Genomic DNA, 72,089 nt, shown 5'->3' on the forward strand with positions numbered 1-72,089 from the left:
GACAACAATGAGAATACACTTACTGTTTTTTTTTTTTTTTTAAAGATCTCCCTATGGCTTTGGCTCCACAGATGTTGTTTGTTTTTGTGCACCGTCAGCTATCTAAATGCCAAGCTGGGCTCCCAAACACCAAATAACCATACCTCTAAAAATAAATCATCTGTTAGGTAAATGCACATCACATGATGCGTCATCACAAAACACTCCTCTTAAAAAAAAAAAATCCAACCAGATCAATAATGGTAGCCCTGTTTCAAATTAAAGAGACAAATAATAATTGGATATTGGACTGAGACTGAGTTAGAATCCATCAATAACTCCTCAGCTGTCAAGACGAAAATCAAAATAATCTGTAGCTTGTGTGATTCTCATGCTGATTTTTATTATCATTAACACATACAATGAAGATGTTGATGATGTGGATGCAGAAAAAGGGCAGTAGGATGTTGCAATAATGAGGTAAACCTCCTTTTAGTCTTAATCTTAGTTATCAATCATCATCACAACATTAAAATAATGTTTGGTGACGAATTCTTGTGTTTCCATCATGTTTTGGAGGCTTCGCTGCTGATTATGATCCTACTAAACAAAAGTACATCCTTATTTAGAGCTGACGTCAGAATTTAAAGTCTCCCACCACACAAAAAGTTCCCAAGTCTGTCTCCTAGAGTTGGACTTTCACACTGCAGAAAGATATATGAGGAGAGTTTGACACTGTAAGGCTGTTTTGACATTTGTGGGGTTAAAGTACTCCCTGCTCCACTGCCCATACTGAACACCAAAAATGTACTTTCAGTGAAGTGAATGTGTTCAGCAGTTTAACTTGAAGTGGAAAATATATCAGCAGGGATTTTGAAGAAAAAAAAAAAGCAAAAATGTGTCAGACATAAATCAGAATTTAAAGCAAAGTATTTTTATATAACATGTCTGGAGGTTTTTTTTTTTAAGGTTACGCCAAGACAAGGAAAATAGGGAACCTTACAGTCAGAGTGTGGCTGTTTCTTTGTGTGAATTGTCCCAAATTTTAGGACCATTGGTCAAATATTATATCATATAATAACATTAGCGATAACAGGAGGTTCATGACGAGAAAATGTGGTAACCTCTATACAAATAAGGCAATACTGTCTTTACAATATATTAAAAAAAATGCTCCTATAAAACACCATCAAGGTTATTTTAAAGTCTTTCTTGATGAGCACACACAAGCTGCAATGTGTTAGTAGGCTAAGTGAGTGTTTGAATACGGGGAGTCCAGAGTGGTGTCCAACCCGAGCGCACACACACTGTGGAGAGGCTGCTCCTCGTTGTGTGTGTCTTTAACACACAGACAGCGAGGTAAAGGCGAGGAGGAGCTCCACCACCACACGCTCGTCCGCGTAAACGGCAGGCTGTTAGACGCACTTGGATTACCAGGCAGTCAACTGTCACACCGCTCATAACGGCTCCAGACCGGTGCCCTGCCACTTCCTCTCGCCGGTCATTAATCCACTAATAAAAATTAAAATTAAAATTAAAAAAAAGGTAGACACCTGGGCAAGGCGGCGGTGGCTGTAGCATTTGATTGATTTTTATTGTGAGTTTTATCCTTGTGGATGAAAAAAAAAGTTGTTTTTTTTTATTGACACTGCGTTAAATAGGAGCGCAGAAGCTGTGAGTCGGTCTCAGTGGAAGGGCTTCTCTGATCCTCCTCAGCAGCATCGGATTCTCTCACTGGATCTGCAGTCTGTAAAATCTGTTAAACTAAGGTAAGTTACGGGCTGACGTTTTTCCTCTTTAACTTTTTAAAATATTATTATTATTTTGAAGTTCTCTTGGGGAAAAAAACCAAACAAGATTAGAGCGCTAATAGGATTAGATTTGTCTTTTGACAGTCAGTTTAAATCCCTGATTGTCTCATTTTACGTGTCGTTTTTTGCTCTGGTGAATAAGCACCCGCTGGGTTTTGCATGGGATGTTGCAATATAAACATTTTCCCGTGTTTATGCTGCAGATGTATTATTACAGCCTATATAGAGATGATGTTTAAATCTAAAAACAGATTAAGATTATTTGAAGCAAAGCATGAAGAATATGTCTCATTGGAAACTCAGTGGAAGGCTGAATAGAGTCTGCATTAGATATGATATTGTAATCTGCATGCATTATAGTGGAGAAAATCTTATTCAGTGTGTGTTTATTTTTTGGGGTGTGGGGGCTTCTCCTGAATGAATCCTGGGTCTATTGGTATTTCATGCTCAGATACCACAGTCAACTCCGGCAGCTCGGATCCTCTGTGGTGAAGCATTGCAAATTTATTGAGGGGTTTTCAATAGTGGGGCACAAACTGTGCAGATAAGACAGCTTTAGCTCTTTTAAATGTGTCTTCTTTGCAGCTAGAGAGACGTGAAAAAGTGTTTTACAGCTTTATTATTTATGTCACGCACAGATCCACGACATACACATCACAAGCGCATGTCTTCCCACAGACTCCTGCTTTCTCTTCAGTTTAATTAGCAGAAGAAAAATGGAGAGGCATCTTGTCACATTCCCAGCAGTAAACACACTGGGATGCAGACCGAATTAACGCCACACGCAATTGACAGAAGGAGCACATACAGTACACAGATTAAAGGTCAATGCATGCAACCTCTCTGCACTTGCTGTATTTATCACACAAAAGAACAAAATAAGCCAAAAATCTCTTCTCAATGCTGCCTTCCTCACTTCAACTAGTGTCAGAGACTCATGTGGCTGGCGTGTAGATGTCTGCAGCTATATTGGGATTCTTCTTGGGGGGATTCCTTTGTGTTTACATAAGCATGTTTAGGGTAATAGCTTGTTTCATCAGCGTTTTCATTAGAGGCAATGAGGAGAGAAGTGGTTTCGGTGAGCTGATATGAGTCAACAAGAGCTTCTAGGCACATACCGAACACCGATACACACATACTGCGCTATAGAGAGGAAGACAAGAATAGCAACAAACAAACAGTCAGACTGTCAGAGAAAGAGAAAGAGAAAGAAAGAGAGAGAGAGAGAGAGAGAGAGAGAGAGAGAGAGAGAGAGAGAGAGTCAGAAACAGCTCAGAATGAGCAGAGAGGAAATATGTGCAGAAAGGCAGGCTAAGATATGTACAGTGCCCTGCAGTGAATTGGGCTGGGTTGGCAATGTGTCCGGATGCTTTCTGAGTCTCCGAGACAAGTTCGTCATTCACCATCCCACATGCTGTCTGTCTGACTGTCTGTGTGGTCAGAGACGGGCAGGCGGGTGAGCAAGCAAGCGTCAAATTTGCTCCCCGGTTGAAGGAACAGAAGTGAGAGGTCGGAGAGTGAAAGAAAGAGAGAGGGGTCTGCATGAAGTGAAGAAAAAGGATAGGCGGTCCCTTGGAGGGGCATTGTGCCTTAAAAAGAAAAAAAAAAAAAAAAAAAAAAAGTGTTTACTGCATGTTTGAGTTCAGCCATCTCTCAAGTGTCAGAAGATGAATGGTGAAATGCACGGCTATGCAGCTTTTTGTGTGCTAGGAAATACAGTACATCTGGGATGCGGTGGCACGAAGGCTTGTCACCATGAGAAAATACCACTTGCATGCTGCACAAATGCACGTGCACGTGCACGTGGCTATGCTCACTTGGACGCACAGCTTCTCTCTCCTTCCTTGTCTTTCTGTCTGTCTTTTACACACAAACACAGAGCCATGTAATTGATACCCATCACTCAGGGAAGGTCAGCCGACTATCCACTGCCCGTTGTTATTCCTCAAGATTAATTAAGCTAATGCCCCATGTTTTATTCATAGGAACATGCAATGACCCGAAATGTCACTCCTCTCCATCTGGGTGTCGTAATTCACATGATCATAAACTAGATGATGCTCCTTGGGGCTCAGAGTGACACTTCTCAGGCTGACTTGGCAAAACAAATCAGGAAAATCAAGAACAATGTGAATTAACATGATTGTATAGTGCAGAGTCGTCAGGGTGGAAAAACCCTCTCTGGTGACCCCTCTGCTTAAGCCAGCTGGATGATGTGAACCACTTTGCCGTCATGCATGGAAATACTTACATTCGCTGCTTTGCAAACCTTTAAAGAGTAGCCAGGCTACATGTTCAGACAAACTGCATGATCAAGGACAAATGACGAAAAAAACCATTAGGGTTTAGAGTTCCCATACTAGCAAGCCATACATCAGACTTAGACAGATCCGAAGCTGTGTTTAACCTTTTCGATTACATAATATGTGCAGCTGCTTTGTCAGAATCAGAGCTCAGCTTTTACTTCTTCATTTAATTCTACCAGTGATGTATCGTTCAGCTTTACACAGCCGGGGCTGCGTAAAACGATGGAGACGTTTATGGAGTAGCAAGAGACAATAAAGTAGCTGAAACTATTGAGCGAGCTGGACTGGTTATAGGATGCGATTAAAATTAAGTGTTGCAATATGTGTAGCACAGCTGCAGCCGCTCTGTACGACTCTGTCCATCTTTTATGTTACTCTACGTTCTCTGTGTGAGTCAGATATGAACTTTACTCAGGCAAATGCTCTTATTCATGATTTGCCGTGAAGACAAGAGATCGGCTGTCAGAAAATTGAATTTCACAGTCATCTGTTTCAGTTTTCTCCGCCCCGTTAAGCTGTTTACCAAGTGCAGGTGGCTGGACGAGCAGTTTCAGCTGGAGAGAAGCTTGCCATATTTGCATGTGATTTGATACGGAACTTAATGGAACTCCAGAGAAGAGATGCACATGACATTAATAAGAGAAAAAAAGATCTTTAGTTCAGGTTGGTTGTTAATGTAACACAAATGGAACCCTGCAATTTCTGTGGTGATACATGTGCTGCTGCATCTATAGCGCTGAACAGCTGGAGTACTATCAATAGGTGGTGCTAGAATAGAGCATATAGCTGGTGGCTTGCAAGAGACAAGAGTAATAAGCTAGTGAGTGTGTATTTGTGACAAAGACAGAGATGTGGACAGATCCATTTCTGATGGGTTCCTATTTTCATTAGAATGTCTTTTTGTCTCCTGTGGTCTGTGATATTTTCCCCTCCTGTAATACCTGAATTCAATTTGCAGCACCACTACTCAAGACGTAACAGCTGCACAGCTGGTGGCAAAACGTGCTCCTTTACTTCACGGCCTGATTGAATGTTCCCTGTCTGATATCATGACGATTTGTTAGAAAAGCCAAGGAGCGCGCTTTTCCCAATCACCTTTCAATTATTTCTACTGTTTTCATCACTCAAGTTTACCTTGAGGTTAAGAAACAAAACAAAACAAAAAAAAAATCACATTACAGGCTTTAAAATGTAAAAAGCAATTTGTCAAAAAATTAAATAAATTCCTGTGCCGGGCTTACTACAACCTAAAGACAGCGGTTTTAGACGGTGAGGTAGCTCATTATCAAATAGCTGTTAGTCTGCGCTGAAGACAAATTAAAGCTCCTTTCAGATGTTTAATTGGGCTTTTAACACAAATTCGCTCCTCTGGAGTGGTTTTCACATTTCCACCAGGCTAAAAAAGCAGTTAACCCTGTTCAATATCCAAGAATTATCTATTCCTGCTGCTGTTCACAGGCAACTACTTGCAGACAACTGTTCACAGTTACTCTTAGAAATGTTTAATGTTGATAGGAAACTCATTTGCTCTGAATATTACTGTTAATAACTGGACACAAAGCCTTCATTCAGTGAGAAAGCACGGGTACGGCCCTTCAGATGAAGAGATCAATACACTGTATATTGCAGAAGTAAAAAATTTGGTGATTAAGTCTTTTACAGGAAAATTGTGTGGACCCCTCTGTAACCTTTTGGACAACTTTAACAGTAAATGGAACAAACACGTCCACATAAAGGATCTAATTAGAATGGTCATGTCCATACGCCTCTATTTCTTGCTGTCAGCACAACAACAGAACAAATAAAATTCTCTTTATCTCACCGGTATTTGCCGTTCATGTACTGAGATAGTTTCATTCTCCCCTATAATTTATGCTTTTCTCCATGTTCTGGCATTATTTGTTCACGTGTACTTACAAACTATTTCATTTTATCAGAGCATCTGCAGTTCACACGCCTCCTGTTTCTTGTCTTTGTAGTTTTTCTGGTCTTAATCAGAGGCTGGACTGACACAGAGATCTGCCTCATCCTGTTTGATTCTATTTTCTCCGTCTCTTTCTGTCTTCTCCTCTCTTCATCTCTGTCCTCTGTTGCTGCTCTGTCCTTTTACTCTTTGTCCTTCACAGTTAATTGCACTCTCAGTCTCTCCTGTCTTTCGCCCATCTCTCTATTCCCTCTGTCCTCCCCCATTTCCTCCCAATCCGTTCACCTTCTCACTCCGGCGGTTGGTCGAAAACACTTCCTGAGGTTTTTTTCTTCTGTGCCTGTGTGTCAATCTCAGATAGCTTTCTGTCGCTTTGGGAGATGTGCAGTCACTGAGCGCACATAACTCGGTGTTATACTGACACAGAAGAGGGAACTGTTGGCTTGTCTTGGCAGAATTTTTTTTTTTACCAAAGTTAAACCAGAGTTTTTTCAGTGTTTCAAGTAGGTTTTGTAGAAAAATGTAATTGCTAAATTTCAGAGCAGAAATGAAACAACACTTTTTGTAATGAGCTTTTTCCACTTAACATTTCTGTCTTTCTTCCCTGCTGTTTACCGGCCAGGTGTCCAGATTATCACTCCAGATATGCTTGGGCCTTTTTTTTTTATTCATAAGCACTGACATTTAAGAGTGACGCAGGTGAATATTTTTTTTCTTCTTTGCTCTCACACGGCACTGATGCATGTGTCTGCGCACGTCATCTGTTGTGAAGTTGCCATAGATAAGGGTCTTGTTATTAATGACAGGTTGTATCACACCTCAGAGGAAATTATGAAAAAGGTCATTGCAGGACTAGTTTGACATTTTGAAAATTATGCTTATTTAGTTTCCTGTCAAGAGTTAGGTAGGTGAGATTGGTATACCACACTCATATTGGATGTGGAACAAGGATAATTTATCTGAGCATGTGTTCATGCAATGCATTTAGCTTTATTTCATATTTTATCTCTATTTTATTTTATTAATGTCTTGCTTTTAATTGTAACTGTTCTTATGCAGTTTATTCCTTATTTATATTTTAAAATGACATTTTAACCTGTTATGTTCCTTAATATCAGTTTGTATGTGAAACACTGCATGTAATTCTCTTGCTGTAAAGCACTTTGAATGGCATGTCTTATATGAAAAGCGCTATGCAAATAAAGTTTATTATAGCTTGGCATAAAGACTGGAATCAGGGGGAAACAGCTAGCATGGTTCTGTCTAAATGTAATCTCTATATCAGTGTGTAAAAACAATTGACACAATTTTACAAAGCTTGCTTTTTGGCCTGTGGCAGCCTCTTCTTGGCCACATTCCATTTTTATACTTGTACAGATTGAAGAAATAAGATTTTTGGAAGGCAGATTTTATGTTTGTCCCTGTTTCTAGTCTTTGTAAGCTAAGCTAATCGGGTCAAACCATTTTAATGACCAGGACAGATAAGGAGGAGTTTTTTTTTTTTTTTTTTTTTTTGCGAGTGATAATGTGACAGACTAATTAATGGATAAAGAGTAAAGAGAAAGCTGGAAAGTACAGCTTGAAAATGGGGAAAAAAAATACAGTCATTCTGAACAAAAGACAATAGATTAATCAGAAATCATTTTAAGGCCCAAAGAGATATCCAGCAGGAGCATTAGTGACATATCGGGCCCCTCTGGAAGAACCCTGCTGCTAAACATTGAAGTCGAACTCTCAAGGAGCCTGACAGCAAAGCCTGCTGTGGTTGGCAGTAATTAATGTAGCTTATTTTTTTCCCTCCAAGGACAGCTCTGTGCATGCTGTAAATCTGACTTATTACAATATCCCTAGACTACCAGACCATTCAATGATTTCCTTTGCTGTTCAGCCCTTTTTCATCCTCACTTTGGCTCACGCTCCCTATGACTCACAGGGTTGGCTACAAGGTGTAATCACCCCCTATTAATGTTTCTGTGATTGATTGGTGGCATCCAGGGAAGGCTGTTGTGCTACTTCGCAGGCTGTGGCCAGTGAATTTTCTCCTTTTTCTAACACACTCAGTTTCTTTATGTCAGACGGTCTGCGTTTTAGTAATTCTTTCTGGAAAGCTGGTGGTGCAATTTCCACTTGAATGCGACCTTAGTGACGTTAAAAAGCAGAAAGATGCTAATGCTTTATTTTCCTGCCATTTGTCATCACTCAAAGAGTATTAGCACAAATGTACTGTCTGCATAATGTCTGGTGAACTTCAAACGCTGCCTTCTTTCAGTCTGGATGATCATTATCACACACTGTCTGCTTAATGTCCTTTACTGGATTTCATCTTACCATTCATCTTTACCGTAAAGAGCCCTTGGTAATCATACAGTATTAATAAATTGGAGCAGTAAAAGGCTGACTCTTTCCAAGGGTCTGAGAGGGCTTCAGAACGAGGCTTCGGGGGCTTGTTGTGCGAAAAGAAACTTACTTACTTACTTTCTCCTTTTATTTCCTCCTATTTTAATTTCTTTACCTTTCTACCCTCAGGCCACATTACTAAAGAACTGTGAGAGAGCCCGCTGTTTTAGTTGTCCTGCTGGCTACTGTGTGTACTCCTGATAACAGCACCCAGCCCTCTCACTCTGTCTCTCTCGCTGTCTGTTTACAGCTTGTAGCACCCAGGCTGATCCAACAGAGCGTACAAGGAACACTTTGCCCCGAAGGGAATTGTAGTTAATGCCTTTCAGCTGAAGTCCAGCGGCAAAATACTTCTTTAATTGCTTTTCCATAGTCCTCAGCTGCAGTGTGCTTCCTCTCCGATTGCACAATGATAAAAGTGTCCGTTAGTGATGTAGGACAAAAGCTGTATCCTAATGGGAACTTTACCATTGTTTGCATATTTGAAGTTTACTAAAACAAGTTTGTGATCTTTAGTAATTGGATATTTCTCCATTTGAGTCTATGATCTGCTGTTGATATACAAAATGTCCCCACTGTGGGATTAATAAAGTCTAAGTCTATATGCTTATTAAGTAATGAATGATGTGAGATGTATTTAGTAAAGCTTTAATATAATCCTTCATTGATTTTACATTGTTTACCTTGAAAGTTGAAGTTGTTCCAGAATTTGAGCAGAATTGAATGGTAAAAAGTAAACTTAAAAAATTAGCATTTGTACCTTTTGTATTTGTTTTTAGTTTTCCTGCATGTTTGAGGGTACACAGATGACAGCTTCCTTCATTTCTCTATTTTTTTTCCTCCTACTTCGTATCAGTCACTGATAGAAGATTGAAATTCTTTGAAAAAAAGATAATTCATGTGGAAAGAATAGCAAAGGTTGAGTGGAGAAGGCCTCCTGAGAAAGGCTTCTCGCTTAATGAGAATTGAGAGCATACCGAGGAAGAATGTGCGCATGATTTTTTTTTTATATTTATTTTTATTTCATGGGATTGGAAGGAGGTTATCTTTAAGATGTGAATTATGATCTGCAGATGGAGAGGGAGGAATACAGAGGGCTGTACAGTAAGTCACCTATGACAGCGCAGGCCTCGGCTCAGCCCATCTGTCACCCTCTTTCCTCTGAACGGCATCTTAAGATCGTCAGGGTGATGTTTTGCCTTTTGTACAAATGTACTCCTACTGTTTGAAATTTAATTCTAAAGTGAAACATTAAAGTGCTTTTAAAGAAAAAAACAGAGTTATCAAATCTGAGACATGAAATTTGTCTTTGCCTATTCTACTTTTTTGTCAGAGGGATTTCATAAGAGACTGAATGATTTTGAAGTTATCAAATCCGTATTAAGTTAAGAACATTAAAACTGAAACAATAAATATGTTTATCATGTCTTATCATCAACTTACAAAATGTCTTCCTTTGTAACAAACTTACTTTATGGGTTTACCTTTAATAGAAGCTATGCATCTGATTTTTTTTTACTCCATGTATAAACATTTCTTTACTGCAGATTAATTTAATATAAGTATTTAAATAATTGTTAATTAAAGACATTACAGTTTAAATGATAACTTTTTAAACCAATAACATGAGTTTACAAGATCACAGATTAAAAATATTTAATAGTTAAAACCAGGTGACTAGTTAAATAACAAATTCTAAGTTATATAAATCATTACCTATCATAATTCAATAATGTATAATTTGTTAGAAAGAACAAGCATGATTTATGGCATACCATAAATTAAAAACTGTAAATACTGCACTTTGCAGTCAAGTATGGTGCTTTAAAATACTTTTAAATTTAAGGCAATAGTTCAAATAATAATAGGATTTAAATATCATTTTATGTATTAATAATAAATTAAAGATTTTAAGCCTGAATTCAAGTATAGGTGCGCACAGTTTTTGACAGACTGTTCAATTAAAACATTTATAATCTATTACACTTTTTCCCTATTTTTGTTTACACAGTGTATTGCATAACATTTGTGAAAAATAGTTCTTAAAGTATGAAAAGGAAAACATCAAAATGCTTAATTGTCAAATGAAAAATGATTTAGTGTGTTAGAATTTATAACTTGTAGCTCTAACTTAAAAACTGAATTTCAAGAATTCACACGTGTCATGTCTTCACAGACTAAATTAATGAATAGGCAGGTACTCATTCAGTTTGATTGACAGTGAAGATGGTGGTGAAAGCACTTTGAACAAAATCATCTTCATACATCTTGATAACGCTAATGGGTTATTTTGAGGCTGACTGTAATAGTAGCAGCACACAACACCAGGCACATAAATGTACATTCATCCACTGATTAGTTAATAGTGGGGCAATTTGCAGTGTACTTTGCTAGCCATACTCTTTCTGGGCTCTAAATGGTTGCCAGCACCATGTCACAGATAATGGTAATGGTATCAGACAGAGAGGAAATGGGAAACAGAGAGACTCTCTTCACCTCTGCGACTGTTTGTGAGGTTTTGTGTGTCTGTGGATGCGTGTGTGTGTGTGTGTGTTTTAATACAGGACACACATGTGGTGTGGCGTGAAACCAGCAGCGCACCTTTCCTCTCTATCCAACCCACATGTGCAAAAGAATACCTTCAGCCACTGCAGATAAGTACTCGCGTAGTAATAAACCACTTTGAACTCCTATTGACTGAGTGAATGCACATGCAGATCAAGCCAAGAGCTATTAAACAGATCCCTCGACATTCTATTTTATTTAAAAGTTCTGGAAAAGGAAAGACAGAATATTGAAACTGAGCTTCATATGGAGTAATTATCTCATTAAAGCTATTTTTAGAGCAGTGACATCAAGTTAGCCTGAGCAGACGTTTTAATGTGCTCATGTGCTTTTGCATGACAAAGACTTATGATGATGTACTTCTGCTGCTATTTTTTTAAACAGTCTTTATGTCCGTCACTTTGAAGAAATAATACTCTGATCTCAAAGCATTTTTTTTTTAAGTCTTTGATACTGTGGAGACCCCACAAAATGTCCTCAAAGTAACATGATTGATATAGTCGCACCCACACCCACACACACACACACACACACACACACACACACACACACACACACACATCTGCTCTCTTGAACTACAGAAATCTGGAGTATCAAAGCTTTGCTTGCAATTGTAGGAATAAATATTGGCAAAATGTCATATGCCATGCCATGATGGGGAGTCAAAGGATGCTTTCACACCCACCTTATTGGGCCTAGACCTTTGGACTTTTCAGTCAGGCCCAAACAAAAATTGCAGGAGTAAAGGTGCCACGATCTGGTGTTGGATCAAACTGAAACAAGGTTCTGTTCGTTTGCAGTGTGAAAACACCTTCTAGATGGTTCATACAAGATAAAGTGGGGCAGAACATCATCATTCATTAAACTATAAAGGAAGAAAAAGAAGCAGAGAAGAAGTAAAATGAGTTGCATTCGGAGAGGAGATGATAAATTATTTAACTGTAAATTGGCTCAACAAAGGAAACTAAAACTCAGCTTGCAAAATGCATACAAATTACAAAAGTTATCACTTATTTTCTGAGAGGAAAATAAGTCCCAATTTGTTCGTTCGTTTTTCACAATTCAAACGGAAAAGGCTACTGGCCAAATTAACAACAGTCAAAAGTAGAGATGTCAGTATGTCATACATGCAAAGTTGCAGTGTGAAACCAAAACGAACTGAAAAATGAAACCCTTGTTTCGGACCTTGGTCTGGAGTTAGAGATGGGAAAACGTCCTAAGAACTAAGACACTTAACAAATATGTTTTACAATCAACTTTGAAAATATAGTTCAACATTTTGTAAAATTCACTACTGTGTATTTTTGTCTAGAATTAGTTAAAATTGAAATTACCCTTGTATCTGTTTGTTAAATATGAAACTACAGCTGGGAGACGGTAATATACATATGGTAACATCCACAACGAGGTCTATTTTAAGAAAGTGACACTTTGACGAAGTTTAACAACCATTACATTACTATAAATATATATCTGCGTTTGTATGCATACTCTGCAGGCAGAACAGAGAGGATTTTGGTACCAGAAGCATTTCTTTTAGTCTTGACCAATCCCAAATGAGAAAGGTTTGGTGGCATACAGGTAAAGAGTTTAGGTGGGGAATAATATAGGCGGAATGCATTGGCTGAAATGCAATGATGTTTGTCATACAAGTATTTTGCCGACAACTTGTGTGAGATTTGTAGCTGTTTTAAACTGTTAACCGAGTGCAAACTGACTACGTGTGAAACGTCTGGTCATAGATGTTGCTCTCAACTCCATTCTCAGAAGCTGCTAATCAGACCGGCACACGGAAAAGAAAGTCTTGGCCCAGATATCCACTGGCTACACTGAAATCCCCAAAATACTGTTTGTTGTCCCCAGAAACTAAATCATTGTAAGATCAATAGCCGATGGGTTCTGAGAACAAGTATTAAACTTATCTAAGCACATGGAGCAAAACGTTTGAGAGAAGCTCTGTTCCAAGGCTTTATTGTTTTGGCGATGTCATGAATGTCAATGGGATCTTCAATGCAGTTTTCTCATTTCTGTAACAGAACTTAGACGTTTTTGTTTCCCTTCAGATCTCAATTTAAGATCAATTCTGCAACTGAACATTTTTGCGGAGGGCGAGGCAGATGTGTGGATCCGGCTACTTGCACATGAAATAGAGGAATTTTGTGCTCACCACTATTCTGAACTGCAGTTAAAAATCTCTGCTCTGCTCGGGAGAGTTTAATGCGGTCCCACTGCCAGGGCATGATCAATCACAGGGTACTAAGGAATCCCTCCCCCGTTTTACAATGAGCAGCAACCACTTGTGAATTAAGCTTGTAAATGCAGCGGGGGGGATACTGCACTAGATACAGAGTTAGGTCCAATTCACAAAATCATTTACTTTTTATCACTGTTAACGACTCAATGAACTATATAACAAGATGTTTGATTGTGCTATGTTATCTATGCAGTGTGCCACTTACAGGTAAGTCATACTGGAGATTTAAATGACATATTGACGTGTAAATGCAGCAAGAAACTCTCAGTGAAGAAAACGCAGCAGCCACTTCTCTACAAATGATTTCGAAGTTAGGAGATGCGTGTCATTGTGTATGAGAGCTGCCTCCTTTACATCCTCAGTGATGTAATTACAATTGACATGTTATTTGGGGACAATACAAAACCTCATATGGGAACGCTATCAGTGTAGGCTTGGTTTCATTCCAGGCAATTCTTTTCAGGCAGCTGGGCTCAGGCCTGTCATTATCTTCTGCCTCCAATCATAGCCTGATTCTTTACCATCTCTCAGAACTTACGGCATTGTCTTTGATCTTTGATATTTTCTGCCTTCCACATATGTTCGTGAAATTGCTGTAATTATGGGAGGCATTCATGGAGTTGAACAGCTGGCTAAAGTCAGTGAAGCCATTGAAAGTGGTCTCAAGTGTGCGTGTCTTGTCTGTGTCTGTGTGTGTGTGTGTGTGTGCAGTTCGAGCTGGGGCTGCTCTGCCCGTGCTGAACAATGCGCTGAAAAAGATTAGTCAGGAGGTCTGCTCTGGTCTTCAACAGATTATTATTATTCAGCTAAAAATAACCCAGAGAGTACGATTTATGTGCTCTTTGCTCCCTGATAGAAATATGTAGTTACTGTACTCTTACATCTCATATCTTAGGAAGCACTTCCTTTCACTTACTGTGCATACCTCATATTAGAAAGGACATTGTGTACCATAAAAGGGCCTGCTATAAGTGTATGAACAAATGCTAAAATACTGAACATATATTTAGTTGGCGTTTTAACTAGAGCGACTACATTATATCACTATCTTTTTCTGTCTCCAGTGGACTTGATTTTCTTTTATTTGGTATGCGTGCTTTTCAGGAACAGAGAATATGAATAAAATAATGGTAACATAATAATACCTTAATGTTATAATGGAGCTCTCCATTAAATACATTTTGTACTGTGATAAGAACATTTCAAAACTGTGTGATCACTGTGTTCCCTTAGACCTTCTGTTTGTACAGTCCCGCAGCATCCCTTATTATTGCTATCTGTTTGCCGACAACAAGCAGCTCTACATTAAAGTTCAAACTGTCATGAAGCTGTCAAATGCCGGATGACAATTTTTCCCCAGTGTGATGAGAGTATAACAGATGTCTCAATCACTGGTTCTGTGAATTCAACTCGGCAACCTTTTGTGCGCCTCTCTTCACATGTCTGTTCATAGGAAACAGATTTGAGTTTCATTATGGAGATCTCTCCTGTTTCTCTTTGTGTGGGTCTAACAGTCAGCCATCCCTGCCTTTCCTGCAGCAGTGAGACTCCCTACTGTTAAAAAGGAGAGACCACATTTCCCCTGTACTGGCCCCCTTCACTGGTTACCTGTGAAACACAGGAATTTATACTTTTATTTGCAGCAGTTCAAACACTGACTGGCACCTGATTACATCTCCTTAGTCCCCATTCTACATCCAGACTCCAGAGACCCCAGTAAAATATAAATACATTTCTCTGTAAATAACTTCTTTTTAATCTGCTCTGTTAATAAAATGATTTATGATTTATGGATTAAATGTAGGAGAGGAATTTAAGGATAAACATCTTTTAACGACACAAGGGGCCATATTCTGATCCACGACATACTAATGCTACTAACGCCACATAAACAACTAATTTTCGCATCGAGGTTGTGATCTTGATGTGTGGATTTGATCCCGCAGGTCAACAGGTGAAACACTACTTTCAGAGCAGCTTTGACCCAGAACTCTGATTGCTGTTTTATTGTATGCCGAATAAATGAGCACCTACTGTCCATGACCAGCGGCCTTCTGGTCATATTGATGCAGAGGGGAAAAAAAAAACGAATTGAAAATGTTGTTATGAAATGTCAAGTCCTGTTATTGAACACAAAAAGGAAGAAAATGAACATTGGAAAAACAAGTTTCAACTATTTTTCATCCGTTTATTATATTCACAAGCAGAGATTTTTTTTTAATTTATTCTATGTTTATCATATACTGGCATAAAAAGCACATTTCTGTTTAATGTGATTATCTGGAATAAATCAACAAGTTATGGTGTTATCTTTGCAGATATAAACTTTTTATGGCGTAGCAGGAGCTGGGAGGCATTGATGCTCTGTTTGGGAACATTAGAAACCCTGGAGGCACAAAAATGTATTTAGTCATTCAGTCTATTGCTTTTTATATCTCTCTCTCACACACACACACACACACACACACACACTCACACACGCAAACACAAACACATCGTTATGTGTGCGTATTCACGTAGGTTTTAACCCGTTGAAATGTAATCACACATATGCACGCGGTAATAAATTTAGCAGAGCAGAATTATAGACACACTTGTGTTGTGTCTTCACACACACAAACCCACTCATGAAAAGAGAATATAATCCTTCTCATTCACACTCACTCACACACAGCCGAAAGAGAGAAAAGTTTGATCACACTGTTCCCTGCTCGAATATTGTTCTGCAGCTTTTGTGCCACCTTAAATCGTTTGCATCTTGTTTACTTTTTAATAGAGCTCAGCAAAATAGCCTATTGTGCCTCAGTCCCCTGTAGACTTAAGGGTGGCAATTAGCTTTTCACTTTGGGAAATTTGTATTACGCATCCATATTTGTGCAGTTGTTCCACTCTCAATTCATTTTCAGTGTACGTCCTTGGCGTTGTGGATTTTTTGCTCTACTGGCAGTACTGATGATACAGTACAAGTTTTATGTGGTGAGATGTGTATTGGTTTAGGGAAATGGTTGTTTGTTTATATGCTAAACATTTTCCTATGATTAAAACATGGTTGTAAAACAGCTACAGCCAGAACTCTGGAATTTTGCATTAGATGAGAAAATATTTCAGTGTGCATTCTGGTATGTGTTTTGCTATGTACATTTTGAAGTCTTATTGGATCCAGCAGGGCTGAGATGGCCTCTGAGCCTCTGCTGAAATGACCGTGCTCTGGCTCTGATGTGCTTTTGCTGTGCCTGCTATAAAAAGTCTGTCTCTGTCAACCTCTTTTCTTTATTTATTGTGTCCCAACGAGGCTGATTTATTATTGAGAATGTTTGTTCCATTCACCCAGTGTGCATCCCAGAGCCATTAGTTGTTCCAATAGGTGCCTATCATTTTCCGTCTGAATAAGCCCTTTCTTTCGCAAGCTTTTTAAACTGTCTTGTTTGAGTTCAAGATTGAGTAGTAGGATTAAGTTGAATGTCTGCCCTCAGGCCCTCTGATCTCATCCACCGGGATCCATTTTCTGTTTGATTGCGATCTTTGATCCAGAGGGGCTTATCTTTTATCTTTGATTTGTAGCGCCTCTTCTCTGCTAATGCTTCTGCAAGCTGATCTGCACAGCCATATTGTTCCTGTTGTCCACTGTTCTTCCTCAGCTCAGCTCAGCTCAGCTCACAACTCCACTTTCTTCCACTTCATCTAGTAATGTCCTAAGTGTGATGCTTTAAATTAAGATACAGTCTTTGATCTTTTTCAAGTGAGGGCTCAACTTGCAAAGCCAAGCACGACCTTCTGATGCATGCAACATGGAGGGAAAACTGTGAAAGAGAAAATCTCAAAAATCAGGTGACATTAAGAGGACTTCAGTCAATGAGATCGGAAATTTCAGTTCTCCCTGACATTTCGGGAAACACATTAGATACGATTATTGATTGTGTTTAGTTTATCATAATGTAGCATAAAAACTAAACCCATTAGGTTTAATTAGATAATGCATCATTTGCACATCAGAACATACATTTTGAGAAAACCTGTTATTCAGTGATAATTATCTTCATGTAAGTAATCAACCACGGAAGTTTCATGGTTATATAGGGCAAGAAAGCAATGTGTATATTTCTTGAATTTAACTCAAGGTATTTTGGAGATTAAATGAGTTTTCCCTTCTCTGTAACACTGAACCCAAACTTGGAAGCGGTCATACTGCATTCGCCATCTGTCCTCAGTGCCTTGCTTTTGGGAAATGAGACAAACAAATGTCATTGGTTGGTTGACAGATGAGCTATATGCTCAGTGGAAAGTCAAGAGGAAATGAAGTGGCTGGGAGAAAAGAAAGGTTGCCAGATGAAAGCACTTTGATCCTCTGAAAATACCCTGCATTCAGTGGCAGATGTCTGTGAGTCGCACCTGAGTCGTCGATGCTCCCGCCAAGAGGCTGAAGGTAGAAAGAGACACGTAATCTCTTCAGGAAGTAAACAACAACTTAGTGGGAAGATGTCAGTGTCGGGGAGGGAGCCGCTCATTTGACAGAACAGAGCCTGCATTCATAAACAAACATCTTTGTTTACTGGAATCAGGAGGAGAAAATATAATTCAGGGGATTATATAACTGGATGGATAGTCAATAAACACAGCTGTATGGACTCTGTATTTAGCAGAAATCCTGACATGTTTAGTGACATTCTAAAATCCAGGTACACTGTATTATAAATAAGATTTATAATTCATGCAGCTTGAAATGTTCAGTATATTAAAGCTCCTAAACTGTTCAGTTTTATAGTTATTAAGTTGTAAATTGTGAATGCCTCAGACTCTGATATGACAATGAAACCTTGTAAAGACAGATTTTAATAAAAGACAAGGCTTACTATCTAATGGTGATACAACAAGAGGATTGCAGCGACGATAACCTTTCTTAACCCGTGCAGCGTCTCTGTAAGTCAAACCGTTTGCAGTGCATTTCACCCTACAAACTGCTGCTCCATAGACAAAGAGATAAAATCTGGATGAAACAGAGTCTACACGTACACACCATCAGCAGCGGCCCTCTGGGAAGCGGTGACATTAGTGTGCTTTAATCACCTGTATGCAAATCAGCGAAGCCCCAATCACACCAGTGTTGTTCCTTTGTTAGCCAGGCTGGTTGCATGACTGACGCTGTTTAACATCTGATTATTAGATTCTGTAATGATGTCGTTCTCTTGATTGACAGATCTGCTACTTCGGCTTCAAAGCGGGTGATTGCGTTGCAGTTTTGTCATTCAGTAAAAAATAAAAAAATAGAAATATGCTAAATCAACTATTTATAAACTTGAATTAATTTGAAATCTCTAACAAAAACCATGAGCCTGCAGTAATCACAATGTCAGACATGCTTAAAAAGTGTCTCCACGAAATCTTGCTGTTTTTTTGTGTTAAATATTTTGTTGGGGAGTCTTTCACTGTAAATGTTAAAGGTGTACTTTTGTATAATTTAGTATTGCAACTCAACAAAGTTGGGCAATTTCACATGCAACAGATTGAAAAAAAGAAAGTTAAGAAGGAGAGCGACAGAGGCTGAAATATCCGAGTTCACATTCCAAACCACAAAAACACTGGAATAAATAATGATGAAATTTACTCGGAGCTTCCATTAGACCAGGGGTGGGCAAACTTTTTGGCTCAGGGGCCACATTGACTTTTAAAATTTGACAGACGGGCCGGGCCAGCACCAGATGCATACATGTCAAACATAAACATAAAAAAGGCATTACAATGTTAATACTTACATTCACTTTTAGTGGGAACAGTGTTGTTGATCACCCTTCTTTGCCAGTGCATCGAAGTCTGGTGTTAGTTTTGTTGTGGCAATTCTCAGAACAGATCTGAGGTGTTCGGTAGGTAGGTAGGCAGGTATTTACTTTATTAATCCCCGAGGGGAAATTTTTTTCATCACTTTTCATCACTCAACTGGGATCTGTGGGGTGCTTTGTTGGTGTTCATCACACTAAAAGTCTGTTCACACACATACGTAGCGCCAAACAACACCAGCATCTTCTGTGCCATCTTCTGGATGTTTGGAAATTTGGCTGGGTTTAATGAAGCATAAAACTCATCCAGTTTAAGAGAGTTGAACTTCTCCTTGAAGACGGTGTCACATTGGAGATCAATCAGCTCCAACTGCAACTCCCGTGGCGCCGTTTCAGGGTTTTGTGTGAAGGGACATGACACCAGCTGAAGGGACACGACACCAGCTGAAGTGACTTGTCAATTTTTCTAAAATCAGAGAACCGATGGCAGAATTCTCCGTGCAGGTCGTCCAGTGATTTCCTGTATGTTTTCACATGTCGAGGGGCTTCTTTCAGCGTAGCCAGCGTGGGGAAATGAGCAAATGACTTGTTTGACATTTGCTTTGAGAATAAAGCTAGCTTGGTTTTGAAGGCTCTGACGTTTGTGTACATTTCATGGACAAACTGGTCTTTCCCTCGTAGCTTCACGTTCAGCTCATTCATGTGTGTCAGTATGTCCACAGCAAAAGCTAAATCACAAAGCCGATCTGTGTCACTCAGCTCAGGAAAATCGTCAGCTTTCTCAAGTAGCTCCAAAAATGAGATAATCTCCTGTTTGAGCTCCCAACACTCGTTGACATACTTTCCCCAAACTTAACCAGCGGACGTTGGAGTGGTGAAGCAAGTCCTGGTGATCAGAGTCAGTTTCTTCAAGAAACTTAATAAACTGACGATGGTGAAGTCCCCTCAATCCAATAAAGTTAACGACTTCTACAACTGGCTTCACTACGTGGTCGAGCTGCAGGACGGATTTACACATTGTAAGAAAATGACCTCCTGCTCAGGGTTGTCCTCTTTCACCCTCTCCTGGATTCTTTTGAGCAACCCGACGTTTTTTCCAGTCAGATTTGGCGATCCGTCCGTGGTAACGTTGGGCGAGCGTACTCCGAGGTAGCCGGAGCCTCTCGACGACCCCCGACACGCCGTCATACAAGTTCTCTCCCCGCGTTTTCCCCTTCAGGGATTCCACGGCCAAAAACTCCTCCGTTATCTCAAAATTGTCATTAATCCCTCTGATAAAAATTAAAAGCTGAGCGGTGTCCTTTATGTCATTACTTTCGTCCAGTGCCAAGGAATATAATGTAAATGACTCCGCTTTTTTGTTTAGCTTCCGAGCCAAGTCTTCGTCAATCAGTTCAACACGGCGAGTCACTGTCCTGCGTGATGAGATCATTTTTTCAAATTTGTTCTTGCTCTCAGGACACAAGACACCTGCTGTCTCTACCATGCACTCTTTGAGAAACTCCCCTTCGGAGAAAGGCTTGCTGGTCTTTGCTAATTTGAATGCCAGCAAATAACTTGTCTTTGTGCTTGATTCTTGGACGGCAGCTTGTCAGATAAAGGTGTTTTGCTGATCCTGCAAACTATCTGCCGACCTCCGAGCGGTCGCTGTCCGTTCCCGCGTTGACTGGTTGTTAGCGCAATTAGCATGCTTGGTGGAAAAGTGACGGCTGATGTTGTATTCCTTTAAAACCACAACGGTTTCTTGGCAAATGAGACACACGGCCTTCGACCGGACTTCAGTGAAAAAGTATTTAGTCGTCCGTTCCTTATTAAACACTCGGCACTCGCTGTCGACTTTTCTTTTCTTTGGCCCGTTCATTGTTGCAGATAGGTTCAGAGCAGCAGCAGAGTAACAATGGAGAGCAGCCCGGCCTCTGCAAAATCAAGTCAATGTATCACTGCGCCTAGTGCGCCACCTGGTGGACCGCCAGGTATTACAGGACAAGGTCAAATAAATGCAGTCATAATTATGATATGATTTGATTTGGGCAATTCTGTACCAATCTTCGGTGGGCCGGATTAAAAAGACCAACGGGCCGGATGTGGCCCGCGGGCCGTAGTTTGCCCACCCCTGCATTAGACCTTCCCTGCAATTTCTACCAAACCGCACGTCCAGTTTAATGCAAGTTTTTTGATTAAGGAAAAAACTGGGGATATTTTTTGTACCATAAAGTGACAATGATATTGTTATATGTAGGTATAATCGAGTACTTTCATGAGGCAAGAACCGCTACTTCATGACATTTAAGGCAAAGAACAGAAGAAGGTCGTTTGGAAGAGCTGGTCGGACAGTGTCAACCAGACGGTTCAGCTGGGAAACTCTTTGAGATAAATGGTGATTCATGCAAAGACCACCATGACTGTAACCTTGAGACATAGACAGAGAAGGGAGGAAAGAACCAGAGAGAGAGGAGTGGGAGTAAGAGGTGGGAGACTTTGCAAAAAACCGAAGCGTAGTGGCTGCCAGCATACATTGAGAGGAGATCATTTATTTGGTGGGAGGGGTTTGCTTCTGGAGAGCAACTATCGTTCTTATCTGACCCTAACATGTATTTTTGTATTTATAAAGGATCACACAACTTTTTGTGTGAAACAACTATTACACACCTGTTCCCCTTAGTTTGACAGAGCTTTTTTAGCATATTTTAGCTCATTGCTTCTTTTTTTTTTACTGCCCTCGATTTACCTATGGTAATCCATGCTGCTGTAAAAGTGCCATTTTCTGCCACAGCAGCGACTGATGAAGGTAGTGGCTGCGTGGTCAACAACGTTTTTGAGCTAAAGAGCCAAACATTTCCGTTGGTGAAGACCAAAACAAGAGCTAAAAGGAGATTAAATATGGGATTTATTCATCAAGAAACCCAACTACAAATTAATGACAATGCTTCTTTATGAAATTGAGAACAACTTTGCGATATAAAATCAATAAGTGATACTATTTTTTTTTTATTGTCAGTGTTGTGTTCATTGCTCCCATGTGGCAAAAAAAAAAAAAAAAAAATCCTATAAATTTGGTTTAAGAATTAAACCACTTGTCAACAGCATCTTTTAACCAGATGTGTTGATTTCATGTAGCCAAACATTTGTTCGGCAATTCAAGTTAATTCCAGGTTGCCAGTCCCTTCTAATTCTTTGATGTGAGACTTTAGAGAAGAGGCTTTGGGTGTAATCATTTATTGTCCCTCAGAACACACAATGCAGAAGCACAGATCCACACCTTATTTAATTTCAAAACACAGAACACGACACAAACTTTCCTGAACGTGCTCCAGACAGATTGCTACAACTAAACCAAGGCCAAATTTAGGCTTATTCAGGGACACGACAGGAATGGAAAACGCATGTTCACTTTGGGATCTAACAAAAAAAAAAAAAAGGTATCTTTAAGATGTCATGTACTGTTGGAGTTGAAGAATGTAGTCGCCAACCTGTTCCGTGTTGTCAGACTTAAAACCGGAAAAGTGAATGCTATGATGGCTCCCATCAGTCTGTCTGGCAAACACTAAATAACTCCTGCTGTATTAATATATGATGTATGCTTGAGAGGAGTTCATGCCAGTTATAAGAAAAATAAATGGGAGGCAACATACTTAAGGGGAGCAACATTAGCGGTGGATTAAGCTAATGTATCTTGAAGTCTAGCCTGTGATGAGATGATACCCTGAAGGGGCTTGTTGCTTCACTGTCCATGTTATTCCTTCTTAATCTGCCTTTATAATCTCTCATCTCTCTCCCGTCTGCCCTTTTCATTTCTTTCTGGTCTAGCAGAGGAAGTGCGTGGGATGTCATGGCGTTAGAGATCGAGTATAAATCAACTGTTTACACAGAGCCATGGAGAGTCCTCTTATTACAGGAGGCTTGTTTTGAACATCCGGAACACTCAAGAGCAATGGCTACAGGCTTTCAGAAAGGTGCTTGAGTGTAATCAACAGAGCTTTTTAATAAAGAGTGTGGGTACTTCAAATGAAAATCTCCTTTGTGCTCTTACTGGAAGGTAATCATTATGCAAATGATTTGAGAATAAAAACATTTATAAATGCATGACATATAACTGGGAAGATTGTGTCTACAAATAAATAGACTGACCTGGTGAAGATGAATCACACCGTGCTGGAGGAGATAACTGTCCAATCAATTCAGACTATGGAGGCTTTTTGTATTCAGTTGCATTTTAATTTGTTTACTCATCATGGAGATGAGTTTCCCTGTCAGAATCTGTTTGATCTTCCACTGGTCAACCATCTCCACATGGGCTGCTGGTTTGTAAAGCAGACAGTGAATCAGGTCTCAATTATCCTTCACTGCACAATGGCCAACAGTGCTTAAGACGTATTTTGACAGAAAACGATCAGTCAAAGGATGTTTGACCAATCGCCTTTGAAGACTGCATTTAAAAAGGGGGTCACAGCTCTCATTGTATTTTGTTTTGCAAAGAACATCATGATCGACCGAGTCCTAAATTGTACAAATTGGCAAATATGTTGAAAATGACTGAGACTTGACATGCAATAGAAATCGATTCTTTTTTAAATCTTCACAACAATATGTATATTCAGTTGCTGCTGATTCAGGAGCTGGAGCCTCTGAAGGCCACATTTTCAGATTCAATGCATCCAAAAAGACAGATAAGGCAGCTTTTCAGCTACTTCTGTATAAGTCCAAGAAATGCAGCCTTCTTTTGCTCAAGCAGGACAGTGTGACACTGGACTGCCAGTGGAGGACATCCTGCAGGTCCTCTAAAAGAAGCCTGATAAATCAGCGCAAATAAACTTTCGTTGAAACCGAGTGAGGTCTTTCAGATATGTTCTTTTAATTGACCTAATTGAGCCACGTTATTTTGCACTAAGCTTGTGGTGTATCATAAATCACACCATTATTAACTATTTCTTATGTAATACCCTCTTGATAGTTATTACTGGCAAGTAAATGAAGATTCATGATACTCCTGAATCATTGTCCGTTTGCAGTAGTAACAGGTGCAAGTAATTTTCGACATCTATAAAATGGAAAACATTCCAACTGTGGGATTCTCAGTAGCAAAATCTAGTTCACACATTGAAATACAGCTTACAGCTTTTATACTTAGATAAATAAGATGACCAATAATTTCTGGACATCAACATGGCATGTTCCCAGGCCAGTTAAACGAGCCCTGGTGCATCAGGATCTCTACATCCAAAACTGGAGCCTTTCACAGCAAACTTCCAGTTTTGAGTTTACGGTATTTTATCATCCGTCCACTGATTATTTAGGCTGGAAATAACATAAATTGAATAAAAATAACAGTTTTTCATAATTGAAGAATCAAAAGTATTTCAGACCTCCCTCTCCTAAAACACATCTGTGTAGGCCGCCCGTGCCATAAGCTTAATATAACCCATAAATATATAAAGTGTGCAGTAATTATGATGGGGGCAAAATTATCACCAAGGAGATGGACAAAACATACAAAATTAACATCCTGTATGCAGCGGAACTTCTGTCACTAAAGTGCTTATTTGAATCCACTGATGACTTCCGACACCTAAATTAAAAGCGACCTTTTGACAACGTTTCTTATTGTTGCCATGACGGTAAACGTTCAGTTATCCTGTTGGCGGTACTCACCAATGGTCACGTACTGTGTCATTTGGCAAATGAGCTATTTTGTCATTCAGGTATGATGTATCGGTCCTATAGAAACGACTGAAACAAATGTTTTGAGTCTCTGGAAATTGACCTATTTTGTCATTTCAGTATGAGGATGTTTTACCAGTTTAGTCGTTCCGTGTCTTGTCTAATCTCTGTCACATACTGTATACAGCAGAACAGGGAATATAGGAATAGGACTGTGTGAAAGTGTATTCTGTAGAGCACAGACAGATGAGTTGAAAAAAGGACGTGTCGCCAAAACGGGAATCTGTTTAATGTTTAAAAGATGTGCTAGCTTATTCAATCTCTTGGATCTGCCCTGAGAGTCAGAGACAAAGCCTTGAAAATGTAGCTTGAAAACGGGAGACGGCGGCAACAGGAGCAGGAAGGAGAGCAGAGCATTTAAAGGAGGGAGGCTTACAAGTAGAAGGGGGGGGAGTCAGAGTGAAGACAGGAGAGGTGGGTTTTGAGGGATAGAGAGACGAGGTAAGAGTGGAAATAGATGAAAGGAATAGAAGATATATGGAAGCAAAAAGAGGCCAGAAAGAAAATACGAAGGCAGCGAAAAGTGGGATTTGGATGAGGAGGTAAATGCATGGCAAGGCAATGACACAAGCTTGTTCTTTTTACCTTAATTGGAGAGCGTGGCATTTGGTATATTTTTAGATGGTAAAACCAAGGAACAAGAACAATTCCATCTTAAGAGCTTTCATCATTTAACTGTTTCCTCTCAAACACAGACATATGCCAGCTTTTAAAATTAGACTCAGTTGAGTGTTACAACTGGCTGAATTAAGTCGCATGAGCTTGGTACTGAAAGGTTTGCATCTCATTTCATTATGACTCATTTTCAAACCTATTTGCCTCATTTCTACACCTCCAAACAAACGAGCAAAAATGTCACACGTCCATTTACTTTAATATCTTTTGAAACTGAACAAGCAGAGACTTCAGACATTTTTGTGATATACTGTAGGTGATCATCCATCACAGAGATATTTTTTTGTAAAACACGGTAGTGCAGGGAATGGTTGAAAAGCTCTCCTTGTCGGTACATGAGGAGGCGCTGACATCCAAGCTTTGAAATTCAGTTCGATGCTTTGAATTATATCATGAAGACTTTCAGACAGAAACTCAAACTGCTTGTGTTACTGTGAATACACCATCAAAGGGGTTGTAAAAATAGTTCCTGCTTGCAATAGTGCACTAGATATTGTAAATACTCTATAGTGAAAAATAAAAAAATTAAATCTCAATGGGAGTATTATTGATTTTATGGGTGGGCAAAATGACAATAAACATGAGACATGAGATGATATTGATGAGTCAGCAACATAGATTTTAATCAACTGGGTTGTTTTAGGCTATTGTGTAAAATGTTGGCTGTGTCAAGGCCATATTGGATTTGTACCTACCATAGCTCATTGTAAGGATATTGTGATAATAATTATATTGCCATGCAAACTGGCATACACACTGATATATTTTTGTATATTATTTACGTACTGTTTTCTATTATTAAATGTACAACACAATTCATTTAAATGATACAAAATATGTAATCGTTCAACTGGTTTGACTGTTCACGTTATCTAATCAACGCTTATCATACACGCGTACCTTTAAAAAGAAAACATTGACTTGTGCTTTCATGCGGGACACCAGTCTCCTGAAGGAAAGTTCTCTGTTTTATCCATCCAACATCCTCCAACCTTCGCCCTTATACGGACTTTATCACACTTTATACTACTTCACACGATTTTCTTCTTTGCTCCTGTCATAATGACTACGACCACTAGGGGTCACAAGTGGGTTCGGTAGTCACCTACTTGCCCATACATTTGTGACAGATGTAACTGCCTGTTCAAAAGTCTGATAACATATAAATCGGGTGAATGGTTTTACCCTGGATGACATCAATACAAATGGTATGTATTGAGTGTGTTTGCACCACGTATTGCCATGCAGCTATACGGTGTAGACCTTGGTTCAATGTGAGGCTCCGAGGCCACAGAGGTACTCACTACACCCGATGCTTCCTCTGATGCCTTTAACTCTCTTTGACAGCACAGTCAAGAGGCCATGACATGTCGTACATAAAACATGGCTTCATGCAAACTGTGGCTTTGGATGTTGCAGTTGTTAAACTTCAGTAGCAGCAAGGAGAGTTCTTAGCTTGTAGATCATACAGCTTGTAGTGCAAATATTTTGCTCTTTAGGCAAGAATGACAGCCTCGTGGTTAACATCCACAACCTGTCCGTTCATCAAACTAATCCACTTGAGTTTGCGTCGTAATCCAGCTCATTTGTCGCAGTCCAGGAACGGGACGCCAAATCGCATCTGTGTGGTTGCTACCTCCAGACTGAGTGATGGGGTCTGCAGCAGTTAGAAGTCAGGAGAAGGCCGACCAAGCTGCCGCATCCTCAATCACAGATGTGATGTCAGCACAAATCTGTGCTGTCACCGTGCCTGTGACCACTCACTGCGAGAGGAAAGAAAAGAGATGAGTGGCTGTGTCTGCTCCTGTCAGAGTGATATAGGGATGATATGAGGAGTGGGAGGAAAACGGAGATGAGGGGAACTGAGGAGGTGAGACAAGGGAAAACACATTAATAATACTAATAACATAAACCAGCTCACAAGAAACAAACATATTGCAATCAGGACACAAGAAAACCTGAGGACATATGACTGGCAGGACTAAAAGTACAATTATAAATAATTTGTCATGGATTGCGCAAGCACAAGTACAAATATATTTTGTGTCAGACTTGAGTAAAAGGATGTGTTATTGGAGTTGACAATCAAAGAGAACGGAGAAAATGGAGAGCATGATGACTCTGAATTCATTGTCACCAAGTATAAAACTCCAGAATGGAAGACACGAGAAACTTAAACCATAGCTCTACAAAAGCACAAATTGAAGACTATAACCTTGAGATTAAAAAGTTTTCACTTTTTAAAAAAAAAAATAATTCCTACTTCTTACTTACAGTCACCACACCATAATTAAATGTCTTCATTTTCAAAGTGGTAATTTTTGATGCAAAGGAATTTCACAAATCTCCATTTTAACTGACCTTTCCCTTGATCTGCAGTATCTGTTAGTGCTCAGCAACACTGTTATACTGTTGGTTTTTTTTCTTTTTCTCTCATCTCATGCTTTCTCTCGTCCTCTCTGCAGGGTGTCTCTTGTGTCTTTAATGAGCTACACATGCTTCACGCCTTACTGTTCATATCACATTGGACCTCTTTGCCCACAAAATGCTCTGGGGTCTAAATTTAGAGACGGTACATAGAGTTAATGGGTAAAGCAGAAAGACAGAACTGCAGAGAGATCCCCCACCGCCTTCCTGATGAAAGTCAAATATAGCCAGCAGGCTTGACTAAACTGTTATGTGTAATGCAGAGATGCTGAGATATGAAATGCACTGATGGAGGATTTATTATTGATTGCCAAAGAGTGTGTTATAATGTTGAAATGTTCCAGGGATTATTATTGATGTTTTAGATAATCCCAACTCCGACCCACCTCCAGCTACACACATGCAGTTCCCGTAGATGTTAGAACAATACATGCTCTACAAATCCTCTCTTACTTAATGGCTGCCTTCCTAAAACATCATATATGAGTGGTTTTAATCTCTCTAGAGTCTCTTTGTCATTATACGTTGTTGTTGTTTTTTGACCTCTGGACAGTGATAAGGCTTGACCACTGTTTGTGCTGAACTAAATTAACCTTTTCCAGTAATCTCCTTATCTAACTCACAGCAAGAAAAGAAATAAGGGTATTTGTCAAAATGGCAAACTCTTTTTTAGAAGGTATCCATAAATTATCATTCATCAGATTGACGTTTGGGAAACACAGTTAGTTGGCTTCTTGATGAGAGATAGATGTCTGCATGAAGCCAGAAGCCATCGGTTAGCTAAGCACAAAGTTCACATCTACTGTCCAGACTCCAGGAAGTGACTGTGCCTGGAAAAGGAAAACGTTAGAGACACAGACCCACATGTGAAACTATGACTTGTTTGCACAGGTGTTCCTGTACAAATTATACTTGAGATTTATGAAACGAAAAAGAATGAGCTTTAAAAGTGCTGACAGACGGATTTTGTTGGCCCGGGTGTCCAGTACTTATGCTAACAAAAGCTAATGGGTGAGTGGCGCTCGCTTCCTGTTTAACAAACTGACATGAAATTATTTCCTTATCTGATGCTTTGCAAGAAAGCGATTAACCACATTTCTCAATATTCATTTCAGTGAAAAGTGGCCAACGATTTTTTTTTTTTATTTTTTTTTTGGTGAGAACATTTGAGACGTTTCCACTTTTATTTCAGTCCCGCAGCTCTGTCGTCAGTCAGTCAATAATATCTGTGAAATCAGCTTCCCAGCTGGTATGAAGCATGTAAAATGTCCTGATGCATCACTGCTGTTATCGGACTTGTTGTACAATGTCTCTCTCAGAGGATATGATCACCCAGAGGTGATTTGCTCATAATTGACTGATGTGGATCCCGTGCACTGACGTCATGATCGTTTTTATGGATCTTATCTTTCCAGAGGCCATTTTAGGATCCATACTTTTCCCTCGCCTGTCTTCTGCAATCCTTTCGTTCTTGATTGTTGTGGGTTTTTTTTGTGCTCCTTTGTGTTCCTTTTGAGAGCAGACATGTAATAAAGCACAAACAGATTTACAGAGTTTCCACGTAAATGTCCAGTAAATTACAATCTGGTATCACAGTACAGTGGGAATGCTGAGCAGAGTTTAGAGTTGGACTGGACATGGTTGAATAGACCCAACTTGGGGTTGAAATTCAGTTTCTGAGCAGACGAGGGTTATGGTCACAGCCGCTAAGATTTAACATGAAAACTAATTAGAAACTATTGTAATATTTGTGTTCTTGTTATTCATGTCATTTTCTAAGCAAAATGCAAAAGATTATTTTTCCCAAATTTTCATAGTGGGAATGTTCAGACACAATATTTATTGAGTAGTTTAAAAATACCCATCATTGGAAACGATGATTAAATGTAAAAAAAAAAAAAAAAAAAAAAAAAAACCAGTTACAAAACCAAAGATATTCAATTTACTAAAGAGAAATGCAGCAAATCTGCACAATTTAGTGATTGGAAAAATATTGTGTTTGCCATGTTTTCCTTTAAAAAATAATCTAAAGAGTTCATCCAGATTGTTGCTGGTGAATTTTCTGTCAACTGACCAATAAGCTAATAGACTAAACATTTCAGCTCTGCTAAACAATATGCAGATGTCTCCTTCTATACTTGCGCCTGGGACTGAGATTTAGAAATGGCCTCATTGTAGATTCAGGACAGACAACATCTGAGGAAAGAGTTTCTACTACAGCATCTACAATTAGTTGGTATTTCAGGATGAAAGAGAAATGAGACAGTTTGGCAAAATTGAAGGGATCCCTGACCAGAGATCATCACTCTTGGCCTTAAATTCTTGGCAGATGCAGTTGCAGGTTAACTTGTCATCCTAAAGCTAAGTAGCCTACCATCAGTGTGTCTCTGAAGCCAAAACAAATCCTATCAATCCTGCTAACCTTTCACAGTGACTTTTAGGTCTTGCTCATGCGCGTCTACTCGCTGAACAGCAGACCCCCAGGACCGCTGTGGGGTGCGGAGAACAACCGGTGGGTTGTTCTAACTGTTCAAACTGTGGAGTGATGGCTTTCCAACGGGACTGTGAGCCAAAGCAAAGAAACCTGAAGGGAATTCTAATCTCGCATGCACTCAGTTCGCCAATTACACCGTGGTGGATCCTGCATAGATAGAAGCTCAGTACAAGATGATTAATGACGTCAACTATTTTTGTCTGACCGGCAACTCCGTCTCGGTTTATCCTTTTCCTCACACAATATAACGCCACTCTTTCATGCTGTTGTTTCACATATTGATGGGCATACGGTCTCACTATCTGTCACACACACGCACGGAAAAGGGGTGTGAAATTAAACAAGCTGCAACGCTTCTGCTGCAGTGTTTTGCATTTCAGATGAATGATTGCTGTGGCTGTTGTCTCCTGAGAAGTCGTAATCCTGAATCGAAACAACCAAATGTTTGTTCAGTCAGTCACTTTCACGGTAGACGCATTATTTTTTCCTGATAGGTTTAACTTGTTGTTCTCTCCTCTCTCTCTAGAGATTTCACCTGCGAGAGGAAGATATGAGGTTAGCGTGCTGCTTTTGGATCCTTTGGTTTCTGCTGGTGGTAAGCGCTTCTCTTTCTCACAGAAGGATGTACTGGCAGGTAACTTTCCAAAGGCCCCGCTCTTATTTTTTTTCCATTTGGATGCTGTATAAGTGCACTGAAATATAGGATTACATTTTAATCAAATGGACATTTAATATGTTGCGGTCCAGTGATTTTATTTTATCAGCAAAAATCCCCAAATTTCATGATTAAGTTTCACTCATTCTAATTAATCATTTCAATTTTATAATTAGTTCAGCATCAATGGATAACCTAAAAGATAAATGATCCATGACTACATGTGTTTCTTTGTGCGTTTGCCACCTTCCCACAATATCTGATCCCAAAGTTTTTGTGCAGATGATCACAATCTAGGATTTTTATGTCAACACAGAGGTGTGGATCTGGACACAAAACACAAATGTAATTCCTGTTGCAAGCCACATTGCCGAGAAGTGGTTCTAACGATGCATGCGGTTGCATTGTGAACACTTTTAGCACTGGATTGGCAAGGCATCAACAACAACAGAACTTCCCTGCAACTATAGACAAAAAGCATTGGCCCAGTGCTCCCTATGCTCATGTCACACCATGTAGACTTTCATCCAAATGCTGATTAGAAGTATGGAGTGTGGAGAGAGTAGTAAATGTGGACTTTAGCAGGGAAAAGTCCGGAACAAATTCAAAATACCACAATACAACTTGATTAATCCAATAAAACATATATACAATGTGTTAATTCAATTCTTAGGAAGCATAAGGAAAGAGGGAAATAACCTGAAGCATTAATAAGTACGTTTCAAAATATAAGTGTCTGACACACATGAGGTTTCGGCGGTATCTATAATTCCCACTTCATAACTGATTACAATAACGTACACACCATGGCACATACATGGCATAATTTGCCATACAGCCACACATACCATATGTTTAGTTGTATGCCACACATGACTTAAATCTCATTAGTAGCCTGCAGTATTAAGATCCTAATAAAGGTCTTAATCTTAAATCTTGATCTGAGATTCTTCTCGAGCCCTTGATCTGATTTCATGGCATCTTGGAGGGTTGAGTCATATTCACAGTGTAGCCAACCCTTTGACTGACTGCATCAATTAACTTAATGGGGCCGTTGTAATCATCAATCAAAGATCTTAACATAAATGTGATATCTCAGACAGATCATGTCGGGGTGTCACATTTCAGCACTCTGCCCTGTCATCTAGAAATATGCGGATTACTCACATCAAACGTTAAAATGAAGTCCTAATGGCTCTTCTCAACAGCTACAGGCTTAAAGACGGTGCTGTAACACATTGTATTTTTGACACTAAACTTTCTAAAGCTCAGTTATCCAACTGTGTCAAAGCATGTTTATTTTTTTTCAACACCTCCCTCTGCAGAAAAACGCTTCGTGAACCGCCCGGGCCGAATGAAAAAACATTTGGTTCACTATCCTTCAGTGTCACTGTGAAATGGAATATTACTGTTTCAGTTTCCGTTGCTGTTCAGTATCAAGCTTGACATTGATGTGTTCCTACCAAATGTTTAATGCCTGACATACCTGTGCCGATCTGCCTTCTGTTTCTGTACTTTGCTTTTCGAGCGGCCTTGTCATGCTGATTTGAAAAGAATAAAGAGTTGTAATATGTGAGGAGAGGCTCTGACATGCGAGGATTTCTGAGAAAAAAAAAGAAGATTTTCCTTCTCATTCAGCTCAGCTGTTGATATTGGTGGTGGCCTGGTGGTCGTATGTATGACGTCATTTACTTCAATGCTTGGAGTGACATCATATGTACGGCTGCTAAACTGCTACATGGGACATCAGCACTCTCACTGAAAGTGTTTAGTCTTTTACAAGCTTTTTATCAAACAGGTAAGGAAGATATTTTGATCTAATGCGATTTTTTTGTTTCCTCCACGAGTCAGGGATATGTTGGTTTGCATGGCAACCGTGATAAGACATGCGGACACAATCTCCCTGGCAAAGTATTAAATTCAGGAAATGCATCGCAAAAAGGAAGATAAGTCACAGTAAAATGAGCTCCATATCATCCAGTGAGCAGGATGATCAAAAGCAGCATTTCACAGAGCGAGTTTCTTCATTTTAATGCTACCTCCAAATACAAATAATGGAACAGAGATAAGATTCATTTGGAGAAAATCAGCATCTATTGTGAGTGCCAAAATGCACTTTAATCAGTTACATGAATGGAAATGAATTTCAAAGCAGAGTGAAATCCTCATCAGATAAGTTTCTAAAAATCTTCCACACTCCTTCTGCCATTAAAATGTTTCATCTTATATAAGAATGGACATTTTTAACCAAGCGTGATAAGACATAACAGAAATATTACAATTTGAGCTTACATGACCATTCAAGATAATATTTACACTTATTTTGACTATCAAAACTGAAAAAATGCACACACTAACTCCCTTTCTACACTCTGTGCTGCACTTACATTTAAAGTCAGTGTGGAGCAGGTTTTTGGCCGTCCTCTTCTAAACTCTAATATCATGTTGTCTCCACAGCGCAGGGCGGCGGTAGTCACTGAGCCAACCTCAGACCCATCGCTCAGCCCTGGACAGAGCTTTGCAGAAGGACAGAGCGAGCAAGCGCTGAGCCAGGGTCAATACAAATGTCTTGAGCTGTCCAAAAAAGACCACAGAGAAAACAGAACCGGTGAGAAGCCCAGATTACATGACATACAACTGAAGAGGCAGAAAGTGTGTGTCACTGATTACAGTCATTATACCCTTATTTTTTTTATTTTTATTTTTTCCTTTCTGGAGGTGTGTTCTGTGGTCATGCGTGGGATGGTTTATTGTGCTGGGAGGAGATACCAGCTGGGACATCTGTAACACAAAACTGTCCAGATCAACATGACCTTGACTCAACTGGTAAGACGGCTTTGCACTTTTCTCACCAACAAAACACTGGCTGAACTGAGACCTGCATGAATCCGAGGGTTTCCTGCAGAACATTTTAATTCCTAGTCAGCAATTTAACACCGGGGAAATGATCCAAACCCAAGCCCAAGAAAACCGTCTTCCCTTTTACTGTGCTCTGAGCATCTGAGTATTTTTAGTGTCACATATCTCCTCACTTTGAATACACATATACAGTGTAGCACGTAGCATTAGCACTGAGGGGACTATATTATCTTAAAAACATCAGCTGTTTCATTCATGCTGGACAGTCATTGGTGCTCTCGCCACCTGTTAAGCGACCAGCTGACCAGTCGGAAATCCAACTTCAAATTAATTAACTTCTATGTTTGTTTATCATTAGCCATGGTATCAGATCTCGGTATGGTAATACCAATCTGTTGGTCGGTCGGTCCAACACGCTGGCCCCGATTGAAATATCTTTTGAAGGGAATGGTCATGAAATTTGGAGCCCAGGATAAATCCTGGTTCCTTCATATAGCACCACCAGCAGGTCAAAACTTTCACTTATCCAGTGAGATATGTCTATATTGAGTGGATAGGTTGAATTTTCATGGTTTCCAAGAAAATGTAGTTTGATGAGTTTGATGATCCCCGAACCTTTCCTAGCCTGACTCTGCCAGATTTCTGCTCACAGCTTCAGTCTTCACTGTGTTTATTGTCTCATTAAGCTCACATTAAGTTGTTTTTTTTAGCCACTCTGAAGGGTGGACCAATCAGTGGCTGATGTGCAGGTATGTGGAAGTAGTTCCTACTACTTCCACATACCTGCACACAATACTTTCAAAATTAACCTGAGGTCTCCACCTCTTCGGATGTAATGACTGGAAAAGATTCCCTACGGAGCGTTGCCGAATCCATATATTCACGCAATAAATTTGAGACTGGCAATAACAGTCCAAACTTTTCCTTCAGTGCGACCGGGTTTACAATTTTGGCTTAGAGTGAAAATTCTTAAAAACTACTGAACTGATGGCAATGAAAATTGGTTAAGACATCCATTTACCCAGTCTGGATAAAGTGCAACAGTTTAGAGAATCTACTTGCTTACTTACTTGTATACTTGCACAACCATTACCATGTTTTATTACAAAGTACATGCAAAAACTGAAGCATCAGCTGTAATTTTTATTTAGTATTAGTATACGATTGTGAACGTGGTAAACGTTGCACCTGCAACATAAGCATGTAATCTAAGCCTTATCTTTGTGAACATGTTAGCGAGCTAACATTAGCATTTAGCTCAAGTGCCTCAAATATGTTAAGCCTTGGAGAACTGTTAGCCTGGCTGCAGACTGTCAAATAGGCTTATGTGTGCCTTCACAACAGTGAGTACAAATGACAGCAAGTATTAAAGACATATACACGGGATAAAAGGTACATCATTACCACATTGTATTATGTTAGCCAAGGAGAAGGAAAACAGGCATTTATCTATATTGAAAATGACTGTGTTTATCTTAGTACTTAATGTTTGGGTTACAGCACAGTTAGTTTCCATAGCGTGTGCAATTTTTACATTGTGAGTAATGTAAGGCTAAATAATATCTAGTTGAAGAGCTCTAGAGTCAAGCCATGTCTGATTTAAGAGATGAAATATGACAAAGACAGGGGAGGTGAGAGAGATAGCAGAGGAATGAATAACGAGAACGTAAAGGGGGAAAGAGAAGCAAAGAAAAGAGGAATTACTTAAAAAAAAAAAAAAAAAAAAAAAAAAAAAAAAAAAAGGACAGGCAAGCTGGAGTCAGAGAGACGGATGGGGAGAGAGAATATGAATGAGGGAACAGAGAAGGTGCTTTTGTAAGAGATGGCTCATAAAAGATCTTCCCAAAATGCCTGTGATGCTGCTAAGAGTCCCCTTATGGATTCTTGAAAGCTGATGCTGCTGATATGAGGCCTTGGGGGAGACATACAGTTGGAAGTGGTTGTTGAACAGTTGATGAGCTGTCAGAGAGGACTGGGCAGTCGGGCTACAGTGGTTCGTGTCAGGAACGATGTGATCTCATTCTTAGCTCAGCCATATATCTTCACTACATGTGGTTTTAAGTCTAACATTTGAGAATTGACCAGAAGTTAACTCCAAAGGTGGAAACTTCTGTTTGACATAAGTTTTGATAATGTGTGCCAAGTTAAATTAATTGCAGTTGTTTGGTAATGCCAAGATTTAAGGTCCGGTTTGTGTGTTTGGATTATGTTAACATACTACTCCTGAAAAACAGCCAAAGAATACAAAGTTTTGCTCCCGAACTCTCTGCTAAACAAACAGAAGCAGTAAACTGTGCCTATGAGTAATTTAATACAGTATATGAAACTCTCAAGATATTCATTGATGGATTATAATGTTGTCAAGCATTTTTTTCTCTCTCTACAGAAAAAGTGACCAAATATTGTGATGAATGGGGTAACTGGATCCAGACTGGCTCAACCTGTCAACCAGCTTTAAAGGACGAATTAGAGGTAGTTGTACATTTGCTGTTTCCCTGTAAGTACAACAGATGAAAAAAAAACAAAACAGTTCTGAGACCGTTCCTGTACAACAAGAACGGTTTCAGTACTTTTTATTTTTTATTTTTTGAGTGCAGCATGAAGTGGGCGGGGGGGTATTTCGAGTTAGGTTGCTTGATCAACATCAGCATGTTTTTTGAGACTACACATTTAATTTGGTGTCAAATCTTTGGGGAACAGAAAGTAGTGGCAGGGAGCCAAATCCAGTGAGTGGAGGGGTGGGGAGGAATGACTGTGCTCCCCCCCCTGCTCCATACGTAAACAGGAATAGTCTCAGAAGCTTTGATTGCATCTTGTAATGGAAAAACAGGGCAAAACTTGCATGAGATTGTGTTCACTAATTTGTACTTTGAACTGTCATTATTGTTTCCAGAAGAAAGACCCACATTTTTTAAGGGATGCTGTAGGAGAGCTAACGGCGGAGGCTGCCGGAGTTAGCACAGAAGAAGTCATCCTTGAAAATGAGAAGAAATGCCAAGAGAAAATGAAGAATGATCCACCTTACAATAAATCAGGTAGTGATGCTGTAGGAGAGCTAACAACGGAGGCTGCCGGAGTTAGCACAGAAGAAGTCATCCTTCAAAATGAGAAGAAATGCCAAGATAAAATGAAGAATGATCCACCTTACAATAAATCAGGTAGTGATACTGTCTACTACCTTCTACCCATCATATTCCGCTTCCTGTCTGCCGAATAGGGCTGGATGCTAAACTTCAATACCTTTATGGGACCAATTGAATTGCTTTGACACTATATAAAAAATGCCTTGTCATTCCGCATCAAACTTTGATAACTTGATGCTTCTTTGCACGAACACATTTTTGTTTTGAAATGCATTACTTTTGCTCCATTTACACGGGAGTAAATCTTATCTGGTTCAGTGAGACACAGCATTTACCATGTGTAGCCTCGACTTAGGCGGCCTGCCAACGTAGATAAAATTAACTTGGTTACAACTGAGGTCAATTTTGCATTGGAATGCCTCATTTCACTCTATTCAAAGAAATGATTGGCCAAATACCCACTAACTATCATCTATTTATAGCATGTAAGGCGTTAAGGGAACATTGGTAAATTGTAGCATCGAGTGATAACTTCATTAAGTCAGTGAAAGTCACTGAAGGGACATTTGTAAATTGTACCTAAATAAAACAGCTGGGGTTATACTCTGCTACTCTATACTGCATGAAAACTAAAGATCTGTAACATAATGTGTACTATCTGTTTTTTAAAATGGAGTCTATAAATCTGGTTTCCAAAAAGTACCAAACCCTACTGCCAACAAAAGTTTTATCTTATAGTTCTCTACACCGACTTTCAAACTTATGAAAAAGAGGTTTGAAACATTTGTTTGTTTGTTTTTGTGTGTTGTTGTTGTTCCAGGCCTTTACTGCGGTCGTATCTGGGATGGCTGGCTGTGCTGGGACAACACTCCAGCGGAAACCTACGCCTCCCAGAACTGCCCCAGTTATTTTGTCGACTTCGACACCACAGGTGAGCAGTGAGGATGAACAGGTTATGCTCTGCTGATACAATATGAATTTGCTTCCGATAATCTTTCGACTATACTTGGATTTAATCACAAAATTCATCTTTAAAGAAAAGGCAACTAAGTACTGTGGAGCAGACGGACAGTGGTTTCACCATCCAGGAAGCTGCAAGATTTGGACCAACTATACGCTCTGCACAATCACCCACGAGAAGAGGTTGAAGGTAATGTATTGTTAACGTAAACAGTTCCATGTGAATTTATTGTACACCTTCTCGTAAAATCTCAATTTATCTCTCCAGTATTTTGTAATGTTGACACTATCCTTTTTGTCCTGTAGAAACTAAAGATGCTTGAGCATGAACATAAATGTCTCCTAAAAATAGACCAGGATCCACCTTTTAACGGCACAGGTAGACAGATTCTTTCCTATGCTGGTATTGTATATGAGTGCAATTTGAATTTTCATGTTTGAGTGTATTAACAAATGACTTGTAAACATCTGTTCTCCTGTTTTTGTGGCGTTGTTGGTGCTACAGGTCTTTACTGCAGTCGTAACTGGGATGGCTGGCTGTGCTGGGACGATACTCCAGTGGGAACATACGCATCTCAGAATTGCCCGGATTATTTTTTGGACCTTCACAACACTGGTGAGTTGTAAGATTGTTCTGTTTATTGTATTTTTCAAGATGAAGAATGCAAGAGTATTACACTGTAGTACATCTACTTCCTTTTAGAAAAGGCAACTAAGTACTGTGGAGAGGATGGTCAGTGGTTTCGCAATCTAGAGAGCAACTTGACTTGGACCAACTATACACTCTGTGCTCTCAACACCAAGGAGAGGTTGAAGGTAATTTACTGTTTATGCAATAACTACTCAACTGTGCAACAATAATATCCATCATCATGGAGCTGGCCTCTTTCAGCAAACCGGATTTAGGAAGCCTGATTGCATTAATAATGCAGTAATTTACAAAGTACTTTTAAGTTCTTCTGATAGAATATCATTACTGTAGAAGGAACAATGAATTCCCCCATCCAACATCACTATGCCATGCTTTAAACTTCCTTATTTACAGTTTCGCTTGGTTGATAATGCCTCTGTGTGTGTTTTTGTGATGTTCACGTCGTTAAAATGAAGGTAGCTGCCCAGTTCTCCAGAGACCCTGAGGTCGAGTCTGCCAACGAGGCTACAATCAGTCCCATGGTAAATCGAGAGGAGCAGGAAATTGTGGGGAAAAAAATCCTTGACAGCCAGTACAAATGCTTCGAGAAAATGAATCGAGATTCACCTTATAACAAATCAGGTAAAGACAATATATATGCTGTGACTCTCTGCTATTGTTCATCTCTTCTCCAAATGTCTGACCCTGTTTTGCGGCTTGGCCGGTGTCGCAGGTCTGTTCTGCAGTCGTAACTGGGACGGCTGGTTGTGCTGGGAGGATACTCTGGCGGGAACTTTCACCTCCCAAAACTGCCCTAACTATTTTGAAGATTTCGACCCCACCGGTGAGCAGTAAGACTCTAGATTGTTGCCCCTTTAAAAGTCTGCAGATGTGGAGAAAAAGATGTATTACTTAATTGTTACTTTCAGAAAAGGCGACAAAGTATTGCGGGGAGGACGGGCAGTGGTTTCGCCACCCAGATACTAACAGGACTTGGTCCAACTACACACTCTGCAATGCAAACACTAAAGCAAAGCTGAAGGTAATTTATTTAAGATAAAGTATCCAGCTATTATAAATCTACTGCATGGTGGCCACAGTAGGATGCCAATCCTTTCTTTTGTACCAGGGGATCTGCAGTATTTGGAGTGTCGGCAGACGGGAGTAAATGTGGGAATTGGGAATATATGGTTCTCACCAAGTTGCTCATAAATATTGCTAAGAGGCATAACTCTCCTACACTGATATAACACACATATACAGAACGTATCTAACATTTCATGCCACACATTAGTTTTATGCATGTGTTTACATGTAAGAAAAGAAAGCTACAAAAAAGTGGTTTGGTTAAAGGTTACTGATTATCTGCTTACAACTCTAATTTGTATTTTTAATAAGCTGCCTTAGCACTTATCTCAACGGAGAGGAAGGACAGGCAAAGCAGGCTTTGTTTGTCTGGTCACACAGACTTTGCATCTACTGTAACAAAACCATCAAACTATTCCAAGCCTTCTGTCCATCAGGCTGTACAGTCAAAGGGAGTCTCCCAACAGACATATGGACATCATCACATGTTAACAACCTTCTTATCCAGAACAACACCGGGCCGCAGTAGCAAGCTGCTAACAGCAAACCAGACCACAACACCACAGAGCTCATTCCAATAATTTGACATAAGAGGACATCAGAAACCCACATAATTCTCTTACAAGCTAGGAACACACCATTGACAATGATCTAGTGTTATCCATTGCAGGATTATGCTGCATCTTTCTAAATTAGTTGACCCTGAACATGTATAGCCTCATTTTACTATCACCAAAAGCAGTTTTTATTTATTGTTATCATTGTTTATTTGATGTTTTGGCTACTCAAGATTTAGCCGATTTGATTTTTCCATTCACAAATAACGTGCTCTTTGATTTTGCCAATTATTATCTTATCGGAAGGTTTCCTATTATCAATACACTTACTAGAAGAGCCTGCAATACATAGAGAACTATTGCATTTCTTAAAACAGTCGTGGAGGGATTTTATTCCTGCTTGTAAAACATTGTACCCTTAATGTAAATGGCATTCACAATCATAATATTTTTTTCATCCTGGGTCTCATTCTAAAAATGCTGCATTTTGTGTGTCATGAAGACGACAACCGTACTGAAAAAAAGCTACTTTTTCAGAAAATACAACATGTGAATCCTCAAATAGATGGCATTTGTTTCACTTACTTTCTTTGAACCTGTTCCTAGTAGTAATGTCACGCGTATTATCTGTAACTTGTGTTGTTTTTTTTTACAGTCAGCGTACATCCTGTTTTACATGGCAATCGTGGGCCATGCTCTGTCCATAGCCTCCCTGCTCATCTCTCTGGCCATCTTCTTCTACTTCAGGTAGAGGATTCTGTTTAATGTGTGTACCCTGAATATCAGATTTGAACAATATGAGGTTGTAGCAATGGCGGCTGGTGATAAAGACCTTTTGGGGGGGGGGGGGGGGGGTAAACAAACTGAAGCCAGACTTCTGCTAAGCCAAAAAATAAATAAATCCAAAAACAACACAACACACACTAATGTTGCCTAAACACTAGCCAGTAGCATGACTTGAATATCAATTTTGCCCTTCTCCCCTTCTGGTTTGCACATTTCTCAATGACTCTAGTTAAAGTCAGTCACGTCAATCAGCTTCTTTTCCACTGACAGCATGGCCAGTGTGTCTCAATCTGCAGCAGTCTGTGTAGACGAGGACACGGGGATCTGTGTGTTGTTACCTCGATGTGTGCACACCGCTAGTGTCTGTTAGAGGCCTTCATCAACACGGATATTGACACATTTACTCGGACTCCTCAGAAGTACATTATCCGTACCCGAGTACTCGTCTCATTCCCAGAAATAACATAATTTTCTGCAGTTCCTCTTTAAGTTTCCATTCCACTACCAGTCAGATAGAAAACAAGCAGGAGTAACCGCGTGATTACGTCATGGCGGATGTGAGGTGAACCTGAAAGACGGCGTCGAAACTTGTCCAATCACATTAGATTAAAAAAAAAACGTAAAACAATCGCGATCGGTTGCCAATAAAAGAGGGAGGGAAAATCTGATACAACCAATTGAATAAGCAGCCTTGGGTCACGTGGTTGCCAAAAGTTGAAGGACTTGCATTCACTCTCATTTGGCCAGCGCCCCGCACTAGGAAGTAGATGAATTTACACAGAAATGAACTAAATACAATTTGTAACCAGTTGACACCGAATAAAAAAGTTACAACTATTTTTACTGTCACAAATTCATGCAAACTATCGAGCTGTAAAGAGTTCTGCTGCTTCACTGAGTGTAATTTATACACAACCTCAGTGTCGCTACTTTCACGCCATCTTGATTTTCTTTGAGAAGCACATTTATTCCATAGATATTTAGGATTCTGCACTGGAGCGGTGTGAAGTCCATTGAATGCTTTGGGGCTCTCGCTCCTATTAAAACGTGTGCACCTGAGTGCATTGCTCATTATGGATGTTCATTCCAATGTACAGCTTAATCCCAGAGGGAAAGTGCACAATTAAGTGAGATACTTCTGCTGGAATTCAATTAGATAAGAGTTCAAAATAGCAGAGCGGATCAGGGGAAGGGAGGTATAATATTTAGTTAATGTAAGTATAATTTGAAAACGATCATGCCAGAAAGAATGTTGCTGACATTTCTATTTTATTGTAAGTTTAGGCACGGAAGAAAAGAACATTATCAGCATTATCTTTTACGGCAGAACAATATTTTTAGTTGGAAGGGAAGCAGAAATCGGTGAAAAAGTCTGAACAAAACAAAAAGGGCTTTATGTCATATAACAATATTTAGAAATGTTGCTTTGTTGGCTCTGTAGTTGGTGATTGCTGTCGTCGGAAATTTGGTGGTGCTGAGGGTTGCTGACCTCCGAAAGGCAGATGGTATCCACAGCAGATCTTCTACGAGACCGTCAATGTGCTGCAACGTTTTATACACTCATAAATCTTCGAGGCCATGTTCAGGGCAGGTGCATAAAAACTCTGTGACCCGCTGAGAGTCAAACTCTTGAGTCAAACTCTTGACTCTCAGCGACACACCACTTCACTCAGCCATTCAGGATTTATTAAGATCAAAGTCTCCACAAATTCAGATTTCAATAAAGAAACAAAGTTACTTGCCAGAAAATCTTTTTCTTTTTTAAACTATAACTTAATATATTTACAGCCAAAACACTTAAAATACTGAAGGCTTGACTTTGTATGATAAGCTCCAGATGGGGAAGCTTACAGTGGTATGTGATGGTGTATCGCTGCACTGCTCTGTTATTTACAACTCTCCATCAACACTGTGAGGATTCCCAGATACAAATATTCCAGTTTTCTGTGGAAAAACGGGTTGGTTGAAAGTGCACAACAGCAGGACCTCAGGACATCAGGACCTGTGACAACATTGCCATAAAGATTCAGCCCGTGTTTTGACATCCCCTTTTAGATAAAAATGTCTTTTATATATGAATTCAGCAGCTCCTGTATTTCCTTTTATGTCAGGACCTAAAGAAATACTTTTTTCTGTTGGAGGAAACTGATGGTGAAAAAGCGCAGTTGTGTGAAATTGTACACCAGCTAAAGGAAATTTAGTGATCTTCCTTTTTGCATTGGTCTCAGAGGGTTTTATAAATCAGCAAAGATACAATCAGTCATGAGAGGTATATGGATATAATTTCTTTAACTGTAGAGGACATTTATAGAAGGCTATAATCTGTAAAAATCAGCCTGCTACAATTTTCCATTCAGCTTTAAATGCTCTCTGAGCTGCAGTCTGTTTGATTGCTACTGTAATACTAAAACATTATCTATCCAATACCGACTATAAAGATCCTGATATGAATGATTGAATGATGTTGAACCGAATAGTTGTTTTCACTTTGCCTGTCATGCATTTTATTATGCTATTATTTCTGAATGGCTGGCCGAGCTAATGAGAAGCACCCTTGGGGTTCATTATGCATTATTTAACAGCACTTCTAGCATGTACAGTGAGAACCATTTACCGGCAATCCAGCTCGTTCATTTTTGAACAAACAGAAAAAAAATTCTGAGATTAGAGGATATTTTGCACACTCTAGCAATATCTGACAACCTCATCAAAATATTAACCTGCCACTCATTTGAGGGTTTTTTTTCCCATCACCAGTTGCAGCAAGTTTTTCCTCTTTTTTAATGTTGTGTTTATATGTATCAGAGAAGATTTTATTCCACATTTGTAGATGTATTTATTTTTGAATTATTGCAATTATTAATTATACAGTTGAAACCAGAAGTTTACATACACTGTGCAAAAAGACACATAACACTTTTTTTCTCACTGTCTGAAGTTAAATCAGACTAAACCTCTCCTGTTTCAGGTCCGTTAGGATTACCAAAATTATTTAACTTTTGCTAAATGTCACAATAATGAGAAAGAGAATATTTTAGAGAATTTTTCATTACTTTCTTCAAGGTCAAAAGTTTACATACAGTTCCTTAGTATTTAGCAGCATTGCCTTTGAACTGCATGACTTGGGTCAAACGTTTTGGGTATCCTTCCACAAGCTTCTTACAGTACTCTGCTGGAATTCTGGCCCATTCCTCCTGACAGAACTGGTGTAACTGAGTCAGGTTTGTTGGCCGCCTCGCTCGCACACGCCTTTTCAGATCTGCCCACAAATTTTCGATGGGATTCAGGTCAGGGCTTTGTGATGGCCACTCCAAGACATTGACTTTGTTGTCCTCAAGCCACTTTTTAACTATTTTGGCAGTATGCTTAGGGTCATGGTCCATTTGGAAGACCCATTTGCGCCCAAGTTTTAGCTTCCTGGCTGATGTCCTGAGATGTTGCCTTAATATTTCCAGGTAATGTTCTTTCTTCATGATGCCGTCTATTTTATGAAGAGCTCCAGTTCCTGCTGCAGCAAAACAGCCCCACAACATGATGCTGCCACCTCCATGCTTCACAGTTGGGATGGTGTTTTCAGGTCTACAAGCTTCCCCCTTTTTCCTCCAAATGTAACAGTGGTCATTATGGCCAAACAGCTCCACTTTAGGTTCATCAGACCACAGGACATGTCTCCATAAGTTAAGGTCTTTGCCTTGGTGTCTTTTTGCAAACTGTAATCTGGCTTTTTTATGTTTCTTTAGGAGTAATGGCTTCCTTCTTGCTGAGTAGCCTTTCAGCCCATGTTGGTGCAGGACTCGTTTTACTGTGGATAATGACACTTTCTTACCAGCTTCAGCCATCATCTTCACAAGGTCTTTAGCTTTTGTTCTGGGGTTGATTTGCACATGTCGGACCAAAACACGTTCATCTCTGGGACACAGAGCCCGTCTCCTTCCTGAGCGGTGTGATGGCTGGACATTCCCATGTTTATACTTGTGTATAATTGTTTGCACAGATGAACGTGGCACCTTCAAGCATCTGGAAATTGCACCCAAGGATGAACCAGACTTGTGGAGCTCCACGATTCCCTCCCTGATTTCTTGGCTGGTTTCTTTTGACTTTCCCATGATTTCAAACAAGGAAGCAGAGTGTTTGAGGTGTGGCCTTAAAATACATCCCCAGGTGTGCCTTCAATTAACTCACATGTTGTCAGTTAACCTATCAGGAGCTTCAAAAGCCATGACATCATCATCTGGGCTTGCCCACGTTGTTTAAAGACATAGTACTTTTGGTGTATGTAAACTTTTGACCTTGAAGAAAGTAATGAAAAATTCTCTAAAATATTCTCTTTCTCATTATTGTGACATTTAGCAAAAGTTAAATAATTTTGGTAATCCTAACGGACCTGAAACAGGAGAGGTTTAGTCTGATTTAACTTCAGACAGTGAGAAAAAAAGTGTTATGTGTCTTTTTGCAGTGTATGTAAACTTCTGGTTTCAACTGTATATACAGTGGTGTGAAAAAGTGTTTGCCCCCTTCCTGATTTCCAAGTTTTTTGCATATTTGTCACACTTAAATGTTTCAGATCATCAAGCAAATTTAAATATTTGTCAAAGATAACAAGTAAACACAAAATGCAGTTTTTAAATTAAGGTTTTTATTATTAAGGGAGAAAAAAAAAATCCAAGCTCACATGGCGCTGTGTGAAAAAGTGTTTGCCCCCTCCTGTTAAAACATAATTTAACTGTGGTTTATCACACCTGAGTTCAATTTCTCTAGCCACACCCAGGCCTGATTACTGTCACACCTGTTCTCAATCAAGAAATCACTTAAATAGGACCTGCCTGACAAAGTGAAGTAGACCAAAAGATCCTCAAAAGCTAGACATCATGCCGAGATCCAAAGAAATTCAGGAACAAATGAGAAAGAAAGTAATTGAGATCAATCAGTCTGGAAAAGGTTATAAAGCCATTTCTAAAGCTTTGGGACTCCAGCGAACCACAGTGAGAGCCATTATCCACAAATGGAGAAAACATGGAACAGCGGTGAACCTTCCCAGGAGTGGCCGGCCGACCAAAATTACCCCAAGAGCGCAGCGACGACTCATCCGAGAGGTCACAAAAGACCGCACAACAACATCCAAAGAACTGCAGGCCTCACTTGCCTCAGTTAAGGTCAGTGTTCATGACTCCACCATAAGAAAGAGACTGGGCTAAAATGGCCTGCATGGCAGAGTTCCAGGACGAAAACCACCGCTGAGCAAAAAGAACATTAAGGCTCGTCTCATTTTTGCCAGAAAACATCTTGATGATCCCCAAGACTTTTGGGAAAATACTCTGTGGACTGACGAGACAAAAGTTGAACTTTTTGGAAGGTGTGTGTCCCGTTACATCTGGCGTAAAAGTAACACCGCATTTCAGAAAAAGAACATCATACCAACAGTAAAATATGGTGGTGGAAGTGTGATGGTCTGTGGCTGTTTTGCTGCTTCAGGACCTGGAAGACTTGCTGTGATAAATGGAACCATGAATTCTACCGTCTACCAAAAAATCCTGAAGGAGAATGTCCGGCCATCTGTTCGTGACCTCAAGCTGAAGCCAACTTGGGTTCTGCAGCAGGACAATGATCCAAAACACACCAGCAAGTCCACCTCTGAATGGCTGAAGAAAAACAAAATGAAGACTTTGGAGTGGCCTAGTCAAAGTCCTGACCTGAATCCTATTGAGATGCTGTGGCATGACCTTAAAAAGGCGGTTCGTGCTGGAAAACCCTCCAATGTGGCTGAATTACAACAACTGTGCAAAGATGAGTGGGCCAAAATTCCTCCACAGCGCTGTAAAAGACTCATTGCAAGTTATCGCAAACGCTTGATTGCAGTTGTTGCTGCTAAGGGTGGCCCAACCAGTTATTAGGTTTAGGGGGCAAACACTTTTTCACACAGGACCATGTGGGTTTGGACTTTTTTTCTCCCTTAATAATAAAAACCTTCATTTAAAAACTGCATTTTGTGTTTACTTGTGTTATCTTTGACAAATATTTAAATTTGTTTGATGATCTGAAACATTTAAGTGTGACAAACATGCAAAAAAATAAGAAATCAGGAAGGGGGCAAACACTTTTTCACACCACTGTATATCATGTCTTTGTTTTGGTTTGTCTGATCTTACACACAGGAGCCTGAGCTGCCAAAGGATCACCCTCCACAAGAACCTCTTCTGCTCCTACGTGCTCAATTCTGCCCTCACCATCATCTACCTTGTCACTGTGGTCAACAATCCCGAAGTGGTGGACAGAAACCCGGTGAGTAGACATTTACCACCATGACCAAATTACCACAGATGTTACTGTTTGTACTGTCAAACATCCATAAAACTAGAATAACATGATATTTGTCAGAAAAAGCTAAAGTTACCGACAAGAATATGTATGTATTCGAAAACCAAATGTTTTTTGACAAGTTTTTGGCCTCTTTTAGTGCCTAAAAATGCCATGCAGCAGAAGACAGTGTGAGGAGGAGATATAGTTACACTGTATGTAACAAAGAGATGCAAATCATTTATGCTAACTCAAACAAAAAAGGAGGATGCAGACATTTTAGTTAGTTTTTTTAAATACTCATTTGATGACAAGTAATGTAAGAAAGCCAACTTTGTGGTGATGTTCTTCTTTTTTAATATTTAAATGTCTGTGGACCAGACTTTTAAGTATATCCCAAGTGGTATTTAATCTCACTGTGCCACATCTTGGCAGTGTTACACAGCCAAAAGACAGCTTTTACTCTCTTCCACTTACGATTTTTGCAGCCACGCTGAATGCCTCATGCGAATTCTTTGAAACCCTGAGGTCTGCTTAGGTAAATGTAATAAATCTGTCTTTTAGGAATTTCTTGATATCAGGACTGGGCATAAATTTGTATTTTACTCCTTTCTGGAAATCAAAATAACAAAAGCATGTTAACCTTGTGCTAGCTGCTTCTTAAAAGTTGTTATTGCAGAGTTTCTCCAACTCCAAAAAAGGATCAGATCTAGAAATGAAATCAAACACGTTCAGGCTCTCCAAGTTAAGAAAAACAGACAAAATATTGCTTAAAAAAACGTACGCAAGAATACAAAAATAAACCATCATCCTTCCAATATGTAAATGTGCAACTAGATGATCAAAGTGCCGTACAAAGCAACAAAAACTGCAGATAGGATTGTAGAAGTTGGCTCACACTGCTCACAATCCCATCAGCCGCAGCCCGCTTTCAGCTGGAGGATCTCTCGCCTGACAAAGTACTGGAAACATCGAGGGCGCAGCAGAGGCTTCATCTGGGTTTGGGTTTGAGTCTGAGACTTGCTGCTGCTCCTTTTCATGTGTTCACCAAGTCTGTCTGGCTCCTGCTGAGCTAAATGTAGCCAAGGAGCAGACAGGAATGACAGCAGTCATCATTAATGTGAGGAAACATATATGTATGTGTGCAGTGGCTCCCTTTCAAATCTCTCCTTGTCGTCATTTGTCAAAAAGGTTTGTGTTGATTCTTTCTGATGTAGTACGGTCAAGCTGTGCTAACTTGCAGCAGCATGTCAAAATAAAATTAGTTACTGAAGTCCTGGTTCTCAAGAGGAAGCAGAAAAAGAAATCATACTCTAAGCACCACTGGTTGCGATTCATGCGTGTCTTTTTGGAGACATTTTGAAATTTACCGCTGCCAAAGTGAGACTTCAGTGCTGGTGATTTAGGAATGGTGGATTGTAATGGAGATTTGCTCTCACGGAGAAAACAAGCTCTTTTTTATTCTCTCTGGTGATAAAGAGTCTGTTCTGGCCAGCCAGCATTGTGGGGGAGTGAATCCCCAAAGTTTATGTCAAACCAGCAGGGAGGCTAAAAACATGAGAAACATCTACATGATCTATAGCAGCTTGATTTGTTAACCAGAACACGGTCTGCAAAGTAAGACAAACCTCGGTTAGCTGTGGTCCTGAATTAGTGAAAAGTAAGTGATCTAACTTTCAGACACTGATACGAGTCCACGTCTGTTATAGTGGAGATTCCTCAAGCGGAAAGGGACACGTACATAGGAAAGTGAGGAAGAGACATATGGCTAAAAGTTTAAAAGTGAGTGCCTGTAGTGTGTTTTGAACTAAGAAGACCCCTGAGAGCAGCAGTTAATAGCAATGCCAGCGTCTTTGAATTATACTGCGGCTGCACGCATGCTCTTTTAACACAAGACTGTCAACCAGAACCTCAACGTGAATATTTTCAAAAACATGAAACTATTCTCCTGTTTATATTCTCCACACACGTCTTTTATGGAATACAATTCATTCGGAATGTGTCTGTTAAGATTTAGGAACGAGTTTTAAGATGTACAGTAAAACTCCTGGGATCTGGATTCTCCATTGAGCATATTAAATATTTGGATAGCATTTCCTTTTAAATGAAAATATCAGTATGCTGATGTCAGTGATAACCATCCAACCTTTTCATATAACTCACAGGGGGTGAGTGTGATAGCTATAACAAGCAATAAATCAAGTAGCACTTTGGTAAATGGTCTAAGGACTGTGGCAATCCTGTGTAGATAGTGCAGTGGTTTGTATACTGGGTTTTTCTGTCATTAGATGAGAAACAAGTTTTGTTTCCATTAAGGAAATTATTGAAATTTTGTGAGCAATGTTTCAACACTAGTTTGAATGACAATGTCCTATCTAAATGAATGCTGAAGGGTTAATAAGGCTGTACTGATTTAATTAGATCTCAGACAGATAATAGATTGCTGATGATACAATATTATTGGCATAAAAAATACGTGGAAATTTTCAGTTGGAAATGAAATTTTATTTATGTATAAAGAGGCCTGATATTGATCCCTGTGGGACACCTTTATCATCTTTTTGGCGACAACTATTAGCAACAACAATTTTAGGAATATATTACTTAAGTCAACTGTGACCGGGATCATTAAAAACCATGAAAAGCAACTTATTTGCATCGAAATTATAAGTATCAACAGTATTTGTGTCGTATATCTGATATTGTCCCTCCACAATGCAACCCAAATATGTTTATAATTCTTGCAATATTTTCCCCTTTTTTTTTTTTTTTTTTAGCTCTTCACAACTTTTCCAGTCTTTTGTTGACCCTTTCCCAACTTAGTTGAGACGAGTTGCTAGCATCAAATTCAAAATAAGCATTCATAAATTTTTTTATTTTTTTATTTTTTTAAAGTTTCTCCATTTTAACAGTTATGTTGTCAATTAAACATGGCTTTATGGGATTTGCCAATCATTGCATTTTGTTTTTATTTACATTTTACACAGCATCCCAACTTTCTCAGAAACAGTTGTAGTTATCATAGAGTAAGGAAAACAAATGATGTTATGCAGTGAGTGTTGCGATTTATGACGGTACTCACTAATATCTGGATGCATGTGTGTTTTAGTTTTACCTCTTGCTGCCATATTGGCTTTTACCAGAATCACATAATCCAAATCTGGGCACAAGGGAAAAGGAGGCAGTTTGAGTTGGGAGAAGCAGCAGCTACCAAAGTTAATGGGATTGGCAGAGATGCGTGTTAGAATTGTCCAAAAACATGTTTCCTTAACATATCTCCAGAGAAATATAACAATGAGTCCCTAAAACACCAGCGAGGCTCCCAACTAAATGTGGAAGTTATTTTAGGATGAAAAGTTTTTTGGAGTAGATTTTCAATAAAGTCAGGTTTGTTCGTGTCTTTCTGGCAGTCATTAGTAGAATTACAAATGACATCACATCCGTGTCTTATAATAATTATTAAGTATCTTGATAATTATAGCATTAGTAGGCTGTGGTTAAGAAAGTGATGCGATAATAACATCTCATCAAAGTCGTCATTTGTTATCATACAGTCAATCAAAGGAACAGAAAACATAATGAGACATGCTGTCATCTTGTCACACTACAGTGGATACATGAATAGGAAACTGCATATCTATATAAGATACTAATATGCAATTTCCTAACACTGGCTTGGATTCTACTGCTTTGTACAAAGTGAGACAAACAAAATCAAAGAGCACCTCAAATACCAAAAAAAATCACAAGTGCTGACACATCTAATTAGATTTGTTTTGTCTCCTGCTGAGATGAGGTCAGGAGTGTTTCAATTAAATCTTCTTAATAGACATATTTTATTGGAAAGAGTTCAAAATATCCCAAAATAAATAAATCTCTGTGTTTTTGCTGTCCCTGCAGGTTGGCTGTAAGGTCCTGCACTTCTTCCACATGTATATGCTGGGCTGTAATTATTTTTGGATGCTCTGTGAGGGCATCTATCTGCACACACTTATCGTGGTGGCTGTGTTTGCAGAGGAGCAGCATCTGCACTGGTACTACCTCCTGGGCTGGGGTGAGTTATTTGTGCTCTTTTGTGTTTTTTTTCCTTTCAGTATTCTATTGCGTGTCAAAGGTTTATTTTCATAAATTCACACTGGACTCAATCACGGCTTGAAAAATCCCCAAAAAGCAGTCCAGCAAGATTGGGCACAATCTCACAGCGTACTTGTAAGCACCAGATCCTTGTACAGTATGTCATTTTGGACACACTGACAGCTTTATTAGCCCCCCTGTTGCTTAGTGCTGCTCATGTCCTGTTTTTCACACCGTTCCAAACAGGAATAATGGCTACAGTCTGTCAAATGAGTAGGCGATGGAACTAAATGGATGGTCATCATTAAAAATGTTAGGATAACCTTGAGGCCTGTGTTTGCCGTGTGTGTGTGTGTGTGTGTGTGTGTGTGTGTGTGTGTGTGTGTGTGTGTGTGTGTGTGTGTGTGTGTGTGCATGGAGAAAGGCCAGTTTGTCAGGTCCATCTGTGGCCAATATGTTACACGGCCTCATTGACGTCTAAAAATGGACCGTGCATGGACACTTGTGTTTATATCCAGAAGGAAAGTAAAGATCTGAGCCCAGTCTCTCGTGGTTGTTTTATAGACAGAATGTCAAATTCGACAGAATTGTGACAGAGAATTAACAATGTGGTACTGTTGTTTTTAGGAGTGGTAAAATCAAATTACGACAGTGAGGAAAGCTTGCATAAAAATGCGGAAGAAAGTATACGGCGATATTTGTAAAGTAACAATTTATTCGATGAGGAAGTTTACCATCTGCAAACAAAGTTAACTGTGCTTTTACTGTTGCATAAATGATAAATCATTTTCACAAAATTCACTCAAGACCTCATATGGCTGCCATCTTTTGCTGTCCAAGGCTTTCCTCTAGTGCCTGTATCCATCCACGCTGTGGCAAGGAAAAAGTATTTTGATGACAAGTGAGTAATGTTCCAGAAACTTCTGCAAATAAACAGGAGATGTTTACATATGTGCTCGACTGTGTGCGGTAGAGTGAGAGCGTGCAGATCCATACGCGTGCATGTTTTTGCATGAGTGTGTATTTTGGGCGGCAGACAGTACTGACTGATATGTTTTTCTTTCTGTAGCTGTTGGATGAGTGTGGAAACCCATCTGCTCTACGCAGTGCATGGTCCTATAGTGGCAGCACTTCTGGTAAGTCTGCTAATCCGCTGCTTCAGCGCAGAACAACCTGGATCTCAAGTGAAACATGTATATTATCAGAGCTCGCTTCAATTACAAGCAATCCGAAAAGGATGAAAAAATAAATAAAATGAACTGATAAACTGGCAATTAAGTATGGTCGAAAACTTGATGTTACCAATCTATCTGGAGTGGATCTGAGCTCTGACTACCTGCCTTTGTGGGAGTGGCAAATGGGAATAAAGGGGAGTATACGAAGGCAAGACTCCAAATTTAATGTCCACAATAAAATATACACTAATAATAAACCCATAACACAAAGAAAGTAATAAATTGAATATTTAATGGGGCTATAAAGATACAATTTTGACCATATTCTGAAATCAGGAATTTTGTTCTCACAATTACTTGTAATAATGCTACTTCTTCAAACACAAAAGTAAAAAATAGATATTTATTTTCTTTTATTCAACTTTTTGCAGGTGAACCTCTTCTTCCTACTAAACATTATCAGAGTTTTGGTTACCAAGTTAAGAGACACGCACCGGGCAGAGTCCAACATGTACATGAAGGCAGTGAGAGCCACACTGATTCTGGTGCCTCTGCTAGGAATACAGTTTGTCATTTTTCCCTGGAGGCCAGAGAACCGGCTGGCTGGGGAGGTCTACGAGTACTTCATGCACATACTCATGCACTATCAGGTAGGTACTGAGCTATTAATCTACATTCCCATTTAGGTACCAGGTAGGAGATCAGTTCAAAGGTAATTCGACAATGAATTAAAAAGCAGGATAGTGCTACTTCGTTGCTCTGTGGATTGAGGCCTTTTGCACCATTCACTAAAATAAGAGAAGAGAAAAAATAAGCTTTATAATCAATTTACTTCTGAGACTGAAAGTAATACTTTTACTTTGGACCTGTCACCTCGCTATGCATGCCAATTTGATTCAGGATTTAACCGAGCTGATTTTTCAGCACCCCTTTCACGCTTAATATTACAATTTTCAGTTTTAATGGTTGCGAGTTTCCACCCGTATTAACCTTTTTTTCTGCTTTGTGATGGTTGTGATTGCTTGGCGTGATTCACTGTTGAATTCCCCAATAAAGAACAAGTGAAGCACTCCATTAACCCTATTTTACAACCAGTTAGGCACTTAATTAAACAACAGGCAGCCATTCCATTCAATATTTAGATAGATGGTCCATTCATTCCCCTATTAGATAGTAGTTAATTTGTTCCACCAATAAAAGTTATTTTCAAACCTCACTGCTTTTATTGTGGTAAAAATAACGATCATCATCTGCTTGTTTTTCTTTTTTCAAGGGTTTACTGGTGGCAACAATATTCTGCTTCTTCAATGGAGAGGTAAGGACTGTTCATGTATTTACACAGAGCAGTTTGGCTTTCTTTCAATGCACTGCCATGCTGTATCATGTAAAGTTAAAGAAACTCTTTGGGAAGACTCATTTTACTCTCATCTCAAAGTGGTATCAATATACTCGGCTAACTTTTTGCAAGAAAGTGAATAATTCCCCAAATCCAACTATTTCTTTAAAAGTATTGTAACCTGCTGCCATGTTTGACATAATAACGCTGTAGTTTTGATAGAGAAATTGCTATTTTATAAAGGTCAATCTGCGCATGTTACTCTGGGAACTGTTCAGTCACAAGTGCTCATTGCTTGCGACGTTATGTATGAGACATCAGACCACATCAGGTAAAACATTTTCTTTTTTTTTTTTTTTCTTTTTTTTTTTCGGGTTACATCTTTGACATCTTACATCTGCACCTGACAGCACATCAAGAAGTGACCCGGGAATATCAAAAGAAGACTCAAACTTTAGTTCTGGCACTGAAAGCATCAGTAAAATACTTGTAATTTCCCACAGATGCTTCATCTGTCGTTAGTCCAATTGTAACAGGTTATAAAGCACTGCTCTGCTTGTCTCTTTTGAAAGCAGTCTGGTGCTGCACCGGTAAAAACTGAAGGGTCATGTCGGGTGAAGAGTAAGACAGTTTATAAATGACGGCGCGGGTTCCAAGCTCAGCTGGAAATTGACTCTCCTTTCAAGTCCTCCCATCAGCCTTTCTAAGTCTGTCCGCAGCTGTCTGACTGCGAGCATCCTTAACTTGATTCAAACACCTCACCAAAAACAAGGAGCTACGTTTCCATTAAAGCAGAGATCTGGGCTTGATGCTGGTGTGGAGACCTTTCAGCTCTGCAGGCTCACTGTGTGAAAGGCACTTCCACAAATATGTGCTGGAAGGTTGGATTGGATATTTTTAGCAGGGTGCCCATGGCAGAGTGAACAGAGCAGGCAGTTACACCCAGCTACTTCTCTGAGCGTAATATTTCAGGAGTTAAAATGAATTTTTTTAAAAACTGCGCAGGAAAATTATGCTACCCAAGGAGACAAAGATATTCCGTTCAATTCAATTTTATGCAATGTGGTCCCAGAACATTTCAAAGTCATAAAAGAAAACACTGCAAGAAAACGAAATAACAAAAAACACACACGAGAAACATCCATGTGAAAAAGTAGCTGCGTAGGTCAATAGCAACAAGAATACGGGACAGGTCTGGGTCATCTGTCAGTCCTAGCTATGAGATGCATCCAATAGGAAAGTTTGAAACCTAATATTAAAAGTAGAGAGGGTTATTAAGTATTTTGCTACATGAGAAGAAAACAGAGCAGAGATGCATAAACTGAGAGAGCAGCTAATTTAGGACCTAACAACCATCTGTGAAGATGTATAAATTCTACCTGGAAATTAGGGCAACCATTAGCTCATGAGCTTCCAAAACGCAGCAACATTATCTTAGAAATGTTTAACGATTTGTGCAATAGAAGAGCATATGTTTAACGGGCCAACACACAGACTGGCACAAGCGGGAACGAGGGGGTTTGTTTGCTTCACCCACATAATGAACAATTCATGCTCCCCTAATCAGGACATGGGTTTCTGGAACTGGGTTCAATACTTGTTTTTTCTATTTCAAGGCCAAACTGCACAGGCCTGCTTTGTTTCTTCAATAGCCCCATTGTGAGGATAGGTCAGTGAGACAAACAGCTTTCAAGCTGTATTTGTGACATCAAGCAAGACGTTCTACATGGTAACTGTAAGCCTCAGTTGTTCTTTTGTCTCATTATGACAATTAGTGGCATGAATTTATTTCATTAGATCATTGTTTGTTAATGTGTTATAAGTAGTTACACCAGTATTTGGGTGTTAGAGAATGATTACCATTGCAACAGCTGGGGGTTTGGAACTCTGTTCACACTTCAGCTCTTGTTCAGTCAATCTGTACGTCGTGCTGAATGTATGAACATTTGTGTCAGACCATATCATTAGCTATGCCCACTTACCCTGCAGAGGATCATGGGCTGGCTGGGTGCCTGTCCTAGCTGGCAGTGGACGAGAGGTACACCCTGAACCTGTCACCAGTCCATCACAGTGCTTTGAACAATTGGAAGATAAATCATTGAATCATTGAATGAAAAATATCAAATATTTATTGCTTCCAGTTTCTCAAATGTGAAGATTTGCTGCTTTAGTCAGTGTAATATCAGTCTGAATTCAGCATTTCTGTTGGACTGTTGGTTGGATAAAATCATCTATTTGTAGATGTGACCATGTGCTCTCGGGAACTGTGATAGCATTTTTCACCATTTTACAACATTTTAAATATATATTAAACTAATTATATCAATAAGAAACTGAAATTTTTTTTTATCGACATCCATCTACCTGATATGGACTGGGAGTCTCCTTGGCAAAAATTTGGTTTATTTATTTTGGATTTGATTAATTGGTTTGAGAATACAGCGCAACTCATTAAAAGAAATGTATTTTTTTTTTTTTTTTTTTTTTACATAAAATTATCAGAAAGGCATCCTGACGTGGCATTTCCTCGGTTATTGGATGCTCAGCAGAGACCATGAGGAGTTACTTCCATTTGTTCTTGATACTGCAACTTTTAGCCAACATTTTGGAGCACTAAGTTCCCCCAGGCATTCACGCGTCTGCAGGCTGGAAAGTTTGAGCTCGTTGTTGTTATTTTGAAACTCCAGAAAGGAGAGCAACATATTCTGCATTTGAAAGATTTTCCAAGACGTACGAGTTGTATTTTCTTTGTATATACATACAGGAAGACAAAACTTAAAACTAAGTAAGCCAAACTAATGAGACAACGACCCGAATGAAATTTGGATTCAATAGATTGAGTTTCTTAATATAGCACCATAATAAGATTATGAAGGGATACTTCCAGTAAGTCATCAGGGTAGTAATGGATTTTGTGATGATACAAGATAGATTTGGTTCACATGCTTATTAATGTGTTTACTGTGTCAAATGGTTGCAGCAATGATTGTAAACATCCCTTTCAACATCCTCTTTGACATCACGACGAACGCATGTAGACCTGTTGCATGTACAATTACTGAGATTATATAATATTTGAATCAAGTAAATTGTGCAGAGCAGCGAAGAGAAAGAAACCGCATACTCCTACTTTCTTGCTGATTTACACAGTATCCATGAGGAATGGCTGTAAACATCCCTCAAACAATATGCTGCAGATAAATTGTAAATATGTGTATTAATACATCTGAATGGTTGCGAGGGAGAGGGGTTAACTCCTAAACATGCAGCTAAATGTAAATCACACATGATCTGGCTACATGCACAACTTGGCCGCATATGAAGATTAGGGGGACTTTGGTGTTTACATTTCCTGACCGGCATCTGCTAACGTGATTGAAGCTTGAGTGATCCACATATGCTGCTGCAGTTATGCACGCATCGGTTAAAATCCCTGTCAGTGGGATTGATATTGTCACAAGGTGGTGTTTGCATGGGTCCTGCCTCGCTCGCGTTGCACCGTAACCACATTTTTGATTTTGCATGTAAATTTGGATGTCTGGTGGAACCATTTGGAGGTCAAAGTAGAAAAGACAAGCAGAACAGAAGAAGGTGCTTTTTGAGGGAATTTGGAGAAATGTTCTTGTGTTCAAAGTGACAGCATTTGCATCAAGGGTGAACGTTTACGTATGATGTGACAGTACATATGTTTAATTCCTTCAATAAGTCCAAAGCATTACTTACATACGATAGATCTGTATAAAATACCCAGATCACGACACTGAGACACCTTCTTTTTTTTTCTCTTTTTTTTCATGCGTGTTTGTTTGTGTGACGTCCAGGTGCAGGCAGCTCTGAAGAGACAGTGGATGCAGTATAAAACCCAGTGGGGTCAAAGACGAAAGGACCACTGCTCAATGCGCTCCACATCCTACACAGCCACCTCCATCACGGAGGTACCCACCTTCATGTACCATCACGACTGTAACACTGAGCACTTAAACGGGCGCCACGCATGGGACTCTGAACTGGTGGCTCTGAAATCAGTGGACATGTATGCTTGAGTCGCACTGAAGATGAAGTGTGCCGCGGTGAAGACGAGCAACAGAGCAGCGGAAATGTAAGAAAAGGAAATGAATCCGGTTTGAATCTGAGATCTCGGAGGCTGATGCTGATTCGTTCAGCCTAGGACGATTATACGGGTCTGAAAACAAAGAGCTCATTGAGGTGGAGACAAATTAGCTACATTACACGGCTGACTCTTTTTACATTTTCCTTTATATTGCTGTTGCGGCTGCTTTTCGACAACTTTGGTGTCAAGAACTTGTGGCATGAGACAAGAGCTGCTTTTGACAGGTATCAACTTCCTAACGCTGCTAAACTGCGTGTGTGCGCTCGCGGTGACGGAGGCCCGTGCTGGTGTGGAAGCAGAAACAACAGACGGCGACGACGGCGAGGGTGGCAATGTTTTCTGTCGAAGATGACGCTGCTGAATGTGACAGTGATGATGGTGCCGGTTTTGACTTGACATGACGTAGAGGTGAATGATGTTGGGATAATGATAATGAACCGAGGTGAAGTAGAAAATGAATCATTCCTAACCTAACCTATACCAAAGGGTAATGTTTGTTGGTCACAACTATGAGGGCACACTATGTCCAGCTGAGCATAGATGTGGTACGACGGAGTAAAAGACACACACACACACACACACACACACACACACACACACACACACACACACACACACACACACACACACACATTAATGTTTTATTCCTGCCCATCCCTAAGTATGTGCTAATTGTATTTCCTGTGATTCTGCATTCCCAACTGCTTTGTTGTTTTGCAGTTGCTGTATTTGTGCAGAAGCCGAAGATCACAAGGCTGAGAAGCCAAAAATGTGCACAAAAAATACAAAACCCACAACTTCTTTTAACGTGAAACGGCCACAGGAGTTGTCTGACTGCATTAGAAGTCAAATTATGCTATGAGTTGTGCCACTAATTCTCACAAAGATTTTATTCTCAATCTTACTTTGTCTGCTCATGATGCCTAAATTCTATCTTCTGCTTTTAAAATGTAAAAATATCCCATCCTTAATGCATATTGATTCATTCGGGGGGGGTTTTTTTAGCCTTTTGTATGAATGAGCATCAAGGGCAAAAGAAAGACTTACTGAAGAGTCATTGTTTGGTTCATGTCCACACATAAGTAAACTTATTGATGTCTTAAAGGCACGTTCACTTCTTTGTCACAATCTTGCACAGACTCAAACTCAAACATGCGCAAGTAGTGCATTTGATCATTTTCTGTTAAAACATGTTCAGGATTTGTTGAAATTATTATCTATCATATCTGTGAAATCAATTTTAAAAAGTCCTTGCAAGGAAAAGGTTGGGTGAACGAGAAAACATTTTCATGTTTACTTTGAGACTCCCTACATTCTCTCGACACGGCGCTCCTTTGTCGTTATCTGTTGAATGTCTTGGTCATCGTGTGTGTGCTGAGTTTCAGGTTCTCTTGTTCTTGTCAGGTGGAGTAACTGTTGGACAGGACGTGGCCTGAGATAACACATGGTCGTAATCCGGTAAAGTACAGTTGAAAATGTATGTTTTTAATTTACCTATATGGTGAGGCAAACACAGAATTTACGCATTGGAATAAGTTGATCTTTATAATATGTACTTTCACTTTGTAATTGTTGTAAAAAAAAAATGACCATCAAATTGTAAACATGTGGTGTAATAGCAAGATAATCAGGTAAATATAGACCATACAGAAATTATTCTCAAAGTCATATTGGATATTTATCTGAGAATAAAACATAGCTGAACACTTTGATCTATAGATGATCAGTGTAAAGATACGTCTTACTTTTAGTTTCATTGATGAAAAGATTAAGCCCGTTTTCCTGCATAATTATCTCAGTACAAATCTGAAAATTTACCGCAGTGAGCTAATTACATAAAATTAGTCGTAAATCTGGTCACCAACTGAAATCCTGTTGCATAAATTATTGCACCAGCTGTGATGGTGCGTTGCAGCAACAGAGAAGACTTGAGCCACGGAAGCTGAATGCAGTCTGTCTTTTTTCACAGCTTCACTATGAAACAGGGGAGTGACAATCATGATCGCAGAGAAGGTTTTACATGACAAAAGAAAAGGAAAATATTACTCATTTTAGTATGAAATTTATCTTTCACTTCATATTTATTATGGGGATTTGTCTTAGGTCGGGTGCACACTGTAAGACATGTCACTGGTTGTTTGGTTTTGTCTGTTCATACCCATGTAAATACGAGCTGACACTGTGTACATAATAGAGTTTTGCACTGTGAAATACTATTTTTGTTACCTTCCTGTCCTTTATTTGGGCTTGTGTTTGCTTCTTTCTCCCTCTCGGCTCAGACTGGCATCATCTCAAAAGCTGATAAAAATTGTATTTTGTAAAGGCCAAATTGATTGGTGTTTTTTTTTCCCCCCGCCAAGTACAAGAACACACACACTGAAAATCCTTTAGTGTTGCTATGTATTTCCTGAGCAATCAGAAAAACAAGCTGCATGTATTTGTAAAGGGGAAAAAGATGAAAGAAGTCAGATGAAAATGGACCATTTTCACTACTTAGAATTTGATGATAAAAGCTACATTTCATTTTCTGGTTTTTGAATGATTTTACAAGAATAATGGCCCATTAAGTCAATTTACTTTTCCAAACACACCGTCACAAACTTTGTTTTCAAGTGTTCCCGCAATGTATCTCTGATGACTCAGCAGCACCTTCCTCGCCAACAATATTGTTGTCAATAATTCAGGGTGGAGAGATTTTATATAAGGAGCACACAGGCAAAACACATAAGGTCTTACTCTATTTGGTGTCTTGCTTCGTGATCCCTGGAGCTTGGCTTTGCCTTACAGCCTAGTTTTATTCAAAGGTTTCAGCTCGAATTACATTCCAGCATCCGATGTGCGTAATGGGACAAAATCAGCTGACACATTTCATTGCTAAGATGGATGTCCACTCACATCCAACAACCTATTAAGGTTGTTATCGCACTGTCTGACTGAGGTCTCTTCTTTATGTGAATATTTTTTCAGTTTTTATGTCAGAAACCGCTGTATAATTCACAATTTCAAGCTCTGCTCAATCCTAATCATAGAGTCAAAAGAAGAAGACATATTGTCCTCATGCATATTTCACACAGTCAATAAAATTACAATAATATTATAAGAAAGTCAATTGTGTATGGAAATATTTTGTTATTCCTCTGATAAATGCTCTCCCCTGCCAAGCACAACACATCAGAATAAATCTTTAGATAAAAATACTCAAGACTGAAATTGTATGCAAACTGTTTTGAATATGAAGGCAGAGATGGGGAAGTCTTGCAATAATGAAGACACAATGAGGTTTGAAATCTCCATAATTGTCATAGTAGCTCTCGTTATGGGCTTTTCTTCGGTAGAATCAATGAAACAATAAAGCCGACAGCCAGAGGAAGAAGCCTTAAATTGCTTTATACAGTTTCTGTCTTGGGAGCATGTAGGCGTGGGAAGCTTCAGAAAAAATGTCAGCGGCTGTTTCAGGCAGTTCAGAAGGTTCCCTGACAGCAACGATCTTGAGCGTGTTAAGAAATCGGCAGTAATAGTCATCAAGGGGGTGCTTTTTCTCAGCCATGATAAAATATGAAATGACAGTCCTCCATGTCTCAATATGTTTTTACGTCACTTGAAACCATCATGTCACCATAACTGCTCAGATCACTGTTATCATGTGTAGTCCGGGCATATTCAAGTCCACTCATTCCAACTTCAGTGTACTGACTGAGAACTGAATCAGTCTTTATGCTTCCAGAACACTTTCAGCTGTCTTGGGCAGAATTTCATCATAGCTGATCGTCACTGCAGCGGCCACGTGGACAACGAAGAAAGGATTTGTTTTTACTCCCAATTCCGCTGGGTTACACACAAAGATTAAGATGCCCATTTCATTCGCCGAGGTGTTACAGCAGCTTTTCTGCTTCACATACATTCTATACTTGTCTCGAGTGCAATGCAGCGCCAACCAAGCTCACAGTCACGGTCCATGAGCAAACATGCCTGGAGAGCTCAGAGACCAAAGATTGTCACGATGTAGCCACAGATTCTTTTTTTGGTTCACTAGTTGGGCATGGTGTACAGAATAATAAGGCATTGAGCCTCAGAGAGAATATATCATAGCTAAGTGATGCCTACAAAATTAACAATATAAATTGACCAAAAAAATGCTGCATCTTATTCTACATCAAGTTTGAGCAACAAAGGTTGTAAAATGTGGTTGAAAGTTCAGGAAAATACACAGACTGCATATGGGCCATGGTCATCGGTGTAAAACTGCATTGTTGTTCTACATAGTGATAGAACTGGAAAGCAAGAGCTAAACAATGTGGCATCACAACTGTGAAAACCAAGACTGAAAAAGAACAACTGACAAAGCATGATACTGCAACACGTACCAGAACAAGACATCAGGTCGATTTCCACTGACACTAACTTAATATAATCATTATTTTTAAATGAACTCATGCACAAGATTTTAAAAAAATAATTTGTTCATATAAAGTAAGAGCTCTTCCACTAAAACAAATCATTTAAGCTACCTACGTCATGCATGTTTGTTCACTGAAGGTGTCACAGAGGTGTTGACTCGAAAACGTTTCTGGGTTTCTTTAAGTGTCACCTATTTCTCCGTTTCTATGGTGTCTCGCGAAAGAACGAACACAAGACCTGGCTGCTGAATCCAAATGTGTGCGCGCAAAGTTTCACACCCCATATGAATGAGTGCACACAGTCGTATCACGTGCCATCCGTGGAAGCTTATGCCCGTGTTTGCCTCTGAGCCAGCAATAATATATTGTGCGTAACATGAGAGAAAAGGAACCCCTGCTGCGCTCAGTGCCGTAGCCTCAAAGAAAATAAATCAAACCATTAAAATCTCCTCTCACAGAGACTAATCTGCACCATCGTCTCCGCCTGCTCATGGGAGATAGGACGTTTGAGTCGTGATGGGATTTAGGCTAGCAGTCGTGGCTGCATTCAGGCATTAGACAATTTCAACGCTGGGCAAAGTGCTGCGCCGAAGGATCATCACTCGTGGTAGTTCTGCAGTCAGGAAAATTTGCTTTTACACTCATGAATTCATGATTGGCAGATGATCTCCCGAGGCATTAACTGACTAATTTCAGAGACCATTGTGTCTTCTTCTGCACTCTGTTTTGAACATGTTGCGCTTGCAGTACTATTCTTCATTTTAAATGCTCAGAACAATCAAGAATTTTATTGGATTTTGAATTCCACTTGATTGTGTAATAAGCATCCTGCAGAAGTCTATGGAGAGAAGAGTGGAGATTACCTAATGAAATAACTCCTTCTACAAGATTACAATGCAGCAATGATAAATTATAATCTTAAATGAGCTGTGCTTTCAAATCCTTTGATGTATCATTGGAAGACAATGCTTGCTGCGGGATAATTATCTAGGCCCTCTTGATTTAAACTCTTTGATATTAAGAACATAAGTGCCAAAGCAATGCCCTACAGCAGATCACTGATCCACTTGGGTAACAATATTTACTGCCCCATCCATCTTAGTATCTTACTTCACAGTGGAGCAAGGGAATGAGACACCGGGGGCGTTGTGGTAGCAGTAATTCGTAGAGTTGCAGAAATGAGAAGAGGCGAGAGACAGCATTTGAAAGTAGTTGTTTGTTTCCCCTAACCTTCCAGGGAGGATAGCAGCGACCAAGTACGATTCATCTGTGTATGCTCGAGGCTGCTGCACATTTGGCCACGAAGCTCCTGACCTCACTAAACCACTGAGTCATGCTGCCTCAAACAAAACCCTGACAAGAACCAGTGGATATCAGCAAAGTCACAGAAGCCAAAACCAGCTGGTGTGAAGTTGATATCACCTCCTTGGTGCATCAAACAACATGAAACGAAGACTTCCCTTTACACGTTGCTCGTGCTAAAAGCAGAGGTGAGCCTGTCAGTCGGACCCTGGAGATACGTCTTTGAAGATAACCATCTCAGTTATGTCTTTCTAATAGCAGTTGTTCCCTCATTATGCACTAATGAGATTTGTGTGACAAATTATTAATTATCAGGGCACTTGATAGAGTACATGCTAGAGCGCTGGAGAGGTTTTCCATTTAACAACAATTTATTTCCACTGATATTTTAGCATTCATGAAGGAAGAAATATAACTGTTAAATTCAGTGTCAAAATAATTTCACAGACACAAACAATGACACTTTGTAGATTTGAGGGAGGCAGAACATCTGTTTACTTGTACTTTGACAGAGTGTTGAACAAATTAATTTGCTCCTTGCTGACAGGGCTGAAAGTCTGATTTATACTCATATTCCTGTTTATCCTCAAATGGTCCTAAAATGAAGGAGGTATTACTCAGTGATGGGGAATGCCAGTTCGGTAAACTCGATAAAGGGCAATGTACATTTACAAAAACCAGGAACAAGTTTTTTTTTTATCATCCCTTTTTAAAAACAGGACTTCAGAAGGAGCCCATAAGGAGAGTTATTCAAGCATTATGAACGATTTGATGTAAAATTAAACTGAAGGACATTGTTAACTTTAATCACACGACCTGCAGAGTGCATCCAAAAAGGTCATTTGCCTCCAAACCATGTTGTCATCTAAATTCGATTCCATTAGGACTGACTGAAGCTACATGAAAGGCTGAAACAGGGTGTAACATTTAGCTGGGCTGAAGCTGGAAGCTACAGAGGAGTACAGACACAGGTTCACGAGGCTTGTGTTCCAGTCAGTCTGATCCCACTCGGCTAAAATGCAAGCATCGATTACTTTTGAGCCACAAATTTCAACATCCACAGTGCAGTAAAACAGATAAGCACCACTGTTGTAATTCTCTGACACAAAACTCTTATGTTGCCATGGCCAAAAAACCAAAGTGTTTAAAGTTAAGGGACCGCAGAGTCTTGTTAAATGCAGGTTTAGCAGCCAAAGTTCCCTGTCCACACACAGCCTGTACTTTCGGATTTTCCACTCAAAGCATTTTATGAGGGGTCTCAGCACAGCAGGAGAAGCACTAACTTATTTCTGTTTTACTATCCCCGCAGTGAAAATTTAACAGCGGTTTCAAAAGATAGAGCTTTCATAAGCATTTGAAAATAAACGACAGGCGATTGACATTCTCATAAATGTTGTTCACGTTCAAATGTGTAACACAAAGCTGAAGAGAAATTGCATTTTGCACTTTTAAAAACATAGGCTACAAAGACTCAGCAGGTACAATGAAATATAAGAAAGAAAACATTTTTAAAAAAGATAGATAAATTGAACAAAAAGGGATCAAATACGATTAAGATTCTTTTTCTAAAAGCGTTTTCAGACACTACTTGTTGTGTACAATTCAAATGAAGTCTGGTGGACTTACCTTTACAGCTGTCCTCTTTGTGCTGATGTAAAATCCACTGAAGAAAGAGGGTCTGAATCTGCCTCTAGTTGACCTCTGGTGCATTTCATTCGTGGTGTCGAGTCGAAGGGGACCGACTGCAGGATAATATGATAACAAATAAGTAACTTCAGCAGTAATTCAAAAGTTAAGCAAATCAATTCAAGTTTTTCTTCTCACTCTCGGCCAAAACAGGGGGGTTAGTTTTGTCCCAGCAGTGACGTATTGTTTGTGTCGCAACAAGCCTATGAGAGAGTTATAAGTTATCACCAAAAATGTATTGAGGAAAACTGGACATCAGACTAAATGGCAACTGTTCCCTTGAAAGAATATTCTCATCTGGTACATGAATCAAAAACGTTTTTCAGCTCCTGCATTGTGAGGCACACTGCACATATGCATTAGTGTTTCACTACTCAGCTCATAGAATTAATAAAACGTACTTTTCTTGGCTCTGAGAAGGTTTTACAAATATGAAGCGCCTGTGGGTTAAAAATTCATAATATCATTTTGTTTACAATTGGCTGACAATAGTTTAAGTATCTTCTATAATGGCAGTCAAAGGAAAGGAACATGTAAAGTCTATGTTGCTGCGGTTGGTTGTTTCACTGTCAATCCATTGGCTCCTATAACTTTAAACCTTCCACAACCTAACAACCAATAGGAGACCATGGCACCAGCAGGCAGGTTCTTTTGGGCTAGAGAGGATTTTTTTTCTTTGTAGTACTTTCAGTGACCACTGAGAGAAATTATCAGCAAGACTAATTGATGGCGCTACATCCAGTGCTCATGAAACTATTTGTCAATGGGTGAAACACAGAGGAACTTCTGCACTAAAACGACTAACCCAACACTAATTAAGACAGCTGAACCCTCATGTTAGATTAATTTTTTTTTTAAAGGGTCTTTGGATGAATACCATGAAAACGTCCTGTGGTTTTTGTCTCCGTTTAACAGTGCAGTCACACCGTGAAATAATCTCTAACAGAAATAGTTTTACATTTTGAGAATCATCATTATTCAGTCTCACATAGCCAGACCTACTTCCACATGACTGAACCCATATATCCTTCTGGTAAAGGGGAATAACACACTGGCCTTCTATAGACTATTCAGAATGATCTTGGTCGGCAATAACCACAAGATACAGTGACCTTGCAAAATCAGAAGCGGTTTGGAGGGGGGCTGGTTTTGACGGAACATTTGCACTAGAGAGTAGTTGAGCTCTAGCATGAAAACAGCCAAATCTGGGATGATTCAACTGCCAAGTGGGTAGAGTGCTTACCATGGGCCACGGGCCAAGTGCTTGAGCCCCAAGTCCCTGGTTCGATTTTTGGCCGGCATGACCATTTCCTACATGTTGCTGTCCTCCCCCAATTTCCTGTCTGACAGACAGATAGGGGAAGAGAAAGATAAATAATACCCCCAAAATACACATTTTAAAAAGAACGGAGCTGCTTCTCATAGCAACAAGGATTTTGAAACTGGAAACGCACAAGTAGCTGTCGGTGAGGAGAAGGCCGACTGAAATAATTGGCCAGCATCAGATCAGAAGTAAGACAAATTGAACGACCACCCAAAAATATCTGAACCAAACAGCTCAGTTAAGTTTGAACATGTTCATTTTCCATATTTAAAAAGCCATCATTGACCTCTGTGTGTGTGTGTGTGTGTGTGTGTGTGTGTGTGTTACTAGTGATAAATACGTGGGCTTTCACAGCATTTGTGTGTGTGTTTGTTTTACGCACAAATAGACCACTTCAACATAAACAGCCTACACTCTTCCAAGCGCTTCATGTACTCAGGCAGTAAGTCACACACTTAAAAAGGAAGAGTCCCTCAGGTGTATTTACCCCCACCAGGTTAGCAGAGGGACAACCAACCACAACACACACAACATGAGGAATTGTCTACTGTCGTTGAAACTTGCCTGTGGCACCGCCACCACACACTCCACATCACCCTCCGTGTCACCTATCAAACTGAAATCACGCCCAGATAGCAGCAATCTGTCTCACTCAGACGTCTTCAGAAGTCTGCCAAAGTGGAAGATTAACATCAGCGAGCGCCGTACACGCAAGCAATGCCACACTCGAGCATGAAGAATGAGCCGCTGACATGACAGACCAGAGGATCTCGAAGCATTAGTCCGGACCGTTCTGTTCGGGGGAAGTGACACAGTTACGCTGGATGAAATATTCCTTGCATTCATGGAATCCTTACCTTTCGTTTTGCTGAAATAGTGTAATGGGCTGTGTGCATGCAAGCAATGTGCTTACAGAGACCCTGCCAGTATAATAAGTTATAATTAGGATGATGAATGACGAGAGGAAGACGATTAGAAAAATAAAGATACAGGGGGAGAGAAGCAAAAGCAATGTTTGTTTTTTTTCTGCAAAAAGAAAACTGTGACTATTTCTTGCACCTTTTACTTTAAATGTGTCGAGTCGGCCGCCACCTGTGCAAATATTTTAATAATTGGGGAAAATTCAAGCGCATGCACAAGACACATGTATAATTCATCCGTTTTAGTGAGTTCGCAACAAAAAACCTCAAGTTAATCCTGGGGATGATTTGAATATGTAAAAAAGATTGGCTGCAGTCCAAGTGGGATTGAAAAGTCTGATTTATCCAAAGCAGGTCAAGGCGCCCTCCGTCTGCAGTCTCTATCATGCTCTGCATATCCAGGGGGAAATCCTGGAAAAACCTGTCAGCGCTCCGATAACCAGCGCTGAACTCCACCCCGCAGGGTGAATATAAACCTCATTCCCCAGCTTCACACCTAAATCCACTAGATTAACAACATCAAGATCAAAAACGGCAAATCCTGAACAGCACCTAAAAAAGGTAATCAAGAGGGCTGATGGTCATCTTCCTCAAAGTGCTTTCAGGCTGAAGTGAGTGAGAGAAGAGAAAGGTAATAATTTAATGGGCCACAAAACCTCAATTCTGGCAAATCTGTCAGGATGTTAGTTTTTGCCAAAAGCGATGTCTGCACTCAGAATGTGAAATACAGTATATATATATATATATACATATATATATATATATATAGTGGGTACGGAAAGTATTCAGACCCCTTTACATTTTTCACTCTTTGTTTCATTGCAGCCATTTGCTAAAATCAAAAAAGTTCATTTTATTTCTCATTAATGTACATTCAGCACCCCATCTTGACAGAAAAAAAAACAGAAATGTAGAAATTTGTGCAAATTTATTAAAAAAGAAAAACTGAAATATCACATGGTCATAAGTATTCAGACCCTTTGCTGTGACACTCATATTTAACTCACATGCTGTCCATTTCTTCTGATCCTCCTTGAGATGGTTCTACTCCTTCATTGGAGTCCAGCTGTGTTTAATTAAACTGATTGGACTTGATTAGGAAAGGCACACACCTGTCTATATAAGACCTTACAGCTCACAGTGCATGTCAGAGCAAATGAGAATCATGAGGTCGAAGGAACTGTCCAAGGAGCTCAGAGACAGAATTGTGGCAAGGCACAGATCTGGCCAAGGTTACAAAATCATTTCTGCAGCACTCAAGGTTCCTAAGAGCACAGTGGCCTCCATAATCCTTAAATGGAAGAAGTTTGGGACGACCAGAACTCTTCCTAGACCTGGCCGTCCAGCCAAACTGAGCAATCGTGGGAGAAGAGCCTTGGTGAGAGAGGTAAAGAAGAACCCAAAGATCACTGTGGCTGAGCTCCAGAGATGCAGTAGGGAGATGGGAGAAAGTTCCACAAAGTCAACTATCACTGCAGCCCTCTACCAGTCGGGGCTTTATGGCAGAGTGGCCCGACGGAAGCCTCTCCTCAGTGCAAGACATATGAAAGCCTGCATAGAGTTTGTCAAAAAACACATGAAGGACTCCCAGACTATGAGAAATAAGATTCTCTGGTCTGATGAGACCAAGATTGAACTTTTTGGCGTTAATTCTAAGCGGTATGTGTGGAGAAAACCAGGCACTGCTCATCACCTGCCCAATACAATCCCAACAGTGAAACATGGTGGTGGCAGCATCATGCTATGGGGGTGTTTTTCAGCTGCAGGGACAGGACGACTGGTTGCAATTGAAGGAAAGATGAATGCGGCCAAGTACAGAGATATCCTGGAAGAAAACCTCTTCCAGAGTGCTCTGGACCTCAGACTGGGCCGAAGGTTCACCTTCCAACAAGACAATGACCCTAAGCACACAGCTAAAATAACAAAGGAGTGGCTTCGGAACAACTCTGTGACCATTCTTGACTGGCCCAGCCAGAGCCCTGACCTAAACCCAATTGAGCATCTCTGGAGAGACCTGAAAATGGCTGTCCACCAACGTTCACCATCCAACCTGACGGAACTGGAGAGGATCTGCAAGGAAGAATGGCAGAGGATCCCCAAATCCAGGTGTGAAAAGCTTGTTGCATCATTCCCAAGAAGACTCATGGCTGTACTAGCTCAAAAGGGTGCTTCTACTCAATACTGAGCAAAGGGTCTGAATACTTATGACCATGTGATATTTCAGTTTTTCTTTTTTAATAAATTTGCACAAATTTCTACATTTCTGTTTTTTTCTGTCAAGATGGGGTGCTGAGTGTACATTAATGAGAAATAAAATGAACTTTTTTGATTTTAGCAAATGGCTGCAATGAAACAAAGAGTGAAAAATGTAAAGGGGTCTGAATACTTTCCGTACCCACTGTATACATATATATATATATATATACATATAAATATGTATATATATATACAGGGACAATACAGTATGAAGTCAAATGAAACTGAAAATACTAAAGTAAATACTCAATTACCTTAAAAGTACGCTTAAGTACAAGTGTCAAGGAACTGACTATCTATAACGGTTATACAGTTAGATCCGACTTCCTCTGGCACCAATAGACTTCCATTTCTTGAATCAAATACTAAGATAGTCAATCTTAACAAATCACTATGATGTTCTGGTGGCCCAGCTGTAAATAATTCCACCATTAATAAGATATTGGGCTTCAAAAATGGTTCCATTTTGGAATTGCATGGTTTGATTGACATCCCTGGGGTGCAGTCTGGTGTCAGTTATAGGCGGGCGAGCATAGTGTCCTCTAGTTCCCAGCCAGTCGAGTCACACCCTGCTGCTCGCTCCTCACCAGCTCATAAATATGGCCACTTCTCGCTCCGGTGAAAACCAAGACGGAAGAGGCTGCAATGCCGAACTCGAAGCTTTAAACCAGCGGTTCGCAAACCAATGGGTGACATAACGCTAGGTTGCTATCTGGGTTGCTACTTGCGTGGGTACAAGGTTTACTGAACTTAAGGATAGCTCCATCAAAACTAATGAAAAATAAGGCAAATGAATTTGAATGCACCTTCTGTAGATTCCTATTTCACCATGAGGAGAAAAGCACAGCGATTTGACATTGCAGTCCCACCATGCAGCATATAATTCTATAACATTTTGTTCTACTATCATGGAATATATTTCCTGTATGCAGTATTATATGTAATACGCATTTTTCTCTCTCTTTCGCAATCTTTTTGACACGCACGCACTGTCGGCATGGGAGCCGAGCAAAGACTGTGTAATTGCCGTTTAAAGAAGAGCCGTCACAGTTTGAAGTGAGCTCAGGTCCTGCTAAACCTTCATTTAGCATCTCTTTTGCTCTGACTTCTTTAAACCTCCTGATCTGTAGGCCTCAGCTTTCCTCTGAGTAATGAGAAATGGGGAAAGCCACGAGGAACACGCTGGGCGTCACGATAACGCGGTGATTGAAATGGAAGGTACAGTGTACAGATGGTGTTACTAAAAGAAATGCGGAGGAGCTTTTGACGAATCGGTGTGTGAAATATTGGTCTATATGGTAATGGTGGTTGTGAAATGCATTTTCCACAGAAGACAGGGCCTACTTTCCCTTGTATGATGTATTGCTTTCATTATTTTGCCATCAAATAAAAGTGCTGTAATCACTTTTTGGGTCACTGTTTCACATGTTCTCTTGTCAGCTTCGCATGCAGCAGTGAAGAGGGACGACCAAACTGAATAATGATTATTCCAGTGTTTTTCCTGCAATGCGATTTTGTTTGATTTTCTCCTTTAATACAGAACTTGAAGGTATTCTTTGCCGGCCATTCACATCATGTTGTTATTTAAAAAAAAAAAAAGATTTGCCTATTTATAAAAGTGACAGAATGCAATCCACTCCATCATCTGTGACCTTTAGCGACATATGTTGTGCTGTATTCAGTCAGTATTAGTGAAGGACAAAACGAGATTCCAATACGTGCATCAAGATTATTCTTCCATCTTTGATTCGTGAGGCTCAGTCATGACAACATAAATCTAATTTGAAACGGTGGTTGCATGGTGAGTCTGTCTGTTCCAACCTTAAGGTCAAACATGTTTCCAAATGATACACAGTGAGTTAGTCAACCCCGTAATCATTATTAGTGGCAAATATTGACCTGTATTGTATATTAAGTTATCGTTACAAAACAACCATGTGATGTCCTCTCAGGACATCTGTTGCATAAACAGGAAGTGTAACAATATCACAGTCCCTTTATTGTACTCTAAGTCAATACATCTGAGCACACAAATACACGAGACCTATTTGCATATTGTGAAGCCATGAATAGAATGCAAACACAATTCGATTCGTGAAAGACTGTTGCTTATAAAATACAGAGACTCTCCTCTTTGTTACCTTTCTGCCATCACTCTGCAGTATTGTGAGAGGGAGAACACAAGAGGCCAAGGCCCATGAAATTATGCAGGATATCCTCTGTAATCATTTTGTTTGTTTACTGGTATAAATATTGAGCCCATTAGTGTGACTCAC

The 72,089-nt window shown here is 39.7% G+C and overlaps 1 protein-coding gene across 3 annotated transcripts; it reads left to right on the forward strand.

The window, feature by feature from the left end:
- The first annotated feature begins 1,419 nt into the window (after nucleotides 1–1,419).
- calcr (calcitonin receptor) lies at nucleotides 1,420–60,257 on the forward strand. 3 transcript variants are annotated; one of them, XM_069176112.1, is made up of 22 exons: nucleotides 1,420–1,748; nucleotides 30,848–30,955; nucleotides 33,434–33,584; nucleotides 33,695–33,802; nucleotides 36,222–36,310; nucleotides 36,729–36,993; nucleotides 37,739–37,849; nucleotides 37,956–38,068; nucleotides 38,185–38,257; nucleotides 38,384–38,494; nucleotides 38,582–38,694; nucleotides 38,986–39,151; nucleotides 39,243–39,353; nucleotides 39,439–39,551; nucleotides 40,808–40,899; nucleotides 47,091–47,217; nucleotides 51,133–51,286; nucleotides 52,147–52,207; nucleotides 52,376–52,442; nucleotides 52,913–53,131; nucleotides 53,755–53,796; nucleotides 57,639–60,257. In XM_069176112.1, the coding sequence occupies exons 2-22, from the start codon at nucleotides 30,872–30,874 to the stop codon at nucleotides 57,858–57,860; spliced, it is 2,592 nt and encodes an 863-aa protein (XP_069032213.1). In that variant the 5' UTR covers nucleotides 1,420–1,748; nucleotides 30,848–30,871; the 3' UTR covers nucleotides 57,861–60,257. The 3 variants fall into 3 exon arrangements, with proteins under 3 accessions (XP_069032213.1, XP_069032214.1, XP_069032215.1); XM_069176113.1 differs by having other exon boundaries at nucleotides 36,222–36,307; XM_069176114.1 differs by having other exon boundaries at nucleotides 30,848–30,916.
- The last annotated feature ends 11,832 nt before the right edge of the window (nucleotides 60,258–72,089 follow it).

This window comes from Embiotoca jacksoni, unplaced genomic scaffold, assembly GCF_022577435.1.
Source record: "Embiotoca jacksoni isolate LCO1_2020_lvr unplaced genomic scaffold, fEmbJac1.0.p SCAF_7, whole genome shotgun sequence".
Classification (NCBI taxonomy): domain Eukaryota; kingdom Metazoa; phylum Chordata; class Actinopteri; family Embiotocidae; genus Embiotoca; species Embiotoca jacksoni.

Excerpts from the sequence above, each read along its gene's own strand:
- calcr (XM_069176112.1), top strand. The coding sequence starts at position 30,872 with ATGAGGTTAGCGTGCTGCTTTTGGATCCTTTGGTTTCTGCTGGTGGTA. Across the intron at positions 39,152-39,242 it reads TTCACCTTATAACAAATCAG|GTCTGTTCTGCAGTCGTAAC; the intron begins GTAAAGACAATA and ends CCGGTGTCGCAG. Across the intron at positions 51,287-52,146 it reads GTACTACCTCCTGGGCTGGG|GCTTTCCTCTAGTGCCTGTA; the intron begins GTGAGTTATTTG and ends TTGCTGTCCAAG.